General features: G+C 37.9%; 1 long non-coding RNA gene across 1 annotated transcript; it reads right to left on the bottom strand.

The window, feature by feature from the left end:
* Positions 1-19,248: 19,248 nt before the first annotated feature.
* On the bottom strand, positions 19,249-67,929 carry LOC130458518 (uncharacterized). Its single transcript, XR_008917912.1, has 4 exons — positions 67,741-67,929; positions 64,023-64,265; positions 23,213-23,277; positions 19,249-20,019 (listed from the first exon to the last, which is right to left on the bottom strand). It is a non-coding gene; the product is annotated as an uncharacterized LOC130458518 (long non-coding RNA).
* Positions 67,930-72,089: the final 4,160 nt, after the last annotated feature.

Raw genomic sequence — 72,089 nt, 5'->3', positions numbered from 1 at the left:
AAGAATGTGATATAGGCAAAGGAGAAATTCAGACCAATTACTTTAGGAAAATTCAAGATGGAAAACAACACTTTTAACTGAGGGAGGCTTCATGGAGGAAATGACAACTCTGGAAGAAACAAGATTCTGAAATGCAGAGGTGGAGAGAGAGGGGACTTCTGGAATCTCTTGTTCACCTACAGTTTGAATCTACTTGCCAATTTCAGAGGCATATTTTTTCAAAAGATTTTCAAATGAAGGTAAATTGAAATAAATATTTAAGTGGCTTTGTCCTACTTTCAGAAGGTAAATGTATTTGGCTATGGCCCTAACTTGGAAAACTAATTTTATTTATTGATAAACTCCCTAATGCAATCAACAAGAAGGTAGACTGGAAATTTTCTTTGTTCTCCATGATCAAACCTCTCCAAAACAGATATTGTACACTAATAAAGTAATTTCAGTTGTTTTCATAGGCTGACATATCAATTTCAAAAGAAGGTTAACTCTTCCCTCTAAAAATCCTAGGAACTGATACTCACGAACCCTGAGCTCACTCAGCATCCTGACTCATGCTCCTTACAGCAAGGCTACATTAGCAGTTCCAGTGATACTACCCAGGCTTACATCAAAACCTACACCTACATCCTGGGCCCTCCCCCTTCTCATTGCATTGGATACACTAGTCCTGGGCTGCAGAAATACACTTGGATCTCAACCACCAGCTTGGTCAGAGTCCTTCAGGACCAAAAGCCTTCCAGTTATGAAACCCAGAAGCATCAATGTTATAAGCACTCAACTGCTTGTCCTGAGGAAAATAGTCTTTGAACAGCAGATGCCAGACCAAAGAACTAGGGGACAGAGGGAGTAGGACAGGTCACCCACCAGAAGAGTTCACGTGTGTGTGTGTGTGTGTGTGTGTGTGTGTGTGTGTGTGTGTGTGTGTTGAAGGGGGTGCTCTAAATCATCCCACCAGGTCTGAGGGGAGAGCATAGTACCCAGCTTGGGCCAGTTCTGAGCACCCAAAAGTCAATTGAGACAAGCACATAGGCTGGGGAACCATGAATTGCCTAGCATGGGACAGATTCGTTGAGATCTAGCCCCCAAGGAAACCAGAACAGAGAGGAAGGGGTTGGGAAGGGAGTGGTAATGAAAATAAAGGGGAAAAAAGATGGTAAGGACTGAATTTTTTTAGAAGAACACTTACAAGCAGCTAAATCAATAATAAAAGAACCACAACAAAAGGAAGGACAGCCTCCTGATCTAGTAAATAAATCCAGACATCTACAAATAAATACTGAAAAATAAAGCAAAACTTTTAATAAGAGAGACGACACCAGAATTTGAAAAGAATATGGAATCACAAAACAGTATTCCTGAAAGGCTTAAAAGAAAAATGGAAAATTATGAGAGCAGAATTGATGTCCTATACAGCAAAAATAAGGAGCAGAATAGAGAAAACTTGAATCTACAATGGTAAGGATCATCAAAGAAACAAGTAAGAAAATGACAAAATGGGGATACAAGAGAGAAGGACAACATAGAAGAGAAGCAAAAAATAATAACATTAAAAGAAAGTATGCCCACTTTGCAAACAAAACACTGATCTTGAAGACAGGATGTATAGAGGTAATGTAAGTATCATAAGTCTCCCAGAATATGAGAGAACAAAAACTCAACTCCATAATGAAAGAAATAATAGTAAAGAACTGTCCAGAACTTTTGAACATAGAAAATGAAATCTCAACTGAAAGAACTCACAGGTCATTTCGCGGGGAAGGGGGGGGGCAAGCAAATAATAGACTGAAAACTCTAAGATACATAGTGGTTGAATTTAACAATCCAAAACAGAAAGAAGTTCTACAAGTCATATGGACCTTTAAAAAAACCTGTAAATACAAAAAAGGAAATTCAAATAACACAAGATTGTTCCGCATCCACTAGAAAAAGGAGGAGGGAATGGAATAACATGTTCCAAAGGGCAGTGGAGCTCAGGATGCAGCCCAGAGTGTCCTATCCTGCAAATCAGAGCCTAACCACACAAGACAAAAAAAAAAAAAGATGATTGCTCAATAATACAGGTAGGTTTTAAAATTTTTTGAGAAAGAACTAGTGCTGAAGAAATCATTTACTTCTTGAACAACTCAAACAACAGAAATACAGGAGTGAATAAAATGAAGCACATAATGACAGCAACAACAGCAGAGTGATAATAGAGAGATCTGTAGGAAACTTCTTTCTAAATGTGCATAAGGAGATAGGGTAAAGGTGTAAATCTGATAGTAACAATGGAGAAGAAGGCAGGGGACACTATCCACAGACTGATTATACATTGTGTGTATAGGTGAGTGCTTCTTTTGTAGGACCACACTAAAATATGAGAGGGGACATGAAGCAGGAGAAGGGAGCAGGGAGATACAGAAGAGTGTGTGATGCATCAGGGCCATAAAGGACTGGAAAGGAAGGGAAGGTGACCTCTGTGGTCTCATAAAGAGAAGAGGCTACAGGGTAGTGGGTAAGAAGGGTGAGAGATTAAAAAGGAAGGAAGGAGACTTTACTTTTGAAGTGGAAGTCCCACTGATGAATACTCCTATGGGTGAAGGGAGATGAGAATCTTACATTGGAAGAGTCCTGAGGGCAATTGACACCTGGAGGAGTGGTAGAGCACAAATAAAGGGAGAAGATTTCTAAGAAAATGTAGAAAAAATGGAATAGAATAGTGTGTGTGTGTGTGTGTGTGTGTGTGTGTGTGTGTGTGTGTGTGTGTGAGGTTGTTTAGAGGGGAGTCTTTACTATTGGGAAATGACCTTTCTGACACCTGTAATAATTGGCATTGTTCTAGGAGTGGGGTGGAATGGAAAAGTTGAATCCATGGGACAAGCTTTACAACTAGAGAGCCTAAAATGGATTTTTTGGGAAGTTTTGATTAAATGAAGAATGTAAAGAAAAGAGAGAGAGAGAATTGATTATTAGGGTGATGAATCAGAAAATAAGGATCTATAGTAAATAGAGAAGATGAATAAAAAGAGATTTGGAAATCCTTGGAAAGAGGAGGAAAAAAAGAAAGAAATTTAAGCTAATGAATGGGGCTATCTGAAAGGGAGGAAAGGGAATCTGCTTGACCAATGGAAGCAGGAGAATAAAAGCAGGAGAAAGGAATTAACCAAAAAAGCCCTAAAGAGAAAGAAAGGGGTAACAAATGAAAAGAAATAATTATGAGTGAGGGGAGGAGAGCCAGTGGGAACAGGGACACACACAAAAAAGATTAAAGTAATTGAAGGAACATAATACTGTGTTTACAGAAGAGGAGGGGAAAAATCACAACTTGAAAAAGAAACAATTTTAGAGACAGAGGAAAATGTAAACCTAACTCTTATAACTTTAAATGTAAATGGATTAAACAAGAAAAAAAGTGACAGATTGGATAACAGAGGATCCAAAGTTACTTTTCCTCCAAAATAAAATTTTCTCATCCTCTCATCAGTTTTCTTATGACATCTGCTGACTTTCCACTTTTAAAGAAAAACTATTCTATCGAAACATTTTAAATATAGACTCATTTTTGATATCCCTTTTCTGTCCTCAATCCAGTGAAACATCCCCCTGTAATAATGAATAAAAAAGAAATGCGATAAAAAATAGTTTAACAAAACCAGTAAGCAGGTCCACTGTATATGACACTCTATGTGATCCTCCATACCCATACTTACCCACCTCTGCAATGAAACGAGGTTTTCTGGAGTTGAGTCTCATAAATATAATTACACTTTATTCATCTTAAAAAAAACAAAACATTCTATTTCTACTGTTGTAGTTAATTGTTGTGTATATTCTTTTCATGTGTCAGTTTACTTCAGTTCATGTAAATCTCCCTATGAGTCCCTGAATTTTTCTTATTTATTTTTTTTTGCAGCATAGTAATTAATATTCCATCACATTAATGTACCACAACTTGTTTAGCCATTCCCCAAATTGATTGTTTCTACTTTGTTTCTAGTACTTTGATACAAAAAATTGTTATTATGACTATTTTGGTATATATGGGATTTATGTCTTTTGGTAGGATCATTGAATCAAAGGGTAAAGACATTCTAAACACTTTTATTTTTATTTATTTATTTATTTTTGATTTGGCCAATTTTGAACATTGTTCCTTGGTTATAAAAATCATTTTCTATTCCTCCCTCCTTTCCCATAGCTGACGCACAATTCCACTGGGTATTACATGTGTCTTTGATCAGAACCCATTTCCATGTTGTTGATGTTGCATTAGGATGTTCATTTAGAGTCTATATCCCCAATCATAACCCCTCGACCCATGTGATCAAGCAGTTGTTTTCTTTGGTGTTTCTACTCCCACAGTTTTTCCTCTGAATGTGGACAGTGTTCTTTATCATAGATCCCTCTGGGTTGTTCAGGATCACTGCATTGCCGCTAATGGAGAAGTCCATTACCTTTGATTGTACCACAGTGTATCAGACTCTGTGTACAATGTTCTCCTGGTTCTGCTCCTCTCATTCTGCATCACTTCCTGGAGGTCATTCCAGTTCACATGGAACTCCTCCACTTTATTATTCCTTTGAGCGCAATAGTATTCCATCACCACCATATACCACAATTTGTTCAGTCATTCCCCAATTGAAGGGCATCCCCTCATTTTCCAATTTTTTGCCACCACAAAGCGCAGCTATGAATATTCTTGTGCATGTCTTTTTCCTTATTATCTCTTTGGGGTACAAACCCAGCAGTGCTATGGCTAAGTGCTAAGGGCACACAGTCTTTTAGCACCATTTAAACATAGTTCCAAATTGTCCTCCAGAATGGTTGGATCAATTCACAACTTCACCAGCAATGAATTACACTTGGCTACATCCCCTCCAGCATTCATTACTTTCCATAGCTGTCATGTTAGCCAATCTGCTAGGTGTGAGGTGATACCTCAGAGTTGTTTTGATTTGCTTCTCTCTGATTAGAGGTGATTTAGAGCACTTTTTCATGTGCTTATTAATGGTTTTGATTTCTTTGACTGAAAATTGCCTATTCATGTCCCTTGCCCATTTATCAATTGGAGAAAGGCTTGATTTTTTGTACAATTGATTTAGTTCTTTGTAAATTTGAATAATTAGACCTTTGTCAGAGGTTCTTGTTATGAAGATTATTTTAAAGTTTGTTATTTTCCTTCTGATTTTGGTTACATTGGTTTTGTTTGTACAAACATTTTTTAATTTGATGTAGTTATTTTGCATTTTGTGACTCTTTCTAAGTCTTGCTTGGTTTTAAAATCTTTCCCTTCCCAAAGGGTCTGTGTTCACATAATTTACTTATAGTTTCCTTCTTTATGTTCAAGTCATTCGCCCATTCTGAGTTTATCTTGGTGTAGGGTGTGCGATGTTGATCCAAACCTAATCTCTCCCACACTGTCTTCCAATTTTCCCAGCAGTTTTTATCAAATACTGGGTTTTGGTCCCAAAAGCTGGGGTATTTGGGCTTTTCATAGACTATCTTGCTGAGGTCATTTACCCCAAGTCTATTCCATTGATCCTCCTTTCTGTCTCTTAGCCAGTACCAAATTGTTTAATGACCACTGCTTTATAATATAGTTTGAGATCTGGTACTGCAAGACCACCATCCTTTGTATTTTTTTTCATGATTTTCTTGGATATCCTTGATCTTTTGTTCTTCCAAATGAACTTTGTTATGGTTTTTTCTAATTCAGTGAAAAAGTATTTTGGAAGTTCGATGGGTATGGCACTAAATAAATAGATAAGTTTGGGTAGGATGGTAATTTTTATTATGTTAGCTCCTCCTACCTATGAGCAATTAACGTTTTTCCAATTGCTCAGATCTAATTTTAGTTGTGTTGAAAGTGTTTTGTAGTTGTGTTCACATAGTTCCTGTGTTTGTCTCGGCAGATGGATTCCTAAGTATTTTTGTCTAGGGTGATTTTGAATGGAATTTTTCTTTCTAATTCCTGATGCTGAGATATGTTGGAGATAAATAGAAAGGCTGATGACTTATGTGGGTTTTTTTTTTTTTGTATCCTGCAACTTTGCTAAAGTTGTTGATTATTTCCACTAGCTTTTTAGTTGATTCTCTAGGATTTGTTAAGTAGACCATAATATCATCTGCAAAGAGTGATAGCTTGATCTCTTCATTGCCAATTTTAATATCTTCAATTTCTTTTTCTTCTCTAATTGCTATTGCTAGTTTTTCTAGTACAATGTTAAATAATAAAGTTGATAATAGGCATCCTTGTTTCACTACTGATCTTATTGGGAATGTGTCTAGTTTATCCCCATTGAAGATGATGTTGGCTGATGGTTTTAGATAGATACTGTTTATTATTTTTAGGAAAGACCCTTCTATTCCTATACTTTTTAGTGTTTTTAGTAGGAATGAGTGTTGTATTTTGTCAAAGGCTTTTTCTGCATCTATTGAGATAATCATGTGATTTTTGTTGGTTTACTTGTTGATATGGTCAATTATGTGGATGGTTTTCCTGATGTTGAACCATCCTTGCCTTCCTGGTATGAATCCCACTTGATCATAGTGAATAACCCTCCTGATCACTTGCTGGAGTCTTTTTGCTAGTATCCTTTTTAAGATTTTTGCATCTATGTTCATTAAGGAGATAGGCCTGTAGTTTTTGACCTGCCTGGCTTTGGAATCAATACAATATTAGTGTCATAAAAGGAATTTGGTATAACTCCCTCTTTGCTTATTATGTCAAATAGTTTGTATATAGTCTTGGGATTAGCTGTTCTTTGAATGTTTGGTAGAATTCACTTGTGAATCCATCAGGTCCTGGAGATTTTTTCTTAGGTTGTTCTTGGATGGCCCGTTCAATTTCTTTTTCTGATATGGGATTATTTAAGAGTTCTATTTCTTTTTCTGGTAGTGTAGGCAATTTGTATTTTTGTAGATATTCATCTATATCACATAGATTGGTGTATTTATTGCCATATAATTGGGCAAAATATTTTTTAATGATTACCTTAATTTCTTCTTCATTGGAGGTGAGTTCTCCCTTTTCATCTATGATACTGTTAATTTGCTTTTCTTCTTTCCTTTTTTTTTTATTAGATTGACCAGTACTTTGTCTATTTTGTTTGTTTTTTTTCAAAGTACCAGCTTCTAGTCTTTTTGATTAGTTCAATAGTTCTATCACTTTCAATTTTATTAATTTCTCCCTTTATTTTAATTTGGTTTTCTTCTGGGGATTTTTAATTTGTTCACTTTCAAGTTTTTAGATTTGCATGTCCAAATCATTGACCTCTTCCCTCCCTAATTTGTTAATATATGAACTCAAGGATATAAATTTTCCCCTGAGCACTGCTTTGGCTGCATTCCATAGAGTTTGAAATGGTGTCTCATTATTGTCATTTTCGTCAATGAAATTATTGTTTCTATGATTTGTTCTCTAACTAATCAATTTTGGAGAATCATATTGTTTAATTTCCAATTAATTTTTAATTTGGCTCTCCATGTACCCTTACTGATCATTATTTTTATTGCCTTATCATCTGAAAAGGTTGCATTTATTATATCTGCTTTTCTGCATTTCTATGCCATGTTTTATGACCTAGTGTATAGTCAATCTTTGTAAATGTACCATATGCTCCGGAGAAGAAGGTGTATTCCTTTTTGTCCCTATTTATTTTCCTCCATATATCTATTAACTCTAATTTTTATAAGATTTCATTCACCTCTTTTATCTCTTTCTCATTCATTTTTTAATTTGATTTATCTAAATTTGATAGTGGTAGGTGCAGGTCTACCACTAGTATAGCTTTACTATCTATTTACTCCTTCAATTCTACTAGGTTTTCCATTAGAAATTTGGATGCTATACCATTTGGTGCATACATGTTGATTAGTGATATTTCCTCATTGTCTATACTCCCTTTTATCAGAATGTATTTATTTACCTTCCCTATCCCTTTTAATCAGGTCTATTTTTACTTTGGCTTTTTCAGATATCATGATTGCAACTCCTGCCTTCTTTCCGTCAGTTGAGGTCCAATAGGTCTTGCTCTAACCTTTAATTCTGACCTTGTGAGTATCTACCCGCCTCATGTGTGTTTCTTGTAGACAACATATAGTAGGATTTTGGATTCTAATCCATTCTTCTATTCATCTATCTTTTATGGGTGAGTTCATCCCATTCATGTTCAAAGTTATGATTGTCAGTTGTGAATTCCCTAGCATTTTGATGCTCCTTGTTCAGTCCTTTTGGTGCTCCTTGTTCAGTCCTTTCTTCTTTTGCTATATCCCTTTAGACCAGTGGTTTGCTTTTAATCAATCCCCCTAATCCCTTCCCTTGATATGCTTCCCTTTCTGGTCCCTCTCTTTTTGTTTCCTTCTTGGTTTTTTGGGGGGGAGTCTTTTAAGTTCTCTCCCCCCTCTCCTTCCCTCCCTTTTTGTACTCCCTTCCCCCTACACTTTTAGTTTTCCCTTGTCCCTTACCTTTTAGGATAAGATAGAATTCAAGATCCCAATGCTCTATCCTCAATGATCTAGATGCTCTTCCCTCTCAGAGTTGATTTCACTGAGAGTAAGGTTTAAGTATTACCTATCAGCACTCTCTTCCTTTCTTTCTTATAAGAGTATTCTTCCCCTCCCCTTTCCATGTGTATGGATCTTTGTGTGAAAGAGATTATTCTATTTATTTTATTTCTTCAAGAATCTCTTGGTACCATCTTAGATTCCCTCCTCCTTTTTTCTATTTTTGCATTGCATCTTATAGCCCTTAATGCCCTGATCTTTTCCTATGAATGATTCTTCTAATTACTATAATAATGAATATAATTTTTGAGAGTTACAAATAACATTGTCCCCCTATATTAATATATATAATTTAGTCTAATTGGAGCCCTTAAAGAGGAGAGTTTAAATATGAAAAAAACATTTTTCTCCTTTTCCCTCTTTTTCTTATTTACCTTTTCATGTTTCTCTTGATCTTTGTGTTTGGATATCAAACTTTCCACTTTGTTCTGGCCTTTTCTTTACAAATACTTGGAAATCTTCTATTTTGTTGAATGACCATACTTTCCCCTGGAAGTATATAGTCAGTTTTGATGGACAGGTGATTCTTGGTTGAAGACCCAGTTCTCTTGCCTTTCTGAATATTGTGTTCCAGGAGTGTAATAAGTGCAATGGACTTTTTGAGAGGTTTTCTATCTGTGTTAATGTGCTCCCATGAATTTTTTGAATCTTGAATGTTTTCTGTGAAGGAAGAAATGAGCAGCAATCCCATAGCCATACTGAGTGCCATTTCTAGAAGGAATCTTATTATTTGGAAGAGACCCTAGGCACGAGTTGTGCCTAAGCCTTGCTTTATCTGTCTCCTTAGAGTTACTCTGGGGCAAGGAAAATATGCTAGAGAACGAACTGAGAAAACTTTCCCCCACTTTTTTTGAAGTCAGGATGAATCTGAGTCTAAATGAATCTAATGAGACCCTTCCTTTGTTTGGCACTCCTGGGTCACAATTCAATTGGAATCAATGTTTTCAGACTCATGGAGGCCTGTAGGCTTTTATATTCACTTAGAAAATAACAAATAGGGATATCTAAGGTGGCTCAGTGGACTGACTTTACCAACAGTGTATTAGTCTGTCAGTCTTTCCATCATAACTGATTTCAATCAAATACATTTTTCTGTTTCTCCAACATGACTATTTCTATCTTCTGTGGTCTTTAGCAGTCTATTGGGTGTGAGATAAAACACTGGAGTTGTTTTGAACCATTCACTTATTATTAGAAATTTAAAGCAATTTCATATGGTTGTTAATAATTTTCTATTCTTTTTATAATTGTTCATATCCATTGACTATTCAACCATTTGGGAATAGGTTTTGGTTTTATATATTTGTAATTCCTTAAATAACCTGAACATTAAAACATTATGAGAGATATTTGATGCAAATATTTACTCAGTTGACACTTTCCTTTTTTATTTTAATTACATTGCTTTTGTTCCTGTAAAACCTTTTTGATTTCATGAATTTAAAATTATTTCTATCTTTTTTATCACCTCAATCCTTTTTTTGTTAAGAATTCTCCACCTACCTATTCTTATGAAAGGTATCATCGCCTTTTCTTCTAATTTTTGATGGTATAATTTTTTAATTGAGCATTTCATTTTAAAATTATTTTTAACATTAACATTCTTTTCTTTTTAAAATATGAGATCCAAATTCTCTCCCTCCTCCTTACATTTTGTATACCCCTAAGGCAAGCTATATTTTGTCCATTTTGCATGTGAAATCATGCAAAACATATTTACATATTAGCTATATATTTTTAAAAGTAAGACAAATGAAGTGAGAAAATGATACTTCAGTTTGCATTCAGAGTCCATCAATTCTCCCTCTTTACTTGGAACACATTTTTTTCTTCATATGTCCTTTGGAATTGTCTTGTATCACTTTCTTGATCAGTCATGGTTGAATACTGTGCACAGTGACCTGGTTCTTGTCATTTTACTTTGCATCAGTTTATGTAGGTATTGCCATTTTTTCTGAAACCACCTCTCTTCATTTGTTACTTCCCATGAGTATTTCATCACAATCATGTTATAACTTGTTCAATCATTCCCCATATCAAGGACATCCCTTCAATTTCATTCTTTGCCATCACAAAAAGAGCTTCTATAAATATTTTTGATCATTTTTCTTTGATTTATTTGGGATACAGACCTATTAGTGGTATTCCTAGGTATGCAGTTTTATAGCCCTTTGGTTATAGTTCTAAATTATTTCCCAGAATGGAGGGTCATGAACTAATATTTCCTTGCTGTCAAATTCAGATATCATTATTTCCTAGTACAAATGATGAAGCAAACTATAATTAAGGAAGTTTCAATAAAAGAATTTTAATAATAATTATATTTTATTAAGTGGTGCATGGCATAGGAGATGGAGAATTGTTCTTACAGTAAGAAAGACTACATCTGGCACATACTGGCAAGAATTATTAATTGTCTACTATGACCCCAAGCAAGTCACCTACTTTTTTAATAACCCAGGTAACTCTCTAAGGAAGGAAACAAACATTAACCACCACTATTTACCAGGCATTGTGCTAAGCTCTCTATAAATATTATATAATTTAATCCTCAGAACAAATTGGGAAGTAGATGAAAACATTATCATAATTTGGCAGTTGAGGAAACTGAGGCAGGCAAAGATTAATTAACTTGTTCAGAGTCACACAGCTAGTAAGTGTCTAGAGCTGTATTTGAGCTCAGGTATTTCTGACTCCAGGTCCAAAGCTTTATCCACTGTGCATCTAAGTTACCTCTAAGAGTATAAGCAGTAGAGAAGGCTCCAATGTGCATACCTAAGGGAATTTTTTGTTAGATATGCTGATAAAATCTGCTAGTTCATCTTTATAAATAGAAGTTAGCATTGCATACTTATATCTACTAAGCTTTACTTTTATTACAATTGATTACAGGTTTCTAAGTATATATTCTTGCATCTCCTGTGTCTTAATGGATGGAAACCACATACAGGCAGTGGTTATATATTGGTGGAAAGAGCACAAGACTTTAAATTACCAGACTATATACCTATTGGGAAACAATTTAATCTCTCTGGGCATCAGTTAATTCATCTATAAAAGGGAGAGCAAAAATTTTTATTCCACCAGATTTATTAATTGTTTATACACTATGCTAGGCAATAAAGATACAAAGATTTAAAAATAGCCTCTACTCTTAAGGAGTTAACAATGAGGTCATGAGGTGATGATGGAGGTAAGGCATGTACACAAATATTTCTAAGTTAAGGTGAAGTGTGATAAAGAGGAAGAAGAGATCCAGATCAAGAGCTCCAGGAAAAAATTGAGAATAGAGGAAACACTTTCAGAAGGAGGATGGAATCAGAGAGACATATCAAGGAAGACTTTGTGAAAAAATCAGAATCTGAATTGAGTCTTGAAATAGGGGAAGAAAAGGAAGTGAGTGCATTTTGGTAGATATATTAAAAATAAATTGGAGAGGAGGGGAAGTAGAAGGAAATTGACCAATTTATTATGCTAATCTAGGCAAGAGCTGGTGAGGGGAAAGGAGGTTGGATTCTGGCAACATTCGTGAAGATGAAAGAATGTATGGGAGACCAATTCTGCAGAAATATTTTATAGGTTTTGGTACCTATGGGAAGTGAGAGAGCTGGAAGAGGCACAGATGACCTTGAACTTTTAAGTCTTGCTGAGAACATGGTCATGCTATTAATAGACAAAGTATAATTAGGAGGAGGGTAAGATTTGGGGGAGGTGGGGAAAATGATGAGTTTTCAGTTTCAGACATCAGTTAAAGTGATTCACTTAGTGAATATTGACTGACTGACTGTCAAGGGGCACAAACTATTATTGAGGAACTATAAAGAGGGACTCTACCCATCAGAGTCCTCTGTTGGGTTTCCTTGCCAGCCCTTTCTCTCCCTTGGACTACTATTTTTTTAAACCCTTACCTTCTGTCTTAGAATCATCACTATGTATTGGTTCCAAGGCAGAAGAGTGGTAAGGGTTAGGCAATGCACTTCCATATTGGTCATTGTTGTAATAGCATTCCAATACAAAAGCAAAACTCTAAACATAGTGAAAGATAGTCTGCTTTGATCCACATCCATTCAACTCCAACAGTTCTCTGGAGGTGGCTAGCATTTCCCATTTGAAGTCTTTCAGGATTGTCCCAGATCACTCCAGTATTGATATTGAGAAGAATATGGCTTTCTTTTGTTTTGCTATTTTGTCCTTGAACCCAGGATTGAGGCTAATAATCCTTAGAAAGGAACAGTTTTGGCTCTGGTCGTTGCCTGATGGGTCAAGACTTCCATAGTTGAGTACTCTATGACCAAAGGGAGGGAAGCTTCTTTGAAGAGGAGATGACTACTGCCAAGTCATCTGGTAGCTAATTGTCTAAAAGCTATAGTCTGGCTGACTAGGAGATATGAACCTTATGAGTTCCATGCCTTTGGCCTTTCCATCATGTTCTCAGAAGCCTTATCATTAGGAAATTCATCATCCAAGATCCAATAAGTCTTGATATTCAGACCTCATCTGTTCTCTCTGCCCTCATGATTGGAAGATGGAAGAAAGGTTTCCCCAAACCTGTATTTAAGAAGACCAGAAATCTCTCCATTTTACTGCCTGACTGCTCTTCTTTGGATTTCTCCATTATTTCTCTGCCAGGTATATTTCCTCCTCCCTTTTTCAGCTTTCTTTTTTTGTGTTATCTTTCTCTTTATGATTATAAACTTCTCAAGGGGAGGACTGTCTTTCTTTTTCATATCTGCATCCCCAGAGCTTAACACTGTGTCTGGAATACAGTAGGCATTTAATAATTGTTTCCTGATGGACTGAGTGATCTAGTGTATTATGGAATCCCTTCTGAGGCAGACAGTTCAGACCTGAGGTGAAGGATATTTGCTCAGAAGATCCACAAAGAACCTTTACCTTTTAGAGTGAGTATAATAAGTGCGATGGACTTTTTGAGAGGTTTTCTATCTGTGTTAATGTGCTGCCATGAATATTTTGAATCTTGAATGTTTTCTGTGAAGGAAGAAATGAGCAGCAATCTCATAGCCATACTGAGTGCCATTTCTAGAAGAAATCTTATTATTTGGAAGAGACCCTAGGCACGAGTTGTGCCTAAGCTTTGCTTTATCTGTCTCCTTAGAGTTACTCTGGGGCAAGGACAATATGCTAGAGAACTAACTGAGAAAACTTTCCCCCACTTTTTTTGAAGTCAGGATGAATCTGAGTCTAAATGAATCTAATGAGACCCTTCCTTTGTTTGGCACTTCTGGGTCACAGTTCAATTGGAGTCAATGTTTTCAGACTCATGGAGGCCTGTAGGCTTTTATATTCACTTAGAAAATCACAAATAGGGGTAGCTAAGGTGCTCAGTGGATTGAATTCAAATCTAACCTCAGATACTTTTTCCCAGCTGTGTCACCCTGGCCAAGTCACTTAATCCTCATTGCCTAGGCCTTACCACTCTTCTGCCTTGGAACTAACACACAGTGTTGATTCTCAGGCAGAAGGTAAGGGTTGAATATTATTTAAGTTGTATTATACTTTTATTTATTTCATTAAACATTTCCCAATTACATTTTAACCTAGTTCAAACCCTACTCCATTATGGGCTTTGAGTCCCTCTGGATTAGATGACCTCAAAGGTTCCTTCTATACATAAGCCTATAATCTTAAGGCATGGGGTTAACCTTGGCAAGAAAGAATTCCACCTCCTCCTCTGAGCATGGGGAGAGAGAGAGAGAGAGAGAGAGAGAGAGAGAGAGAGAGAGAGAGAGAGAGAGAGAGAGAGAGAGAGAGAGAGAGAGAGAGAGAGAGAGAGAGAAAGAGAGAGAGAGAGAGAGAGAGAAAGAGAGAGAGAGAAAGAGAGAGAGAGAGAGAAAGAGAGAGAGAGAGAGAGAGAGAGAGAGAGAGAGAGAGAGAGAGAGAGAGAGAATTGCTGAAGCTATAGAGAGAATTAGGGGAGCAGGGGTTGGAATCTGCTAGTGATGGGCACATAGCTGAAGCCTGAAGTATGCAGAAAACCTCCATCCAAATCAACAAGCATTAATTAAGCTTCTATTGTGTGAAATGAAGAACTAGCCCTAAGTTTCCAAAATGGGTGCAACTTAGAACCCAGGGTGCTGATGAAGAAGAAAATTCCCCATACACATGAGCTCTTGTCGAACAGACAGACATTTTCCCTTAATGCATAAACTTTGACAATTTCTTCTCCTTTCTACTTCTTCAGACTTGGTTTTCTGCTCATGCTGCATTATTTGAAGCTTCATGACCTCAGACAACACCTAAAGCAAAGTAAAACCCATAAGTAACTAGCATTTGGGGACTGCCACTCACTTAGGCATCGATCTTTCCTTCCGGTGGTTTTGTTATTAAGACACACCAAGCTGCTTCAGGATTGGGGAATAGGCTTGTAAAAGCAGTCATTATCATTCTCCTTCCAATAGAGCACTTTTCTGTCCTTCCTCAGGAGCCTTTTCTTTTATTGGCAATAGGTTTTGTTCATATCGGGGCTCCCGAGTGTTCGTTTGCATGTGTTCATATTTGCCAGTCCTGTCTCAACTCCTGTGTGGGCTGGAATCCATATGTATGAGCAGGGATGGTGCAGCAGGTCAGGAAGGATGAAAGATGCTGTCTGTCTGTGCTCAATTACTCTTTAATATGGAACAAACCCTAGACAGGGCTGACTGTCTTCAGACGATGAACTGTCGACTGGAAAGAGGAGAATGTACAAGGAGGCAACATTATCCCTTTTTTTCGAAGTTGTTCCTTTTGATATTCTTAAGGCTTCTAAACTTATTCACCTTGTAACTTCCCAAAATCATATCCAGAGAAGAAATCAAAAGAGATTTGTAGAAATTGCCAAAATATAAAATCACTATTAGAAAAGAGAGAGGTAGTTTACCAAAATATTTGTACCAGTATGTTTTGGGAAACTAAAGAGATGCCCAAGAATTGAGGAATGGCTAAGCAACTTGCTCTACATGAATATAATGGATGTACTATAAATGTACATGAATGTACTATGCAGTAAGAAATGATGAATATCAACAATTAAGAGAAAGATGAGAAAATATACAGGAGCTGCGACAGAGAAGTGAGCAAACAAAGAAAACAATCTATGCAATGACTATAATAATGTAAATGGAAAGAATAAGCAAACAAAATTGAACTCTGTGTAATTATAATAACCAAGTCTGGTTTCAGAGAAAAGATGAGAAAATGTACCTCCCTTCATTCTTCTCAGAGGCTGAGGACTCTGGGTATGGAAAATTATATACACTGTCAGACAGTTGATGTGTTCATTTGGTTTGCAGAAATGCTTTCCCTTCTCTCTCTCATTTTTCATTCTTTGTTACAAGGGATGACTGCTTGGGTAAGGGAAGGGGAGGAACATATTGAAAACAAAAGGTAATAGGAAAACAAAATATATCAATACAAATATATATATATATATATATATATATATATATATATATATTTAAAACCCTGACTTTCTGTTTTTGAATCAATACAAAGTACTGATTCCAGGACAGAAGGATGGTAAGGACTGGGCAATTGGGTTGTGACTTGCCTAGTCACATAGAGAGGAAGTGTTTGAGGTCAGATTTGAACCCAGGACCTACCATCTTCAGGTCCAGCTACCCACTGAATCACTTAGCTGCCCCAATACAAATATTTTTAAAAGATAGAACAAGGATACACTAGATCCCTGTATCTGAAGACTTTTTGATTTCACTCTGGCTTTTTGAGTCAGAATATGCAGACATTTTCCACATGTACTCATATCAGTAGACACACACTTGCGTAGATTTCTGAGTGAACAGAACTGCATATATGTACAAGTATATGTAATAACATTCCATTGTCTGTGAATCGAGTAGCTTCATACACAAGCATGTCAAGCTCTCTGTGTGGGAAGTGTTGAGACGGGATGTCCATTAAAGTTGGGTGATCATTTGTCTGGGAAGTAATAGAGAATAATTTCTGCATTAGGCAAAGTGTTATGCTAGAAGATCTCAGAGATTCCTTTTAATTCAGAACGTCTATGGCTCCATGCAGTCTGGCTTGCAAATTCTTGTATCATGTTTATATATTCTAAACTTTGTGCAGGCAGATATGCAAAACAGGTCTTCATCCACTTAGTGAAAGTTGGAGAATTGGGTGTTTTTTCTGTGTTGAAAAAGTAAAGACTGTTCAGAATCTGACACTTTGAACACGCTGTCTTTGCTTCTCAACCCATCTGCTATACAGTTGCCAGATCTAAAAACACAGACCTCCAGTGGCTCCTTCTTGCCTCTAGATTAGAATACAAACTTTTCTGCTTGGCATTTAAAGCCTTCCACAATTTATTTCTTACCTATTTTTCTAGTCTTATTTCCTATTAATCTCTTTCATCTACTCTCTGTTCCAGGCACTGGCCCATTAGCTGTTTTTCACACCTGATGTCTCAATACTTACATCTGTGAATATATAATTCTAGTGGTAGTCTCTCGGTGACCGAGAATGACTATTGTCTTTGTGCAGTTCATCTACGGTGTACCCGGGCTTCCAACGCCGAGAGAGCGGGACTGTCTCTGTGCATCGACTTTTCCACTTAAATCTCTTTCACGCACAAGTGTCTTTGTGCACACTCATCTATCCTGAATATATAATATATTTTAGCTAAAAGGTAAATATGAAGAGGAGCTTGTACTTAGTCATATTCCTTCATGTCCAACTCCTTGTGACTCCTTTTGGAGTTTTCTTGGCACAGACCCTGGAATGATTTGTTATTTCTTTTTCTAGCTCATTTTATGTATGAAGAAACTGAGGCAAACAGGGCTAAGGGACTTGCTCAGGACCATACAGCTAGTAAATGTGTGGGTCCAGGTTTGAACTCAGGAAGATGAATCTTCTTTATTCTAAACCCATCACTCTATCCATTCCATTCATGTGCCCATATCTGCTCTATTCACTGAGCCACCTTGGTGTCCCTAAGATCACCTCCTCTCCTTTATTTTAAATGCTTGGCTCAGAGCCAGAAAGATACACAGGGAAAGGGAAAGGAATAAGCATTTATTAAGTAAGTCACCTCTGTGCCAGGCACTGTGCTAAGTGCTTAAAAAGTATCTCATTTGGTCTGAGATGGAGAGAGAGCCTTATTTTTAAGACAGAACACTGAAGTGATTTCCAGAGAAACAGCATCTCTTTTCATGTCTGCTAAACCAAGAAACCAAGTGCTACAGTAACAGAAACCCAAATAACCCAAATCAAAATACTTAGCAACAGGATCCTTCACCAAAGGATTCTTGCAATATCCTGAGTTTAGCCAAGTAATAAGTAACCCATAAATTAAAGCTCTGAAAAATGGAATAAAGTTTCCCACTCTCTGTGTAAACTTGCTGTCCCATTGTTTATCAGATGAAAGATTCAGCTGTTTCATCTGGGATACATTCCACCATGTGCCCATTACAGTTCATTGTTCCTCTACCCTGCCCCCTTCAGTATTTCTAAATGGAGTCTATGAAGGATGCCTCTGAAGTTATATCACTGGAAAATGAAAATCAAATTTCTCTAGTCTATAATATAGGAGGAAAAATGTGACATGAATCAGAGAATAAACTGTTATCTCCTGCTATGGGAATCAATGTGTCATGGTGGAAAGAAGAAGAATAAGAGAAGGAAAGGAAGTCACGCTTATTAAGTGCCTACTATGTGCCAAGCATTATGTCTCTGTCTCTGTCTGTCTGTCTGTCTCTCTCTCTCTCACTCTCTCTCTATATACATATATGTGTGTATGCATGCATGTATGTATGGATAATCTCATTTCGACTGCTTAACTACCCTGTGCTATTATTATCCCCATTTTACAGATGAGGAAACTGAGGCAGACAGCAGGTAAGCGACTTTTCCAGGGTCACAAAGCTAGCGAGTATCTGAAACTAAGTTAGAACTTGTCTTCCTTACTCTAGGCTAGTTCTGTATTCATTGCAGCATCTAGTGTTGAACCTAGAATTTTAAAAGATGGGTTTGAAATTCCCTTCCAACACTTACTAATTGTGTATCCATGGACAAATCCCTTAACTTCTCCAGGCTTTAGTTTCTTCACATGCAGGATGGGGACAATTATATTTACTGGCAGCTCTTTGCAGATAGAGCTCTGTTCTTTGTAGAAGTTAGGACGATACGTGTTGAAATCCTGCCTCAGAAACTTACTAGTTGCTTGACTCTTGGGTAAGTCACAAATTCCTTGAAACAGTTTTCTCATCTGTAAAACAGATATTTGCACCTATATCACAGGCTCATTGTAAAAATTGAGTGAAATAATGCATAGAACACTCTTTATAAAACTGAAATTCTGATATAAATGATAACTATTCATATTATTGAGTAGCTAGATGATGTAATGAATAGAGCACTGGGTCTGCAGTCAGGAAGATCTGGGTTCAAAACTGGCCTCAGACACTTAGTAGTTGTGTGACCCTGAGCAAGTCACTTTACCCTCTTTGTCTCAGTTTCTTTATCTGTAAAATGAGCTGAAGAAGGAAATGGCAAACCACTCCAGTGTCTTTGCCAAGAAATACCCAAATGCTGTCATGAAGAGTCAGATGTGATTGAGATGACCCAATAATAACCAATATTATTCCAAATAGGTAGCTCATTGAGGTTGAGAGTACAGTGATAATTTATTTCATTCAATATCCTTTGGTATTGAACTAATTGAACAAATTAACATGATATGTACTATGAATCAGCGAGTCAGTAAATATTAAGGTCCTATTAGGTTCCAGGTAGTGGGCTAAGTGCTGAAGATACAGAGGACTATCACTGAGTAATGGCTGAAATGCATTCTCTGGGGTCTCCACCATCTTCTAATTTTGTTTTTCTTTTTTCCTCTTCAGTTGGATTTTTCTTTCTACCCTTTAGTCTCTTTTCTCCTTCTTTCTCTTTGATTCTTCCATTAGTTTATTCTCCTCCTTCTTTTTCTGCTCTTTATGACTGACCAATGATACTTTTAGGCATTGCTTAACCGACCCTTTATAGCTAACAAAATGGTGAACTCTACTCTCCTTTTTAATTTATTTCCTTCAAACTTTCCCCTCTACTTATATCTACCTTACTATATAGCATCCAGGGAACTACCAGTGTCTGAATCAAATGGTAAGATCTCATACGAAATGGGCAATGTGAGTAGAATGCAGTCAAACGTTACCTCCTTCTTATCGCCACCTTTTCGATTTGCTTAGCTCTGTAAAAGGTCTTTCCCAGCACTCTGCATTTCTAGTGCCCTCCCTTTTAAGATGACCTTCTATCTACTTCTATCTATATATCTTGCATGCACGTTACATGCTGTCTTTCCTGTTAGAATGTAAGCACACCTTGAGGGCAAGTATTGATTTTTGTCTTTTTTTGTATCTCCAATGGTGGGGACATTTAATAAATGCTGGCTGAGTTGAATTCAGTTGAATTGGTTCTTTGGTAGAGCCATGATTTCATCCACGTGGGTCCTCACATAAGGAACTGAAATGATAATAAGCATGACATACTTCAGACTGTGTTAACCTTATCTTGTCTATGCACATTAAATTCCATTATGGGGCCCACCAAAAGCCCTGAAAGGCTTCAGGAACCTCTAGGTCTGTATTTTCATTGGTGTGGATATTCCCTTTAATGAATATAATGATTCCTTCACATCTTAGAGGACAGTCTGTTAGAATTGCCATGGGCAACATACTCATCATTCTGTGGTCCATGTGATGTGAACTGTTCTGAATATAGCTAGGCTGGTTCCCATATGAAAAATGTGTTGTTGTTCAGTTGTTTCAGATATGTCTGACTTTGTGACCCCATTTTAGGGTTTTCTTGGCAAAGACACTGGAGTGGTTTGCCATTTCCTTCTCTAGTTTATTTTACAGATGAGGAACTGAGGCAAACAGGGTAAATGACTTACCCAGGGTCACACAGCTAGAAGTGTCTAAGGTTGAATTTGAACTTATGAAGAGGAGGCTTTCTGATTACAAAACTAGTACTCTAATGAAGGATCTGTCAAATAGACCTTTTCAGTTTGATAAGATTTTCCAGAGTCAGAGCCCAGAGCCCTTTAGTCTCACTGTGATCAGGCATTGGAATAGGATATTACTCCAAGTAGATGATGATAACTAGGTAAAGAAGTGAACAGAGTACTCAAGTAGGAGTTGGAATCCCTAACTTCAAATATTATCTTGTATATGTCATCAATCAATCCATATATAAGCAAATGTTTATTAAATGCTTACTATGTTCCAGGTACCATGTGAAGTGTTATGACTATAAATACAAATGGCTTCTATCTTCTCTTCCAGCCTGGAAATGATGTTCAGTCATTTTAGTTGTGTCTAACTCTTCATGACACCATTTTGAGTTTGTTTTTTTTTTTTTTGCAAGGACACTGGAGTGGTTTGCCATTTTCTTTTCTGGCTCATTTTACATACGAGGCTACTGAGGCAAATAGACTTAAGTGACTTGCCCAAGGTCACACAGCTAGTCTGAGGCTAGATTTGAATTGAAATTGAATTGACTATAGACTTGGTGCTCTATCCACTGTGCTACCTAGATGCCAAATAAATAAATAATAATAAGATAAAACTTTCTATCATGCCCATGAAAGAGAATGCTATATTTACTCTATGAAGAATCTCCTTCTACCCTGGCCCCTGGACCATATTTCTGCCATCTCTATTCCAAAATGAGCCCAGTGACATTGATTCTTTACAAATGAACCAATGGGACACCTTCCCTTTTTAAACCAGTCCTATTTCTCAGATTTCCTCCACATCAATGGACAGATAAGACACAATTATTTGCCTGGACCTCAGTCTTCTTTGGACCTTTAGACTGAATCTTAGCTCAGAATGGGAAAGGAACTTGGACATCATTAAGTTCATTTCTGTTCCCTTCCCTTTTCAGATGTGGAAACTAAGGCACACTGAGTCAGGATATAAACTCAGATTTCTTAATTAGAACCCTATCTACCTATTTATTGCACCACATTGATTTTCTTCATTTCTACTGCCAGGATTCCTTTAGGTTACCCTTCTTTTCCAGGTTTCATTCTCTAGCTTTGGAATGTGATTTTTCTTTCCAATTTCCCACCCACAAGGTTGTGAAGACGGGGTTCCTGTTTGAGTGGTAAGCTTTCCCTAAGTAAAATGGAAAATTGGCTTCAGCCTATTGAATCAAGCCACAGGCCCCCCTCCTACTATCTATCTATATGCTAGCTACTAGTGCCTGAGGAGGGGGGTGTCTCCCCACAGAGGGTTCCAGCAGGGGGAAGTGATGCTTTTCTTTCATCTTGGTAGGCTATAAACGAGCACCAGCCATCCCTCTCCCTGCAAACTCTTCTTTAACCACATAAATCTTCACTAAAGCCTCATTTTTTCTTTTGCTGCATCAGAGAAAAGATTAATTGTATGTCCTTGGAATACTATTCTCCTAGTTAAAAGCCCCCTTGAGAAACAATGCTTAGAGGAACAAACACTGTGTGTGGGAATCAGAGTAGGGTTTAAGGGAAAGATGCTGAGTAGAGGTGACTTCTGTCAAAAATGCAGGCTCTTTGCAAGTTACCCATGCCCATATCTCACTGGAATTCCATAAACTCTATCAGCAACCTCAGTTTCAAGATTCCATTTCCACAATTCCTCATATCAGATCACACACGTGCATATCTTGGCTCAGATCCCTTGATTCCAGCAAGCAGATGTGTGTGTGTGTGTGTGTGTGTGTGTGTGAAAAAGACAGAGACAGAGACAGAGAGAAGAGAGAGACAGAGATAGAGAGAAGAGAAGGTCAGAGGAAGAAAGAGACAAAAATAGACAATAAAAAGAGAGGGGGACATAGAAAGACACACACACACACACAAAACTCTTACAATCATTATCAATTTAATTTAACTAAAAATATTTATTATTCAGTTACCTTAGAACAGGCACTATTCTAGGCACTAGGGATACAAAGATGAAACTAAAATAATACCAGCCCTCAAGAAGTTCATATTCTATGTCATCCACCTCCAGAGAAAGAAGTGTTGGAGTTAGATTGCAGATCAAACCATACTATTTTTCACATCAGTTTATTTATGGTTTTATTCTGGGGCTTTGGTTCTATATGGGTATTATCTTACAACAATGACCAATATGAAAGGATGTTTTCTATGTCAATACATGTATGATCCAGATCAAATTACTTACCATCTCCAAGAAGGGGATGGGAAGGGAGGAAGGGAGTCAATTTGGATATTTAAATTTTGGAAAACAAGTTGAAGATTTATTATATATAATTGGGAAAATAAATTATGTGTGAATTTTAAAAAAAAAGTTTACAGGGCAGCTGGGTAGCTCAGTGGATTGAGAGCCAGTCCTAGAGACGGGAGGTCCTAGGTTCAAATCTGGCCTGAGCCACTTCCCAGCTGTGTGACCCTGGGCAAGTCACTTGACCCCCATTGCCTAGCCCTTACCACTCTTCTGCCTTGGAGCCAATACACAGTATTGACTCCAAGATGGAAGGTAAGGGCTTAAAAAATAAATAAATAAATAAATAAATAAATGAATAAATGAATAAATGAATAAATAAATTTACATTCTATATGTCAGAGCTAAATTGGGCAGCTAAGTGCTACAATGGATAGAGTGTTGGGCTTAGATTTTTCATGAGCTCAAATCCTGCTTCAGATACTTACCAGCTGTGTGACTCTGGACAAGTCACTCCACCCTGTTTGCCTCAGTTCCTCTTCTGTAAATTGAACTGGAAAAGGAAATGGCAAATTACTACTGTATCTCTGCCAAAAAGTTCCAAGTGGAGACACAGCTTAAATGATTGAACAATAATAAGTTTGCCTTCAACTGGCTGTCAGGCTTAGGTGGGATATTAGAAGAGAGATGCCTTGAGAGGGAATATAAATTGCTCATAATCTCATAACTTGAGCCAGGAAGGGAATGTAGGTATTATGACTCCAATTTGATGCATTTTCCCACTACACTAAACCATTATTGACTTTTATCTGCATAGCTAACTAGGGTCTAGAGAAGAGAACACTGCTAGCTATATGTTATGTTTATGTTCTTAGCCCTGCACTTAAGTTGAGCATAGGAACTCCCTGGTCATCCTAGCTGAGCACCTAGAAGTTCAGGTCCTCCTGACCTAATTGGGATCTGTAGAGATTTACAACATTCTGTAGTGGAGTCAATCAGGGCCAAGGAATGAGGAACATCACAATCTGAGGAAGGGGAATTCTCCATCCTTTTTATTCAAATACAAATAACAAATCAACAGTCCATTGGCAGCTCCTCAGGATGGAAGGGATGGGTGTCACAACCACTAAATGGATTGGGTTAATTGGCACAGGCCCTGACTTTCTGAGAAACAATAAGTATTGGTATTTAGATATTGGTGTATTGGTATATAGATATATAGGTATTGGACCTGAGTGTTCTCCAAGTTTTTGCAACCAGGTTTGGGATACTGAAAACCAGTGGTGTACTCCATCACCTCTGGACCTCAGGGAATAGGCCTCAGGAGAAAGTTGGGGTTAGGGTGACATGGTGAGATGGGGGAAAACATAGTTCCTTTCTTAGAGAGCTCACACACTAGATGGCAAGATTAGACATATAGCTTTTCATACTTAGTTTTCCTTTTGTTTAATCTTCCTACATTCTATTCTTACACACATTTTCTCCAGCATCTTATTTTGTATTTTTCCTTTACATACACATACATGTTGTCTCTCTTAAATGGATTATAAACTCCTTGAGTGTCAAGATCTTTCCATTCTTTGCATTTGTCTCCCCAGCACCTAGGACAGAGCCTGGCACACAGCAATTTATTAAGAAATGCCTGTAGATTTGTCAGTTCATCTTATTAAATTACAGCTTGGAGTTTCTTTTGCTAATCTCAAGTGTACCCTTAATGTCCTCATTCTAGTTGACTTTCTTCCAATCTCTGTTACTAACAATAGATAGGATAGATATTGCCATTTGATGACTTGTGTTAATGATTGCTTTCCCCTGATCTGGATATCTGATTGTTCATTTTCTACAGACTGAGTAGAGAAGCACAGTTAGTATACAGGATATAACTCATTTCTGTGTGTGTGTGTGTGTGTGTGTGTGTGTGTGTGTGTCTGTCTGTCTGTCTAATGTATTTGAATTTGATGTTCAGGGAATAAATAAATTGTATTAAAGAAAAGTGGTTCCTTGGTGGCCTCCAAGAAAAAGTTGAAGCATTGATTCTTCTCCAAGGAAGAATAGGAACCCATGGTGATCCCTTAGTCCCCTGTCTAACTCCTTCACCCCAAATGGGATATTGGGATTCTTGCATACAATGAGAACCATCCATCTAGACAAACTCCTTCACTCTGGCCTCTTAGTACTACACTGACTTGTGGTTGGCCAAACATAAGTGAGTAACGCCCATACAGAAGTGTTGGGAGAAACTGGTTATCAGGTCAGTTCTCATGTCTCCAGAAGCTCTTAGGAAACCTTTCTTCTTGAACCTGAACTGGCTGCTAGGTTGACCACCATCTTGACTTTTCTGGGTTGAGGCTGATGCTGTGGTCTTGACTTTGAGGGCAGTGTTGGATAAATGATGAATTCTCCTTTCTCCCAACATATAGGTTTCCTAACCATATAGGTTTCAAGATACCATATAAAGTCCTAATGAGCTTAAGTAGCCAGGTCACCAAAAATTCTAGCCATTGGTAACCATTTTCAATGGCATAAAACAGTACTTGTATCCTGAAATCTGAATGTTAGAACCAGAGATCATCCTGCCCATCTTCCTTATCTTCTTTATTTCTTTTCTCAAGTGACTTTTGAAAATTTGATTGCAAAAAATATGTCACCCTCCTGAATTGGTTGTGAAAACTCAATTAGAGACATCTCCTTTGTTGTGTGGAAAGGGAAACTTCATGGCATGTATATCTGTGTATAAATAGCATGAAGAGTAAATAAAAAGTAGAGCCTGGAAACAGTGATATATGCTTATAAGCCAACATAAAAAGGGAAACATTTCTGGGTTGGGTCAGACTCCAGGTGAATCCAGGAATGTGCCATGGGTGTAGGGGGGTATGCTAGGTTCTATGACACCTACCTTAGAAGGTTATGGTCATACTTTTTACCCCGTCCTTCCAAATCTAAATTGATTCTTTATCTGCCAATTTCTCTGTGCCATTCTTGGATCTATCTAGAGTATTATGCTGTATAGGGCAATCCAATTAAGTTCAGTTCACCAAGGATTTATTAATAAATCCTTGGTGAACTGAACTTAATTGGACATTTTCTACCCTCAAAACACATCCATTTCACTGGTGGTAAGGAAAGCCTTGGAGTTTGTTCCTGCCTTTCTAATCTCATCATCCTTAGATCTTGGAATATTTCCTTAATCTTTCTGTGGCTTACTTTCATCATATAGAGAGCAAGATGAGAAAAGTAATCACACCTCCATCATATGGATGATATGAAAATCAAATGAAGGCCTGTTGATGAAACACCTTTGACAACCATAAAGAAAAAACAAACAAACAAACAAGCTTTCTAAGTCAGTTGTCTTCATGGTTCTTAGCCTAGTTATTTCATTACCACTAGACATTTTACATGGCCTAAATACATTTCTTTTAAACTCCACAAAGTGCCCCTATTACAGTTATATGTGTGTCTAAAAGTTTTCAACCTTCCCTGAAGTAAAGATGAATTGAAGTCCTTATATTCTTCTGCAGTTTGTTGCAGACAACTGATCACATCTGTCTTTTTATCAGGTTCTCCCAAACACCTAGAACATCATTCTATTTCCTGTGAACATCTGGTAAATGTGATGGTTTGTCTGCCTACCTGTTGGAGAAATTGAGTCAATGGTTTGTCCACATTTGTTTCATCATAAAAGGAGAATGAGTTTATTTTGTTTACATAGTGCTAGAGTCAAATTAAGTCAAGTCTATGTGCCAGGCAATTGGGAATAAAAATAAAAGAATGTAGTTCCTGCCCTCAAGGAACTTCTATTCTAATATGAGACCACAACATTTAAAAGGGAACTGAAAAGTACTGAAGAATAAAACTTAAACAAAATCTAGTCAAATTTGGAGTTGGGTAATATAGAAACAAATTTAATTGATTGATTTTTTCCAGTGTTTGTGTTAACACCATGTAATTTTGCAGTGTAGTGTAAGGAATTAAAATTAAGTGTTTGGCTAAAATATGTGAAAATTATAAATAATATTGTGGTCACTGATTTAAAATATTATACCTCAAGTCAAAAAACTTTCAATAGTTTTTATTTACAAAATAGGTGGAGAGAGTGGAAGTTGAGAAATACAAAAAAGACGGTAGAGAAGATATTTAGCCTATTACACTAAATATTGCTCTAGTGCTTGACTCAGCCTGGCAAGACCACTTAACCCTCGACCAGAATTAATCTCTCTCCAGAAGTCAGGAAAGAAAAGCCAGCTATTTACTTGCCTAAGTTCCCTCCAAAAGGCAGTTCAAGCTGAAGATGATGACCTGTCTAGAACGAGTAGCCCCAGAAACTCAGGGCTTTTAGAATGACTTCTTGTCCCTTCCCCTCTTCATAGGGGCCAATCATAGCTTTCAAATTGTCTAGCACTGCCCAGATGGGACAGTGTCTTGCAGGATCCACTTCCCATCCTCTGGAAGTGTAAACTCTTATCAAAAGGATTCACAATTTCCTGACCGATTGAGTTGTTACCCACTTTCTCAAATGACTTGCAAACATTCTTATTTAGTACACTCTTACTTAGTATCTGGCGAGGTAATAAGTAGGGGTACTTAAGTTAGTGTTAACCAAGTGTTAACTCGAAACAGACAAAGGGAAGAAAGAATTCCCTTTCACAGTAGTGCTCTGGAAGTAGTGGCAATGGAACAAAGCATCTATGCATGTTCCTATAAGTTTGGGAAATTGCATTCCCCCCTATGTGACTGCTCATTGGAGGCCTGGGACCAGGGCTGTAACACATGGCACTTAACTTATGGCAAAATAAATACTCATGGGCCATGGAGAGTAGTGTTTTCTGGTATTAAAACACATGCATTTGTCAAAAGTAATATTAACAAGTGTTTCTTATTTTGTAGCAACCTCCCTTGCCCTTTGTAGCACACTAGTTCAGGTTCCTACTCTGGAAAATCAACCATTATGTAGAGCCATAAGTTCAAGTTTTAGCTTTGTCGCTTACAAACTGTGAAATATTGGATGTGTTCCTCCTCCTATTTCCCTGAGCCTCAGCTGCCTCATCTTTAACCTGCAGAGCTAAAGAGAAGATGCATGTAAAACACTTAGCAAACTATGTTAATAAGCTGTTACCAACTTTCCTTTCTTGCCCTCAGTATATCTTCAAGGCTACACTTGCCCAGCACCAGTTGGCAATCCTATCACTGACTTGGGGGAGGTGAGCAAATGGCTCAGTTAACTCAGAACAAAAATGGTAGGGTAGTAATTACATTTGGCTGAACTTTAAGCATCATCAGTGTTATTAGAAAGAAATCAATCAATAAACATTTATTAAAGCTTTTCTGAGTGTCAGGCACTTGGTGAAACAAAAAGAAAAATATCTGTGCCTGGTCAGCCATAGGAAATCAATGTGTGTGTTCTAATCTGTGCATAAAAGTTGCATAGAACAACTCTTTTAAATTGTAAAACTAGGGAGACTTTTTAATAGCATTCCAAAGTGTGCAAGTCATGCTTTTAATGCATTTGAATAGCAAAAAAAATCTTTCAACACTATTAAAAATATTATTTATGACTGCTCACTCATAAAATGCTGCATTATTGATCACTGTGTTCCAGTAAACATTTTACATTTCATTAATATTTATAGTAGTATTAACTGTGTTTTAAGGGGGAAATTTGAGATAGTTTTGACAGCTTGTTGCACTGACTGTCACCCTGGAGTTAGGTGCTATGGGGATAGTCCTTGTGAATATGCAAAATCTATTGTCAACTCCAGTTTTATGTCTGAAGGGATAAACAAATCCGTTCTACCAAACTGAACACTTGGCTGGGAATTTTAAAGAAGGACCGGGATTGAAAAATACCTTGCAGGAAGAAATTGACTAAACTGATCCAGTGCATTTTTTAAATACATAGATCAAAAAGAGAGAGAGACGAAATGAAAAATTTCATTTCAAAGAGAAATTGAAATACTTTTGGTGCCAATCTGGTACTTCCAGTGTTAAGAGACTGGGATTTGAATGCTACCTTTACTAATCTTTATCAGGACCTTAATTTTCTTATGCCCCAGTTTCTCCATCTGTGAAATGGAACTAATAATTTTTAGAGGTGGGAAGTCTGGACATGTGATTTCATCCATATAGGCACTCTCATATGAAAACTCGTCCATTGATGCACAAGAGTAACTTTGGGAGGGGCTCATAGTACTAGAAAGTTGTCTGGGTCAATTTAGGGGAGTGAATTGCCCAGGATCATAGCCACTATAGACACAATTTGAACTCAAGTCTTTCAGACTCCAAGCTCTCTACCCATTATTTCACATTTAAATGGGTTAAGTGAGCTGCTCAAGGTCACATAAGTAGTAAGGATCATGTGCATATTTACATATAATAACATTTTCATTAGGCTTTTCCACAGAGATTATAGATACTGATGCTATATTTACTATAAGGAAGAGCCAAGAGTAGTTATCATCATCCATTTAGAGAGTCTTTTGAAAGCAATGGTTTTCCAGGAGCTGCAGATAACAGAGAGCAAAGGGATAGAAAGGACTTCTTTCTTGATAGAAGAGTTTTAAATTTTATCTAGTGAAGAAAAGGCAATGACTCAGAAGAGATTGAGATTAAGATTGAGATTGATATCTTCAGAGAATTGAATGGTGGAAGAACAGTTTGAAGAAGAGGCAGCTGTGACTCAGTGGTTAGAGCACACACACACACACTTTCACTCACCTCTAACCTGTGACTCCAAGAAGCTATGAGCTAAACCAGGTAACTGACAGGACTCAAACTTGTCAGTGAGATAGAGGGATGACTTCCCCAAGCATATGAAGACTTTCCTGGCAGAATGAACAAAGGAAAACAATTTATTCCAGTGGCCAGGAAGATAACTGAAGCAGGCACTGTGGAGTGCTTACAGCTTGGTCAGACATAGAAGATGCCAACATCATCCACTGCATCCCAGGCCATCACCAGCCATCTTGACTTTTGTCCTGCCACTGGGCTTTGATAACTTGTGAAGAGAGAGTGAGGCTAACAACTTTGCACAATTCTACCTCACTTAAAACCACTTTATGATAAAGTCAAAATATTACTCATAGTGGTGCCATTGATCCTTTCTGAAAATGAAGGACAAACAACAATATACATATAATATCAAAAAATCTGTATACCCACATAAATATATATAGGTATATGAGCAACTGCTTAGAAGGAAAAAGATTTCTCCAGTTCATTAAACTTATTTGTAAATTATATAATTTACTAGTGTAATAATTACACATATTAGAAGTATCTACAAAATAAAAAATTTAAAAGATTAAGATAAAAATGAAATTATATTTCATCTTAGAGTCAATAGGGAGGTATTGGAGTTTATTGTGTAGTGACATTGTTGGCTTTGAGTTTTAGAAAAACAGCTTTGGCAACAATGGGAAAAAATTGGTTAGGTTGGGCCGTCTTGAGACAAGAAGACCAATTAGATGGTCGCTGCAATAATCCAGCAAGAGGTGATGAAGGTTTATACCAGGGTGGTAGCAGTGTGAGGGGAAGAAAGGAGGACAGATATAAGAGATGTGCAATATGTTCATATACAATAATTTGTTGCTCTCCAATTGATAGGTATGTTCCTTTGTGTTCTAGTCTGTTGTCACCTCAAGAATTGTTGCTAGAAATATTTTTGAACACATGACTCTTTTTCCTTTTCCTTTTATCTCTTTGAGGTATATACTGAATAATACCATGACTAGGTCAAAGGATATGTACAGTTTAGTAAATTTGAGGGTATATTTTTAAATTGCTTTCCAGAATTGCTAGAACAATTTACAGCTCCATCAGTAGCTCATTAATGTGCCTTCTTCCCTACCCCTAGAACATTTATCGCTTCTCTTTTTTGACAACTTAGTCAATTTGATGGAAGTGAAGTGGAATCTCTGAGTTAGTTTAATTTGCATTTCTCTAAAGTATCTGGTGAATTGAAGCTTCCTTTCATATGAATATTGCTAACTTGAATTTCCTTCTTAGAGAATTGCCTATTCCTATCCTTTGATCATTTATCAACTGGAGAATGCTTATTTTTGTAAATTTGAATTGGTTTCTTGTATATTTTGGAAATGAGATGTTTGCTGAAAAGCTTTTTCAAAAAACTGTTTCTGGAAATTCCCTTCTAATTTTAGTTGTATTTATTTTGTGTGATGTAATCAATGAACTTTGTAGTTGAATCTATAGAATTTTTCACATATAGCATATTATCTGTAAAAAGATAGTTTTATTACATCTTTGCCTATTTTGATTCCTTCAATTTCTTTTTCTTATCTTATTGCTAGTGTTATCATTACTAATACAATATTAAATAATATTGGTGATAATGAACATCTTTGTTTCACTACTGATCTGATTAGAAAGATTTCTAGATTATCCCCATTATAAATAATACTTGCTGATGGTTTTAGGTTGATGCTTTATATCATTTAAGAAACACATAAATTTATATCTATGCTTTCCAATGTTTTAATAGGAATAAATTACATATTTTATCTGGTTTATTCTGCATCTATTGGTGTACTTATATGATTTTTGTACTTTTTATTAATATAATTAATTACATTGATAGTATTTCTTATATTAAATCATCCTTGCATTCCTGGTATAAATCCTGTTTGGTATAATCATAATGTATAATCATTGTGATATATTTTTGTAGTTGCCTATTTACTATTTTATTTAGGGTTTTTGCATCCATGTCCATTAATGAAGTTGGTCAATATATTTTTTCTCTGTTTTTGCACTTCCTGGTTTAGATATCAGCACCATATTTCTTTCATAAAAGAATTTGGGTAAAATTCCTTCTTTACCTGTTATTTCAAATAATTATTTAATATTAGAACTAGTTGATCTCTAAATGTTTGATAGAATTGACTTGTAATTCTGTCTAGTCCTGATTTTTTTTTTAGGAAGTTCATTTATGGCTTGTTCAATTTCTTTTTTCTAAAATAATATTTATCCAGATATTCTATTTCCTCCTCTAATAGTCTGGCAAGTTACATTTTTGTAGGCTTCCTTCCATTTCACTTATGTTATTCAATTTGTTGGCATGTAATTGAGCAAAATAACTCCTAATAATTATATGATTTTATTCTCATTGGTGATATATTCACCCTTTTCATCTTTAATGCTGGTGATTTGATTTTCTTCTCTCATTTAAAAATATTATTAACCAATTATTTATCTATTTCATTGATTTTTTCCATAAAATTAACTAGATTTATTTACAAATTCAATGGATTTCTTATATTTGATTTTATTGATCTTGCCTTTGATTTTTAAGATTGCCAATTTGGTGTTTAGTTGGGGATTTTCAATTGATTCTTTAAAAAAAATTTTTTAAATTGCATTTCCAATTTATCAATCTATTCTTTCTCTATTTTGTTAATATAAGCACTTAGAGGTATACATTTTCCTCTAATTACTACTTTTGCTGTATCCCAGAAGTTTGAGTATGTTGTCTCATTATTATCATTCTCTTTAATGCAATTATTCACCATCTCTATGACTTTTCCTTTAATCCACTCATTCTTTAGTATTAAGTTATTTAGTCTCTAGTTAATTTGTACTTTATGATTCCATGGTCCCTTATATATAATTTTTATATTTGCCTGTTCTTCCAGCAAGTCAGTTCTGGTTTTAAATCTGCTTATTATTTCATTTGATTTCTGTGTGGTGTCTCTTTCCATTTGGTCAATTTTGCCTTTTAAGCTGTTATTTTCTTTTTGCATTACTTTTATTTCTTTTCCCCTCTTTTCTTCCCATTTTTCTTCTATGTTTTATTTGGTTCTTGAATTCCTTTTTGAATTCCTCTGTAGTTTACAAACAGTTTCCATTTGTTTTGGAGTGTTTGCATGTGTTTGCTTATTTCTCACCCTCTCCTGTTGCTTCTATTTTTTGCTCTTTTTCTTCACAGAAATTTCCCAGGGTCAAGAACTTTCTTTGCTGCTATTTATTCTTTTTCTCACTCAAGGACTAAGAGTCCAACAAGTTGTTGGTCATTTCTATTTTAGTTTCTGGCTCACAGGGTTTTGCCCTGAGGCTATCTTTACTGCAGCTGCCACTGTCCTAAAGACCTGAGTGAGCCCAGTGCTATGAAGCTCTGAACCTCACCTTCAGGACCTGGGATTTACAGGGGTAAATTTGAGGTGCTTTTTTGTTAGTGTAGCCCACTTCCTAGAATCCTGAGGTTGCACTGGTCTGGCTCTGCCTGGTTTGGTAGGTAAGGAGTGGGGGTGGGGTATAGTCACTTTTCCTTATTCAGTTTTGCCTCTTGTTCCCCCTTATTTCATGGAAATTCATTCTCTTTACCTACCTTTTACATTGTATTCATTGGGAGGCAGTTTTAAAGATCAGTTTGGAAGTTCAGAGAAGTTTCAAAATTTCCCTGATAGTACACAGCCATCTTGGTTCTGCCCTATAATTTTTTATTGCACTGTAGTATGAAAAGGATGCATTTAATATTTCTGCTTTTCTACATTTAACTATAATGTTTTGTGCTCTAATATATGATCAATTTTTGTAGTTGCCATTACCATTAAGAAGTTATTCTCCTTTCTATTTCAATCTCCAGATATATAAAATATTTAACATCTAAGATTCTATTAATCTCCTTGACTTCTTTCTTATTTATTTTCTGGTTAGATTTATCTAGGTCTGAGAGGGTAAAATTGACATTCCCCACTATTATTGTTTTGTTTTCTATTTCCATCTGTAACTCCTTTAGCTTTTCCTTCAAAAATTTGAATGCTATAACATTTGGTGCATATAGATTTAATGCTTCATTATCTTTAGTATCTTTTAACATAATATGGCTTTCCTGTTTTTCTCTTCTGACTAAATCTCTTTTAGCTTTAAATTTTTCAGAGATCATAATTGTTACGATTGTTTTCTTTGTATCAGCTGAGGCATAATATATTCTGCTCCAGACTTTTATTCCTTTTCTTTATGTGTCTCAATTTTAAGTATTTCTTGTAAATAATAGATTATTTAGTTTTAATTTTTGATCCATTCTGTTTTCAGTTTCCATTTATAGGTGAATTCAAAGCATTCGGGCTCAAAGTTATAATTACTAATTATGTATTTCCAATCATTGTATTTTTCCTCACTATTTGTCCTTCTCTCCTTTTTGTTGTCCTATCCTGCCTCTGAAGTTCAATTTCTTCTGAACACTACCTCTCCAATCTATACCCTTTCTAAGAATCCTTCCTTTATCCTCCCTTATCCTCTTCCCTTGCCCTTTAAATCAACCCACCTTTTTATGGGTTCCTCCCTTATTCTTTCCCCCTTAGCTCCTAGTTCTTATTCTACCCACCCTTCCAAAAGTCCTTACCTTATCCCCTGCACACTGCCTTCCTACTTCTTGATATAAAGTCCCTTCTAAAATCCCTCCCTTTTATTTTATTAAAAGTTCCTCCTTTATCCTTTCATCTTGCCCTTCTATTTCTTGATGTGTAATCCCTTTTAGGAATCCCTTACTTTTCTTATACCCTTGCTCTTTTTTCTATAATATACACTCCCTTCTCTTAGTATCTTAAGGGGATTCAGTTCCTTTCTTACCCTATCCCCTCATCCTCCTTTTTCTCTTTTGTCCTGGTTGTGTATGTTGTTTCCCCTTTTCACCCAGGTCTTATGAGAATAAGGTTCTAGCATTACCAGGACTTCCATCCCTTTTTCCCCTTCTCTGTGAGAGTTCTTTTACTCATGCTTGTTTTGTATGACATAATTATTCCACTTTAACTCTTCTTGCCTCATTTTGTTATTATTATTTAGCTCTTTCTATTATATTCAACTTGGCCTCTCATATGTTTTTTCAAACTACCCAAGTAGTGATATCCTTCTTAAAGATTATAGATAATATCTTCCCACATAAGAAGTAAACAATTTGATCTTTTAGAATCCTTTATAATTGGTGTTTCATATTTACCTTCTTAGAATTCTTGTAGATCCTTCTGACTATAGCTCCACAGCATTTCAATTGTTTTTCTTGCTGCTTGTAGTAGAACTTTCTGTGTGTTTTCTTCTTGGGGTCTCTTTCTGGTGGCAATCTATTTCTATTTTCTCTTCTAGTTCTAAAACTTTTGGGCAATTTTTCTTGACAATTTCTTCAAATGTAGTGTCTAAAATCTTTATTTTTAAATTGTAACTTTCTGGTAGTCTGACAATTCTTATATTGTCTCTCCTTGGTATGCACCCCAGGTCAGTTGCTTTTGGTATAAAATGTTTCTTATTCTCTTTTATTTTTTCATTATTTTGTTTTTTGTTATTTCTTATCGCCATAGGAAGTTATTAGCTTCTCCTTGTATGATTCTAATTCTAATGACCTATTTTCTTCCATTAGCTTTTGGATTTCTTCTAATTCTGTGTCCTTTCCTTCATCATTTTTCTTGTATTGCTCTTATTTATGTTCTAACTTTTCCTCAACTTCTTTCATTTGTTTTTTGAAGTCTTTTTAAAGTTCTTCAAAAAAAGAGTCTTTTGGGACTTTTAGCCTTTGGACATTTGTCTTATTTTAGAAGTAGGTGTTTTAGCTTCACTGTCCTCTGAATTTGAATCTTAGTGTTCTCTGTCCCCATAGTAGCTATCTATAGTTGGATTCTTTCTCTTTTGTTTACTTATCTTTTAAAATAAATTTTAGTGGCCAGTAGACTTTATTGTTAGGTTTATGCTAAATGTGGGCTCTGTTCCCACAGTGTAGGGAATGATATCTCAGGTTTCATGTTTTTTTTTTAATTTGTTCTTTCTTGGATCATACTATTTGGATCAAATTCTTCTAGTTTCTACAATCCATGGACAGGTATAGTCCCCACTTTCCCCAGCTAATTCCCTAGTCTGATTTGAACTCAGGTACTCAATTTGAACCTAATTGAACTCAGGTACTCCAACCAAGGTTTTCCACCAGTGCTGCCACCACAAGCATATAGGTCTATTCCCTGTGGTCTCCAACTGCCTATGTAAGCACCAGCTTCCCTCTCTCCTGAAATGGCATCCAGGGACTCTACTCTCCTGTGAGTGACCACAGCTGGTGGTGCCCTTGTCCTTCAATTATTGCACTCAATCATGTGCACTCTATCCCCATTCTTCCTCTCATGAAGCCATAGACTGGGAGATAATGGTGTCTGGTCAGTGTTTCTAGTTTCCCAATTTCCTTTTCTAGTCAGTTGCCAACTCCCAAGCTGTGTGTGAGTGCAGATTTCTGTAGCCGAGGCTATAGCCTACACAGCTGCTCCCAGGGCTTGCTGCCTGTTGGTATTCTTTGGTATCTGCCACTGGGGTGTAGAGTACCACATCAAGCAGAAAAGGTAAGACTGCCCTTTCTGCCCCTAGGGCTTGCTATCTGTTGGTTCCAGGGTATTTACTCTGGAGCATTTATGCTTCCAGCCTCAATCACATGAGACAGCAAATAGGGACATCAGCAACCTTCCTTCTATATTATCCTTGGATTATCTGCTTCACTTGTAGCTCTTATCTTTTTCTTCCACTTTTATCCTTGATTCTGCATTGTTATTTTTTATTATTTGTGGGGGAGTGTGGAAAGGAAGAGTCTCATACTCTACTCTAGCATCTTCTCCAACTCTTCTAATGGGACATGCTAGTTTAAGATGTTTACAGTACATCTAATTTCATATGTCCAGTGGGTATTTGGAGATATGAGACTGGAGGCTAAGAAACAGCAGCAAAGAGATGATGAATCCTTGGAAGTTAATGAAATCACCAAGCAAAATAATATAGAGAGGGAAACAAGGCCCTACACAGAGTCATGAGAGATACCCATGATTAGTGGGCATGATATTGATGAAGATCCAGTAATGGATCCAGAAAAGAATGGGTCGTATAGATAGGAAGAGAGTCAGGAGAGGGCAGTATTCTAAAATTTAATGAGGCAGGTACCAAATAAAAGATGGTTGACATTGTAAAAAGCTGTAGAGAAGTCAAGAAGAATGAGAATTGAGAAAAGGAAAGTAGATGTGGCATTATGTTCTCAATGGTAACTTTGGGAAAAGGAGTTTCAGTTAAATGAAACCAGACTAGAGAGAGTAAAAGAAAGAACAAGAGGAAAGGAAGTGGAGTCACTAATTCTAGATAGATTTCTCAAGGAAATATGTCATAAAAGTGGTGAGATACAGGATGATAGCTGAAGAGACAGAAATATCAAGTAGTACTTTTATTGCATATGGAGGACATCTGGGTGTATTTGTAGGCAGTAGAGAAACTGTCAATAGGCAAGGAGAGATTGAAGATAAACACAAGAATAGTGATGATAAGAACAGATAATCTGCACGAGAAGAAGGAATGGAATAGAATCTCTTTAGAGATATTTGTGCATTTAGAGAGATTTTTCCTGGTCAAGGAGAAGGGATACCTTTTCATGTAAAGCAAAGATGAAGATGGAAATAGTGGAAGAAGGCATTTGAGTGATGTAAGAAGAAGAGGATGGGAGAAGAGGAAGCCCTTAGCGAATGACCTCAATTTTTTCAGTTTTTTTTCTGTTTTCTCAAGAACCTCAAAAATAATAACAAAACCCACTAAATTTAAAAAAGCATTCATTTATTCTAATTGCCCTTTAAAATAAGTTACCCTGACCCTACACTGTATGACCTTCTCAGCACTGAGATGTTGTTATAGAATCTTTCTGATTTCTTCCTGTCCCTTCAATTGGGTTCCCCTATAAATGATAGTTTGACTGAGCACTACATTCTGAATATTTTATCTTTGACATTGTTTCTAGATAAGGAAAGGGAAGACAAAATTTCTTATTCTCATTGTTGCATCTACACAGGTCTGACTGTGAATATCATTGCACAATTCCCCAAACTAGTCTTTCCAAATGGAGTCATCATAGTGTTTAATTTGTGTTTCTCAACACACGTTGTGTACTAGATGACTAAAATAGCTGAAATCTTTCCCATGAACTCCACTACCATCCATGCCCTCTACAATGTGACTCTTTTCAACTCAGTAGGCAAGGTTCAGGAATTGAGAAAAAATACTAGCTCTTGATTGAACAGGATGAAGAAAGAGAAAGGTTAATAGGAGTTGAGTCTTTGTTTTTAAATTTTGAGCAGCAAAAATCATCAGTAGTAAAAAATTATAACCCAATACAATTTTGCTTTGGTCTGTGGACCAGTTTTCAAACATGAGTTCCTTTGACATTAGTAGTGGTGGTCATGATCTGAGTGTGTGCTGGCATATATTAAGAGCAACTTCCTTCTCTATATCATGCATATATGAAACTTTCTCTTTGGCTCATATCTGTCGCCACAATCCAAAGTAATTTGCTATTGGAATCCTTTCCCCTTAGACTGAGGTTCAAGAAAATCTTTCATCTAAGTCTTACTTCTTGAGCTGCCCTTCAGAAAATTGAGGAAGGGGTGGATGAGACAGATTTGGATAGACTTCAGGAGGAAACTGAGTATAGAAGGGCCTGGCATATTATAGTCCATGGGGTCATGAAGAATTGGATTGAGCAAAAACAACAAAATTATCTACATATTATAGATATATAATATAAAAAATGTATATCTATTATAAAATTACATGAAACATATTTTAAATGATCAGATAAAGATGAAATATTTTGAAAAGTATTTTATCTGGTAATAGCACACTCCTCTTTTACTCTCACTAAAATATTGTTGATAATCTATAGTATTAGTAATAATGAGATTTTAGCAAGAGGAATTCAATATGCTTCATCATTTCGAAAAATCTTGATTTAACTCTTTGTTGATACAGTGATTAAAATATCTAGTTTCAATTACAATATCAGTCCAATACAGTTACAGTTTCAATAGTTTCTTTCAATATTTGATTTTAATGACTATCATAGTTGAAAATAGATGCTTCACAAAGTTACATAGTATAAGGACATTGTTGGCTGTGCTTGCTAAATTAAAAGATTTATTTTTCAATTCCATCCAATTACACAAATTTTGCTAGTACATTTACTTTTTTTTTTGATGCCAATCAGTTGTTCTTGCAAACTAGTTGGAAGCTACTGAATTTAAAAAATATATATGTTTAACAAATGGTTCAAAATCTATTAAAACTTTGCAACTGGAAGATTTTTAAACAGGTTGGAAAATTCTGTTTCAACATTTTTTCAGTGTACAGATATGGGTTTTTTATAAATGACATTTATTTTGAAGCAACCCAGGAAAAAAAATTAATATCTAGGAAGAGAAAGTCATCCACAGTATCAGAAATAGCAAAGGTATCAAGAACTTTAAAAAAATCAGGTTTGACAATTATGAGATCATCACTGTGGTTCTCATAAAATTATAAAGCATTAACACATGGGGAGCATCTAGGTAATTCACTGTATAAAGAGCCAGGCCTAAAGACAGGAGATTCTGGATTCAAATTTGGCCTCAGATACTTCCTACTTGTGTGACAACCCTTATCTAACCCTTATCATACTTCTTCTGCCTTGGAACCAATACACAGTATTTATTCTAAGATGGAAGGTAAGTGTTTAGGAAAAAAGGAATTAGCATGTGCTCAAAGAAGATAAAGAAGAGGAAATTTCCCCTTCAACTTTGTAGAGGCAATGTTGGTGGTATATGTGTGTGGAGGAGGGGTGAGGCACCAGTGTAGAACATTCAATGTAACATCAATTTTTTATTTCTAGATACTGTTCAGTTTTGTTTAATGTTTTCTCTTCCTTTTTCATTTTTTTTAAACCCTTACCTTCCGTCTTGGAGTCAATACTATGTATTGGCTCCAAGGCAGAAGAGTGGCAAGGGCTAGGCAATGGGGGTCAAGTGACTTGCCCAGGGTCCCACAGCTAGGAAGTGGCTGAGGCTGGATTTGAACCTAGGACCTCCCGTCTCTAGGCCTGGTTCTCAATCCACTGAGCTACCCAGCTGCCCTCTTCCTTTTTCATTTTTAAGTTTCTATGTTATAAGAGATAGCTCTCTGGGAGAAGGGAAAGGTCACTGGGGAAAATCTAGGTAATGTAAAAACAAAAGATATCAATCAAATCTGTTTTTAAAAAGAAATCATTGGTTCCTTTGGAAAGGGCAGTTTTAGCTGAATGAAGAGCCAAAGGTTTAGAAGAGATTGAGAAGTGAAGGGGAGCACTTAGTAGGCTGATGGTCCTTTCCAAGAATTAGATAATATCAGAAGAGGAGTGAGATGTGGGGGAGAGACAGTGTGATAAGATCTGTAATGCAGACAATAACCCCTTCATACTAAAGCATTCTTAAGCAGGACAGATCTAACTCATCGTCATTGAATGAAGCCCAGAATAACTCCTGTTAAGGTATCCCAATGGCAGGTCCCAGGTAATTTGGGGGGAAGGGTGTTACGTTGCTGGGAAGGGGAGACTATTTCCTGTATGGCTGCTATGGGTGCTTAAATCACTCTACTGTCCTAAATGATTGATTCTAGTCGATGGGTAGCCATGGTACGCCAGTGGTGGAAGAGAATGAAGGGGGAAGTGTTGAGTTATAATAGTGTAGTTATTTTGGAGACAAGCCCATGATTGACTGTCATGGAGTGTGCAAGGAGACCCATCCTCCCATTGGTACATCACATGCCCCATATTTTGGAAACTTCAGCTAGTGAATCTTCCAAAGGTTTATTTTGCCCCATCAGGATGATATCCAGTTCTGTTCTTGTCTACTTTTCACCCATGTTCAGCCCAGCATAAATGTGTTGTGATGAGCATAACTTCTGTAGTGAAGGGTGTTTTATGGTATAGATGACTTCTATTTCCCTTTCATAGTGCAAATCATAATCAGTCCTTGCCAAGAGTAATTCTGGTTCATATCTCCCCACACAAGTATAGTGTGTACAGCATGTGAAGCAAGTAGGACACGGATTATATATAATTTGACTATATCATTCTTTGGCACTAAGTAATAGATGCAGAGATGTGCAGAGAATGCAGAATAGCTATTAGTAATTCTCTCCCTAGGGCGTGCTGGCACACCTGTCCCACCCTCTCTGCACGCCTCTGAATTTATGTATTGTCCCCACAGCTTGGAGTCACATCTGTATGTAGAAATCAGCTATTGGTAAGTTATTTAACTCAGGACATTTTTATATCTTTGCTGTCAACTGTGATCATTTGTTTACTTGAATGGAGGTCTCCTTGGTTTATTGCAGCCTTTATGGACTATTAGAGAGAAATCATTTGCTTACATTTGGCAAGCAGATGAGATTTGCATTGCTCTTATATTTGTGGCTCACATAACAGAATCATGGAATCATAAAAGTGGAGTTTGATGTGTCTAGCTCATCAGGGCCAAAACTGAGGGACAATTGAAAATCAGTCCAAATGGAAAGGATTTGTGACTTGAGATGAGCAGAATTAACAGTTAGAAACCCAACTTCGTAGTCAAAGCTAAGCATTGATTCAGTATCTAGGATACCTTCTAATTTAATGAGTGTTGTGGTTTTGTTTATTTTACTTTTCTTAAGGAGTAACTTGAAAGTTGGATTATAATAAGCTTTCACAGCTCTTCCACCCTTTAGTTGGCTTTAAACACATTTTACGTAATTCCTTGATTGTGGATGTTTCTAAGTGTCTACAAGTTTTGATATTTCTTCATTTAGGCTTTTTAACCCATGAACCTCCTCTCTCCCCTATGAGTTGAAGATTGATGGGTCAGAAACAAAGGACAGCATAATAGACTGACATGAAGCACTATGGGGGAGGATCTACAGTCTTCTCCCTCGCATTTTTAATTGAGTTTAAGGACTATCACCATAACATATTTAGTTTGAATGAAGTTAGATAATATCCCAAAATATATCAGAATGGCAAGATGAGAGGCAACAGGAATCAGAGGCAGGAATCACAGGGTCTGTATTCAAATCCCATCCTTGCCCCTGTACTCCAATACACACACACACACACACACACACACACACACACACACACACACACACGTAACCTGGGGTAAGTCACCACTGTGTCTTAGTTTACTCACTGGGAAAATGAAAATATTGGACTTGATGATTTTTAAGGTTCCTCTACTATTTTAATGATTAATTATTTGAGAGGCTGTCCTTATATTCTCAACTTTGCTACACTTTATGTGACCTTGACAAACAACTTAACCTCTTTGGGCCTTAGTTTCCTGGCCTAAAAAAATAAGAGGATTGGGGCTAGATGATGATTTCAAAAATTCTGATTCCTCTACCTCTTAAACTATTCCAGTCTCCAGATATATGATGTCAGTGAGAATTAGAGAAAGAGAACAATGCTTTGAGGTTGAAGCTGATGGTGCAAAAGTATCTCACAAATTCTATATCAGGCAACCACATACTCCTCCTATCCAAAAGTCAGCTTACCAGCAGTAATTATATACTTATCATTGATGCAGGGGAACCAAAGGGTGAGGGCGGGGGGAGGAGATACTAGTAAGAAGGAAAGATCAGGGCTTGGGGATTTGTAGACCTGGTCCTGCCATTCATCAACTCTGTGATCTTGAAGGGTGGCGTTTCTTTATGAAGAAAGTTCTGGATTTGACATCAGTATTTTTGAAAATTTGAAATCTTGCCTCTCATATTTACTAGCTCTCTCACTTAACCACTCTAATCCTTCATTTCCTCTCCTATAAATTGGGGATGATAATACCCGGAGTCTCTGCTGCAAAGAGATATGAGGATTAAATGAGATTTTTTTATAAAGCACTTTGCAAATTTTAAAGCATTAAATAAATGTTAGTTAGTTTGAAGAAGACACTTTTTTGGGTCTTACTTTTCTGAGAGCTTTAAAATAGTGTAATAAGATTAGATGATCTGAGGTTCTTTTCCTCTCTCAATATTCTATGGCCTTAAGGAGTTCACTTACATTTTCTGGGCCTCAGTTTCTTCATCAGACAACTCAGGGGTCTGGCCTAAATGATCTCAAAAGTCTTGTCCAGTTCTAATACCTGTTTTTATGATTCTATGAATTCTGATATCACTTTTTATCTGTGACTACCACTGTTCAGTTCTGCCTTCTCTGTGGCTGAGTTTTGTAAGCAATCTCAATTCAATTCACCAATTATTTATTAAGGATGTTCTGTATACAAGGCAATGTGCTGTGCATACAGAGACAAAACCAAAACAGAATAAGTGCTGAGGAAGATTACATTCCAGGGGGTAAAAGAAGTGATACAACAGGTATACAAGTAATCAAATATAAAGTAGTATGAAGAATATTGAGTAAAAGAATATGAATTCTTGGAACATGAGGAGATGCTTCATAAAGGAGGTGACAAATGAGCTGTGCTAATATTGAGGGAAGCTAGGTATTCCCATACACAATCAATGCATTTACACAATTAGGAGATAACTATTGAGTAAGAATGCTGGAATGAGGCTGGACCAGCTATCTGGTGGCAGAGGGCTTTCTCATTTGGGGATGCAATGGTGATTGATGTTTGTGGGGGTGGTGAAATGAGAGGCGGGGAAGGTGTAAGAGAGAGAGAGAGAGAGAGAGAGAGAGAGAGACAGACAGACAGACAGACAGACAGACAGACAGACAGACATTCAGAGAGATGGAGAAAGAGGGAGAGAGAGAAGGAAGAGAAAAAAGGGGAAGAAAGGGAGAGGGAGAGGAAGAAGTGAGAGAAAGAAAGAAGAAGGAAGGGGAGAGAAGAGAAAAAAGAGAAAGAGAGGGAAAGGAGAGAGATAGAGAAAGGAGTGAGTGAGAGAGGGGAGGGAGAGAGACAGAGAAAGAGGAGAAATGAAAGGTGGTGGACAAGCACAAGGCAAAGCAAAGCACATAGAATCACAAAAAGGAAAACTGGAGCTTTCATTCAAGCCTTGTATTTACACAGAAGTTCTTGAAAGTTTTGGAAAAGTGTTGAAAAGTGGACACATTCTACCTTTGGATAACTTTTTGAAAGGAGAGATAATAGGGACAGGTAGGAGACACAAGAATCCATCTTTGTTTATGACATAGTTGATGCTAGTATCTGAAGAGTAGATGTGCTACATGGGGTGGGGTGGGTGGGGGGAGGAAGAAAGGATAACACTGAATCATAAAACCATGGAATAGAAAGCCTAAAAGTGACCTTAGAGGGTCTGACTGGCTGATCTGACTGTCTCATTTTACAGGTGAGGAAATGGGGTCTCAGAGGTCACACAGCTTTTTAAAGCCAAAAAGAATACTTACATCCAGATCTATCATAGATGACTAATGAAAAACATATAGAGAAAACTGAAAGGCAAAATAAAAATTTCAATCAAAATTTGACCTGTGCCCAGGCTCACTAAGGGTTGTCTAGAGAAGAAGTGAAATGGTGGTCTATATAATGGAAGTTTCTGTCTGGAGTCTACCTTCTCTGGTCATACATTATGTCGACTTTTTTTATATTGATAGCAAAACTACATAGTAATGAACTCATTCAGGTTCAGCTGTTGATCCACTCCAAATCCTAGGTAATTTTTACTCTTATTGAAAGAGAACTTCATTCCCTGCCTTGTATTGGGATAATTTATTCTTTTCTAATTCAATTCGAATCCATTCAACAAGCATTTATAAAGTGTCTACTGAATGAGATAGGATGGGACAATTAATAGACCAGTGATGGCAAACCTTTTAGATATGAAGTGCTGGGCCCCTTTCCCATCCCACATCCAGACTAAGTGCTATGTCTGCCCCCTATTTTTCCTCCTACCCCCCTCCTTACCCCAGACAGGGGAGGGAGGAAATTCTCCCATTGGACTGCTGAGCAGAGAGGTGGGAAAAGTGAGGAATGTCCTTAGACACATGGAGAGGGGGAAGGGAACAGCTCTGCCCCTAATCTCTCTGGCTTTCTAGTAATGAACTCTGGCAGGTGACTGCAGGTGTGCCCACAGAGAGAGCTCTGTGAGCCCTTTTTGGCACTTGTGCCATAGGTTCACCATCATGGGGATAGACTATGGGACTTGGATCCTAACAGATCCAGATTTGAATCCTGCCTCCAATATTTGACAATTATAAGTACTTGAATAAATCACTTAAACTCTCTGGGCTCAGTTTCTATTTTAATAAAATAGAGAAGTTGGATTAGATGGTATCTACTATAATCCCTTCTAGTCTTCAATCCATGATCCCTTGTGCCAGGATGCGTGCTAGGGTTACAAAGACAAAAATAAAAAAAAGGCCTTTTCCTCAAGGAGCTCACAAGGTATCAGAGAGAAGCAACATTTATATCAAGAAGCAAATATAAAATATACTCTGGACAAAATAATTACTAACAATCCAGGAGTAAGGGAGTATTGAAAATTAAAAGACTCAAAAAGGACTTCTTTTAAGAAGTTGCATTTGGTTTGACTTGGAGGTAGTTTCGAGCCCTAAATCTATGACTCTATAACCTCATAGAAATGAAGGTAAGTTTATTATTAAATAAGAGATAGAGAGTATTAAGGAATGTGAAAAAAATGTCTTTGACTACATTAAATTTAAAAGGGTTTGCACAAACAAAACCAATGCAGCTAAGATTAGAAGGAAAGCCCCAAACCGGATGGGTCTGGGTGGAGATTTACAACAGGTTTCTCTGATTAAGGCTTTATTTCTCAAATTCATAGTGAAGTGAATCAAATTTATAAGACTTCAAATCACTCCCTAATTGATAGTCAAAGAACATTTTTTCAGAAGAAGAAATTAAACCTATTTATAGTCATATAAAAATACTTTAAATCACTACTGATTAGAGAAATGCTGCTCAAAGTGACAAACCATCTGATATTTATGCCATTTTTCATCTAGTACAACCTTATCCTAAATATATCTTCTCCTTATATTGGGTCCACCATCAACCACATTTTAATTTTTGACATGTAAAAATTACAGCTGAGACGGCAACTCCAGGCTATCTTCTCCACATGAGCTAACTGCTGGAGAGCTGATTCCCTGGGGAAGGTGACAAACGCCATCTATTGAACTGTAGAAAAACTGCAGAAGCTATTAAAGAATCTGAGGTATAGATCTCCTACAGGACGGAGGTTGGGAACTACCTACAAGAGGAAGAGTGGCAAAGAACAGCAAGTGGGGCTTTCCATATAAAATTACCATCTTGTGGGAGTGAAAGTAACCATAGAGGGAAGAAAATGAAAAGTGATAGGGAGCAGCACCTAGTGAAAACTGCTGGGAGAAAAGTAATATAACCTAATAACTGGGTCCAAGAGAAGCACCCAACCTTCCCCTTGCATAAGCTCCACCTAAGGTGATACTATAAGTCACAGAAAACATGATCACTCTGAGGCTTGATTCCATAGGGGTATATATGGGAGATCTATATGAGCTCATTAATTAAGTACTTTTTAAAAAAAATGTATTTTCTCTCTTAGTAACAACTCTTAGACAGAAGGGCAAGAGTTAGGCAAATGAGTTTAAGTGACTTGCCTAGGGCCACACAGCTAGGAAGGGTCTGAGGCCAGAATTGAACCCAGGTATTCCTGATTCCAGATGTGGTGCCCATTAATTTATAAATAAACTGTTTCATTTTTTGAGCCCTGTGATCCTGAGTGTGCTTAAAGGAGAGTAGCAGCTACCCTTAGAAGAATGCCCCCAAATGATATTGCCAAGTCACCTAGGTGAGAATAATGAACCAGAGCAGTAAGGCCCCAGTGTATTTAGATCCTTCTTGTCAGAACAGAATCTTTGCCATTAGCATCATACTTGTTTGGCTCTATTAAAAAGAAAAGGTTGCACATTGCACTTGGAGTTGATATATTTATATACTTATGATGTTTACAAGTGAGACTCCTGTGAGATAAGATCTTATTGGAAAAACATGAGTCAAGTTGAACAGTAAGATCTGTGACACTGAAAATCAATCCTTTTTAATGTGAACAAACTGGCCTGTCTGTACACCAATTCCCCCCTACTCTCCCCCTTCCATTAACCCCCACCTTCCTTCGAACAAGAGCACAGCATACAACTTCGAGGTTTTCAGATGCCCAACGATTTGCAATCAGCAAAGTAACATCCAGCGAACAACTCATGGATTAAAAAATCATTCTTGATGATGCCCAAGATCCCAGAGAAAGAGTTCAAACTTAGTGGGCCAAGAGTTCCTTCTACCCTCTCCTTGTCCCTTCTCCGAGGGTATTCGAGATGAAGTAGATGAGGAAGGTTCCCAGATCTCAGTTCCTGAGCCAAGGTCTAGGTTGGAACCAGTCTTGAGCCCTGTCAAGTTTCATGTGGCTTCAGGTTTCTCAGCAATCAGGCACCTGTGACTCAGGGGCTTTTTTCTCTTTCTCTTTTTCTTTTTTTCCCCTTTTTGGCTACCTAACTCATCAGCCTAAAAGGAATAACTCTGAACAGGCTGTGCCGTAGGAGTGGAAATGAAACATCTAAGAGAAGGTTGGGACAAAACAGTGTGGGAAAAAGACAGGGCAGAAAGTGGGCAGGCTCTCATAGCACCAGTCCTTTAATGTTGCCAGTTGGGAGCAGATACTTGGGATTGGCTTGATGCCCATAGAGGTGTGTTTGAGAGTAACCTGAAACCTATTTTTACAAGGTATCTTCAGTTAAGAAGGCTCCGGTTCTCCTCTGGCTCAGCTACTGGCCCTGACTTTGATCTTGCATGCACTTTCATGCAAGGATGGCAATTTGGAGTAGAAGGAAAACCAACTCCATGAGTGAAGCCATGAGAAGACAGAGGTTCAAGTCTCTGCCTATCTTACAGAGTTGTTCCTGGAATAAAATGAAATACTCATCCCTCAGATTTTTGCTGTGTTTTAAGGATTGCAAAGTATATTCATCACAAGAACCCTGGGAGGTAGGTATTATTATAAGCATTATTATTCCCCCCTGTAGAGAAGGTAACTGAGATGGCAAAAGGGATGAAATGGTTTTCCCATTTAGCACAGCTCATAAGTATCTGAGTTGAATGAAGCTTGAACATATTTGATCAGCAACATTTGATACAATTGTAATTACTATCTATCCATATAGCAATTTACTATGTGTCATTTGGAGTATTTTACAAACCCCAAGAAAAGACATAAATGAGTTTAGGAAGGCAACATATAACAATGACGGGAAAACTCAATTAACCACTTATCAGCTGGACATCTTTCTCTACTAAAAGCAGAATGCTTAATAATTTCTTGATTTATCTTAATGATAATTTAATTATCCAAAAGTTGGAGGAGACAATGTGGGAAAAAAATCTATTCTGGATCTGATTCTTACTCATAAGTAGCAGTTAGTTCCTCAGGTTAAAATGATGAAGATTTGAAGGGAAGTGACTTCTATCTTGGAATTTGTGATGAAGAGAAGAAAGTTGGACCTAGTTTGCTAAATTACCTTCAGTTTTTGGAAAGCACATACCAGCAAGAACAGCTTAGTGGTGCAGTGGATAGTATGCCAGGCCAAGAGTAAGAAAGATTTCACTTCCTGAGGTCAAGGCTGGCCCTCAGATACTTACTAGCTGTGTGACCCTGGACAAGACACTTAATCTGTTGACTTCAGTTTCCTTATCTGTAAAATGAGCCGAAGAAGGAAATGGCAAATCACTCCAGTATCTTTGTCAAGAAAACCCCAAATGGGTCCCAAAGAGTCAGACCCAACTGAAAAACAGTTGAAAAGAATCAGCAAATTCAGAGAAAGGATAGACAGGATCCCATGAAATAAAAGGACTATATAAGTCACCAAAGAGACATTATGAGCTTTCAAGAATGAAATTCTGAAGATGCAAAGAAAAACAATTTCAATATGGCGAAAAAACCACGGAGTTGTCTGTAGAGACCAATATGGATGTAAAGGAAACCCACTGAGTCAATTAGCTATTAAAAAGATGTGTAGAAGATGAAAACAAGGCAAGGAATGAAAGAGGAATATGTGTGATTCATAGGACAAGTGATGCCCAGAATGTTAACATTCAGAAAGAGCTGGGTCTGTTTGGAACTGTTAGTAGTGAAAACAATGTTGGACTTTTTCTGGTTAGTCTCAGAAGGCAAAAATCTGACTTTCAAGAGGAAGTCACTGAAAGACAAATTTAGAATTGATATAAGGGACAACTTTTCAAGTCATTCAGATGTGAAATGGGTCATTTTTTGTGTTTACAGGGTTCCTCTTCCCTAGGGGTCAGTCAATAAGTATTTATTATATGCTTACTATGTGCCAGAAACTGTGCTAAGCACTACAAATATTTTTTAAAAGGTGGGGAGGGGCAAAGATAGTCTTTGCTCTCAAGGAGCTCACAGACTAATGAAGGAAAAAATATGCAAACAATCATGCACAGACAAGCTATATTCAAGATCAATTGGAGATAATTACAGAGGGAAGGCACTAGAATTAGGGAGATTGGGAAAGTATAATAGCTATCGTTTATATAATGTTTTAGATTTACAAAGTACTTTACAAATATTATTTCATTTGATCTCTGAACCAACCCTGGGTGGCAAGTACTACTATTATCCCCATTTTACAGAAGAGGAAACTGAGGCAGATAGCTTTTAGGGGACTTGATTATACCTCATATTATGGCTGTTTGTATATGTCTTAAATTTTCTGATGTGCCATCTCATTCTCCACCCTCCCCATAGCGACTAGCACATTGCTGTGCACGTGGGAAATCCTTAGTAAATATATATTTAGTGAATAAATATCTGATTGTTCTTTTGAAGTTTGTTTTTCTTAATTAGCAACCATCCTTCTTCTCTCCCAGAAGTATGTATTGCCTAAAGCTCTCTCCTGGTTCTTCTTTTTCTCCCTGTACTTCTTCCCTTGCTAATCTCATCTGCCCTCATGGGTTCAATGATCATTTCTGGGTAGGTGAGTCCCAAATCTTGATATATACCTTAAACATTTAGTGGGTGCTTAATAAATGTTTATTAGATTTATTGGATTTAGTCACTACTAATTCAATAACATAGGTAATGGAGAGACAAAATCCCCAAATGGAAAGTTTCTTGTATAAAGGAGCTTGCATTCTCTAGAATGTGACATCTACACTGACAAATACAAGGTAATTTTTATGATAGAGAGCATTAATAAATGAGTGGGGATCAAGAAGGGTCTCATGTACGAGAGTGCATCTGAGTTATGCCTTGAAGAAAGCTGATCCTCAAGGTAGAGAAGAGAATGCATTTTATTCATCCCTGTACAAAAGCAAAGAGGTAGACTATTAGCTAGTAGAATAATTCTACTGGAATGGAAAATGGAAATTTTCCATATTGTTCATGCTGTGACAGAAGACAATGTATCACACATATAATAAAAAACTCGTAAAGAAAATAAAGCAGAAGATGCAATTTGATCTACAGTCAGACTCCAACGGTTCCTTCTTTGGTTGTGTATAACATTTTTCATCATCAGTCCCTTATGGATATCTTAGAAACTTGTTTGCTGATAATTACTTTGTCCTTCACAGATGATCATTGTACAGTATTTCTGTTACCATACACATCATTCTCCTAGTTCTGCTCACTTCATTTTGCATTGGTTCATATAAGTCTTTCCAGATTTTCTGAACCCATTCTGTTCATCATTTCTTATGAAGCAATAGTCTTTCATTACCATCACATACCACAACTTGTTCAGCCATTTCTCAATTGATGGACATCTCAGTTTCTATTTCTTTGTCACTACAAAAAGAGCTACTAAAATATTTTGGTTCAGGTAAGTAATTTTCCTTGATCTCTTTGGGTCTACAGACCCAGTACTGGTATTGCTGGGTCAAAGAGTATGCATAGTTTTTTGGTCTTTGAGTGTGGTTCCATATTGCTTTCCAGAATGGTTGTATCAGTTAACAGTGCCACCAACAGGGTATTAGTGTGGGACCCAGATTATAGAACATTTTAAATGTCAGGTTGAAGAATTTGTATTTTATCCTAGAAGCAATTAGAGGCCACTAAGGATTTGGAGGCAGCTAGGTGGCACAGTAGATAGAGTGCTGGGCCTGAAGTCAAGAAGACACATCTTCCTAGGTTCAAATCCAGCCTCAGATACTTACTAGCTGTATGACCTTGAATAAGTCTCTTAACCTTGTTTGCCTCAGTTTCCTCATCTGTCACATGATCTGGAGAAGAAAAGTTATTCCAGTTACTTTACCAAGAGAACCTCAAATCGGGTCAGGAAGAATCTGACATCACTCAACAATAACATACACACATATGTGCAAACAATATATATGTCACATATGATATTTGTATATGTCTATATTTATATAAATATATGTGTATACATATATACACAATCTATTTCTCTATCTGTGTCTTTCTATCTGTCTGTCTGTCTATCTATTGATATTTTCTATAATTGAACCCATGAAAGCTGATGTGATCACTGAGAGATGTCACAGAGAAAAGAAATGAGAGTACAGGGAAAAGCCATGGGGGAATACACATACATGATGGTTAGAAGCAAGATGATGTTCTAATGAGGAAGAATGGTCAGGCAGGGAGAGAGGAACCAGGCGGGAACGTGGTCTAATGGGGATCAAGGAAAGTAAGTGTTCACAGGGCTACCTAGAACAAAGACTAGAAAAGGACAATGACTTTTGCCACTTAATAAATCAGGAATGACCTCAGAGAAAGCATTTCAATCCAGGAGAGCATCAGATAACGGATTCCAAAGAGTTAAGAAGTGAGGAGGAAATGCAGGAAAGAGATGCATCCACAAACATGTGTAGATGAGACCCTGTCAAAGAGTTTGGCAGTGAAAAGAGGACGAAAGGTTGGACGATAGCTTGAGGCAATAGCAAGGTCAAATAGAAGCTTTTTAAGCAGAGGAGAGACCTGGCCATGTTTGTAGTTTTGAGGGTTGTTTTTCTCCAATGTAAACATAGCTGTCTACATGGTTTCTGTATATATGTTCTTGTGCACATGGACTCTAAACACTAAGAATCTTTGCTACCGCTGACAGGAAATTGCATGTCTTACCTTGCCAAAATCCTTACACTGCCTAAAGCAGAGCCTGCCATCTGAGCAGAATTGGGTTACATAAGAACTCGGAAAAGATCCACAGAAGATTTATGATAAAATAATTATTATAATAAAATTCTTTGGCAAATAATACCTTTGTTGCAAAGGCTTTGGGAAGACAACAAAGAAATAATTATGGGCACCTATTAAAGGTTACAACCGAATAAGATCCAGATTATAGAATTACTGATTTGGAAGTGGAAGGGACCCTAAAGGTCATCCAGCCCAACCCCCTAGTTTTACAGAGGAAGAAACTGAGGCTCAGAGGTGAAGGGACTCCAGAGTCACATAATTTTCCCATTACTAAGAAGGAAGAATGTGTAAGCACAGGTCTCTACTATTTATTGTTCAGTTGTTTCAGTGATCCCATGTGGGATTTTCTTGGCAAAGATATTGGAGTGGTTTGCCAGTTCCTTCTCAAGCTCATTTGTCAGATGGGGAAACTGAGGCAAACAGGGTTCATTGACTTGCCCAGGGTCACAAAGATAGTATCTAGGTCAGGATTTAAACTCAGATCTTCCTGATTCCAGGGCCAGGGTTCTATTCACTGTATCACCTAACTGCTTCAGGGCTGCTTATAGGGCAATCTTAAAGTGCTCTAGACTACATAAGACTCACAGCCTAAGAATATACTGCATCCTGATTCATTTGCTACCCTGTCTGGTCATAGAGCAGCCATAAACCACAGAACAATATGGTGGAAAATACACTGAATAGCAGAGAGATCTAGATTCAAATCTAGCCTCTAATGCATATTACTTATGAGATTTGCAGCTAGAGCTGTAACACTGTATTATAAACCCATTATGGGTTACATTAGTAATAAATAGGCCATATATTTGTGTGTGTAATTTATATATGTAATATTAAATTTTAAAATGTGTGATATATGTAATAATGTTTGTCGAGAATCTACTATTTATCATCTAATTTGATTTTCACAACTCTGTGAAATTATTACTATATTTATCTTCTTTGACAGATGAAGAAACTGAGGCACAGAAAGGTTAAAGGGCACATAAGTAATAAGTATTTAGGATGAGATTTGAACTTTTGGATTCCAAGCCTAGAATTCTGTACTGGTTTAAATTCATCCCATGATAAAGCTTATTGTGGCAGGCAAAGTGAGCAAAAGGATGTAAACTCCTCAAAGGCATGAACTAATTAGATTTTGGTTTGTTTTTGGTTTTGTTTTTTTATGTTTGTATCTCCATCCCATAGCACAATGCCTGCCTGGTATCAGGCTTTTAAAAGTATGTTAAAAAGGACAGCTAGGTAGCTTAGTAGACTGAAAAAGCCAAGCCTAGAGATAGGAGGGAGGTCCTGGGTTCAAATATGGCCTCAGATACTTCCTGGCTGTGTGACCCTGGGCAAGTCCCTTAACTCCCATTGCCTAGCCCTTACCACTCATCTGCCTTGGAACCAACACACAGTAATAATTCTAAGATAGAAGGTAAGATTTTAAGGTTCAAAGACTGACGGTAAAAAGCAAAAGAGGAAGAAGCAGCTAGGTGGCTCAGTGGATAAAGCACCAGATCTGGAGTCAGAAGGACATGGATTCAAATCTGACCTCCTAGCTATGTGACCCTAGGCAAATCACTTCACTGCCATTGCCTAGCCGTAGCTGCTCTTCTGCATTGGAACAGATAATATCTAGTATCAATTCTAAGACAGAAGGTAAGAGTGAAAAAAATTGTTAAATTGAATGGACAACATCCAAAACTTGGGATGGGGGGAGGAAGGCTTTCAGAAATGACTAGGTGGAACCTTAATTTCAAAGGGGTGTGTGTGTGTGTGTGTGTGTGTGTGTGTGTGTGTGTGGTGTTTGGAACAGAGAAGAAGGCAAATGGGAAATAGGAACATGGAAGTTAGAAAACCCCACACTCAGAAGGCTGAGGATTTGCTTGGGAAATTCAGGTAGGATTTCACACTGGATTATATTGAATCCGTGTTCTACAGCTCTGACAGGAGTGCTTCTTTTTCCATCAATAAATACCACTTTGAGAAATCCTTTCATCCCCTTTACTGCCCCTTCTCTCTGCTTTTGTCCTGCTGCTCCAGGAAAGTGATGTGGTCACCATTCTCCATTTGGAATTGTAGGATAAGAATCTCCATGTGTCAGTAATCTCTCTCTGGTGGAGACCTGCTGGCTCTTTCAGGTACTACTGGAGAAAAGGAGCCTCTAGTCTAATGGGGGATACAAGGGAGGGCACTTAGGTTCAATTTCTAGTTGCTGACATGCTGCATGATCTCAGCCAAGATCTCTAGGCTTCCATTTTACATTTTATAAAAATTTACAAGGGAAGGTGCTCTCCAGTGACACTGCTGCAAGCACATGTTCACTTTTCTAAGTGATTCCAGCGCACTTAAAGGAGGAAAGATATGGTTTAAAGTGGTGACCTCTAACCCTCCTCCCACTTTTTTAAACACACTTATATACCCAGTAATAAAAAGATTTTGAATATCCATTCTATTATGTTGTCATTTCCTTACTTCTAAATTATTTACACGCACAGCCACATCCTAGTAAAATCATCTCAGCAAATGGGCTAAACCAGCTTGAGAGTAACCGACAAGCCTCAAATCTGTCGGTGAGTTAGGAGGATGTCTGCCCCAAGCATGTGAAGACTTCCCCTGGCAGAAGAGGAGGATGAGAATAATTTATTATTCTGATGGCCCTGAAAGCAGCTGAAGCGGGTGCTGTGGAGTACCTAAAGCTTGGTCAGATGTGGAAGATACCAAGGTCATGCACCGCATCCCAGGCCATCACTATTTATCCTAACCTCTGTCTAGCCACTGGATCTTGATGACTCTGGAAGAGAGAGTAAGGCTGATTGATGACTTTGTTCAATGCTCTCACTTAAATCCAACTCACCCAAGTATCAAGAAATCATTCTATGATGTCATTGACTGATCTTTGAAAAAAGAAAGAACAACTTCTAAATCATTCCTTTGTACCACTGCCCTAATACTTATATATAGTAAAACAAACAAAAATAGACATTTGAAAAAAGGATGAAATAAAGGCTTATATTTGAGTGTAGAGGCAAAAAGCAGCTTTCAGAATTTACTTACTGTGGGGATGACAGAAAGACCTGTGCTTTAAGAAAATGATTTTGGTAACTGACTATGTGGTGGATGAATTAAAGAGGGGAGACACTGAAGGCAGGGGGAAATAAATTAGGAAGTCATTGCAATTGTCCAAGTGAGAGGTAAGGAGGTCCCATGTCCTAGTGACTGTGGCAGTGGAATGAAGAGACCATATTCAAGTAATGTTTTGGGGAAAGAAATAAGATTTGGGAGTGAATTATGTATACGAAGTGAAGGAGAGTAATGAGCTGAAGATGACACTGAGGTTGTAAACCTCGGTGACTAGAAGGATGGTGCCCTCAACAGAAACAGGAAAGTCTAGAAGATTAGGAAGAAAGATGATGCAGTGAAATTTTCCATGAGGACCACAATCCATTTATGAGTGCTCATCTTGTGCAGCTCATTCTGCCCCAACTCCAATCAAAAGGGGTGGTGTGTGGGTGTGTGGGTGCGTGTGTGCATGTGTGCATGCACATACATCACTGCTCCAAGTTTAAGCCTGCTCCCTGAGAATCACTTGCAGAAACCATGAGTTAAAGGAGTGGGTGTATGGGTAGGGCAGATAGTGGGTTTACTAGAGGGAGAAATTTTCTAGAGATAAACACAGTTTTGGCTGTGGATACCTTGGCAGAAGTTAGGTTATCACTGCAGTGAGTTGCCAATGTACAGGTTAGAAAAGGCTAAGTTGAAAGCATCCAGGTTGAAGGCAGGAATGGGGAGAGAAATGTAGGAGACAATGAGAGGTATTGGTTAATTGGAGACAAGCACTATGGTTGGCTATTTCAGGGGACAGTAGCAAGCAGCTCATCTTCTGAATCTCTGTTTGGTTGATCTCACATCCCTTGAGACCATAGCCCTTTCTTTGGAGAGGACTGATTTAAAGAACAAAGATTTAGAGAATATTTATAGAGAAAACCTTTGGAGGAACCCTAAACCATCAGGAGAAAACAGCTATAAACCTATGAAGGTCTTTAGATGATTTATTGAAGAGAAAATTCCACCATAAGTTCTTAAGTTCCTCTCTGACTATACTGTCTTCAAATGAACAATTCACATTCTGTCTTGAAAATTTACCTGCCCTATTATGACTGTCCTTGTATGTGGTTTTCTGAAGAGGGCAGATTGAGTCTCAGTTGGCAAACCAGTTGTACTGTGCAAGATCACACTCATGAGTCTTTGATTTGATTAGGAACTTGAATGTTAACTTGTCAACAATATAGCACTTAAGTCTAGGTTGTTGCTTGAGACACACAAAGAACTAAATGACTTTTCCAACTGTTGCCCAGCCAATAATTAGTAGAAATAGGGTTTGAACTCAGGGACAATGTCTGTTTCATATAGAATGGTCTTTAAGAGAGCAGGAAGTCATTTGGGCTTCCTTGATGACATAACTGGTGAATTGGGATCAAAGGTTTAAAAGACGTTCCCATTGTCTTGCAGAGATGACTTTTGTTTGATTGCATTCTAAATTCAGAGGTGGTGGGAAGGAGTTTCATTTGAATTTAATCAGGAATTTTATTCTTTTAAATTTAATTATCAGCAAAGTTGTTTTCATTTTTATTTTTTATGGTCCAAGATTGGCTCATTGAATTCCGATCCTGAACTTGAATCATTGACCTAACTTGAATTAGGCTTGACCAGTCAATCAAATCAATTGACCAATATTAAATATCTACCATGTACCAGATGCTGTGTTAAGCACTAGGGATGCAAAAAGTGGCAAAAGACAAGCTCTACTCTCAAGGGACTCATGATCTAATGGGGGATTAACAAAAGGAAGGCACTGAAATGAAGGTGTTTGGGAAGATTTTCTGTAGCAGGAGGGATTTAGATGGCACTTAAAGGAAGCCAGAAAGTTCAGTAGTCAGAGGGGAGAAGGGAGAGCTTTCCAGGTATGGGATACAATCAGAGAAAATGCCTGGAAGCAAGAAATGAAGTGTCTTATTTGTGAAACAAGTCCAGCATATTTGTGGGAAAAGCTAACTGCACCTGAAGCAAACTGGTCCAGTGGGTGGTCATAGGGAAAGGCATAGATCTGGGCAACAAACTCATTTCTTTTATCCAGCATCGGGTGACAGCATCAGAAAGAATCGCCTTTGTTATATAAACTGTACAAAAGGCCCCGTCTTAGTCAACTATGAAGAGATAAAGGACTGCCTCTATCTGGAACCTTTAACTTGTCCAGCTGACTTTGCAAGGTCAAATTCTTTGAGGTTCTGGCAAAAAACTCTGAGTTTTTTCTATTAGACCACACCCATGTTACTCTTCCTGTTAATATAGCATTAGCTTGCAGTTTAAGTTTCCCCTACAATCACTCTTTTGGAGTTCTTTTTTTATGAAAGCCTTCTCACTCTCAGGATCTCCTGTGGAGGAAGTCAGACCCCAGAAGGTGGTCTCCTAGGGGGTTGTAGTAGAAAGAAGAGGAGGCTTTCTTAAATTTGGAGATGGCTTGCAATCCTCATTGTTGCTCTCTCTCCTATTCTCTTCCCTTATTCCCCTAATCTAGGCAGACACCACTTTCTTTCATTGCTGTTGTTATTCAGTCATTCAGTCTTGTCTTTCCTTTATGGTCCTGTAGACCCCACTATATAGGCATGGGATTTTCTTGGCAAAGATATTAGAGTGGTTTCCCATTTCCTTGAATCAAGGCAAACAAAGATTAAGTGATTTACTCAAGGTCTCATACAGCTAGTAAAAACCTAAGCTTAGTTCTGAATTCAGGTCTTCCTGACTCCAAGCCTGACGTTGTATCCATTGCTCTACCTAGCTGAACCCCATCTCCACTATTATTTCCCCTTTCAATTATGCTGTTACTATTTCCATGCCCCTTTCTTTTTCCTTTAAGGCACAATCCTTAAATATCAAAAACTCATTCCCTTCTACCTAAATGCCAAATAAACTAGGGCAATTTATATTCATTTTCTTTACATTGTGATCCAGCTTTTCTAAAATGACTAATAAGGGCCAAAGATCAAAACATAAATGCTTTTGCTTGGCATTTAAAGGTCTTCACAACTTGGTACCTTCCTATCTTTCTAATTTTACACTGTACTCCCCTTTATGTACTTTGTAGTCTGGCCAAACTGGATTCCTTGCTGTCGATCATGCATGACATTACATCTTCTATACCCATGTCTTTGTACTAGTCATCTACCATGTCTGATATTCACCCTCTCTTCACCTTTAGCTCGTGGCATTCTTGGTTTCCTTCAAGACTCTGCATTCACTGGTAGTGTATTATCTACAAGAACTACCTCGTACTTACTGTATATTCTTATATATGTAACCACTGTCTCCCACAGTAGAATGTAAGGCCAGGAGCTCTTTTTGCCTTTTTCTTTGTGTCTTCTGCATGTATTGTATTGCCTTTACCCATAGTTGCTTCCTAAATTGGCAACTCTTCCTACAGAGGATAGATACAAAGATCCTTCACCATCCTTATTATTTTTCTCTGGATGTTCTCCAACTTATCAATGTTCTTTTCAAACTGTGGAGCCCAGAACACAACAGTCCAGATGAAGCATGACCAATGTAGAGCTCAGCTTGGATAGTCCACTTCCATCTCTTCTTGATGAACTCATTTCAGTGGAGGCAGGTTTTTGTGACTGAGGATGGGCATCATGCCAGGACCTGGGCTCTGGTGATCCTGGCTAATATGCTAGTGCTTGGAGAGGCTCTTAGGTGAAGCTGATGAAATGGTGCAAGAAGCCGGATGCGAGAACAGCTTTAAGGCCAATTCACACAGCCACAAAGATGCTTGGAAGCCATCATCAATCTGTAAATGTTTAGTTTGGACTGGGGTTTGGTGCCACGTTGATGCCACACTAGGTCTGCCAACCTCCTGAATAGAGAATAGATTCAGATGAGCTTCTGGGAAATCTAAGCTGAGATTAATTTCTGAGTCCTGAATTATTTATTCTTGGCCTCACAGCTGCTCTCTTAAGTTAAAGCAACCAATTGGTTAAATATTCATGCTTTGCTTATTTTAGTATATTTAATTTATCATGTATCACTTTTCTTGGGTTTTACATAAACTTGCCTTAAGACATTTTTTTCAGTTTCAGTTTTGGCAGAAAATTCCTCCTTCCTTGGCAGAGTGTTGATTAGTTGGTGGGGATCAGGGAGGAAGGGAAGTCTGTCTCGCTAAAAAGAGTTTTGTTGTGTGTGTGTGTTTTTTTTTTAGGATAACTTTTACACATTAATTTTGGGAAATGCCATTATAGTCTTTATCAACCTCATTAATTAATGTTTCATGAACACCAACTGTCTACAGAACACAAAACTGAATACTGAATGTGTCCTTTTATTCTTGTAATAGGGAAATATGGCCATAAATTCTTCTATATTTTCCTTTCCATTGAGTTAGTAAAAATGGAATATTGATTGATTTTCTTTTTTTCAGTTGTGACTTTCTTTCCTTTTCTAAGATAACATTGTCTCATTTCTTCTTCTATCTTTCTCCAGCAATAGTTTTCTCATGCCCCCATCTTGATTAGAAATATTAGAACTATTGTTTCCCATACCTAAAAAATTCCTAAGGTCTAAATTACTTGAAGTTGCTATGTAATTTTGTTTATTGTTGTTTAGATTTAGGACTTGGTCGGTATAATGAGAATCAGAGTAATTAATTTCCTGATAAAGTAGCACCAAGCACTTAAATGATTTCTTCATGGTCACAAAGATTGTATATGGTGGGACTTGAATTTGGAACACATCTTGACACAGAGACTGTTCTCTATCCACAATCCCAAATACCAAGGACTATTGCTGTCATAAATTGGGAATTCTCTCTACCATCCTAATTCAGAGTACAGAAATTCTATCAATATTTAGGACAATTTTTCTATTCATATCAGATATAAGGAGTTCAGTTATAACAGTTATCAACATCCACTAATCAGTGCTTCCTAAACATCTTGTATTGGAGGAATCCTCATTACCTAAAACTGAACTTTGATCTAACTCTTTGTACTGGAATTAAAAATGCTATTTAAAATGCTCTCTATTCGTGGCATCAAATAAAGAAGGATGAATGAAAAGCAACAAGAAACTTAATAACTCCTTTGATCTACTTACAAAAAGTATTTCATTTCTTTTCTAATCCTAATCCCATTGCATTTCTTTCTAACCTATCTTTTTATCCCATACTTACTGAGTAGAATACAGAAAAGAATTCTATTAGTTTCCTCCCCAATTAGGCTAAGTCAGTGATGGCAAAACTTTTAGATACTGAGTGCCCAAACCGCAACCCTCACTCTTCCTGAATTCAAATCTAGCCTCAGACACTTACTAGCTATGTGACCTTGGGCAAGTCAGTTAACCCAGTTTGCCTCAGTTTCCTCATCTATAAAATGATCTGAAGAAGGAAATGGCAAACCATTCCAATATCTGTCAAGAAAACCCCAAATGAGATCACAAAAAGTCAGACATAATTGAAAAATGACTAAACAACAACTAATAGAATCAGTGGGAGAAAAGGATGGAAATGCAGAGGTTTTCATTCATTCAATAATTTATTCATTTACTCATTCACTCATTTAACTGATATTTGTTTAGGATTATAGATCTAGGACAGGGAGAAAGCTTTAACCATAATTGAATATATAATTTTACAAATAAGAAAAATAAAGATAAGGGAAATGAAGTGATATCTCCACAGTCACATAAGATGTAAGCAAGTAGAGTGGGATTTGAATTAATCTTCTGTGATTCCAGAGTTGAGTGCTTTCTCACTATGCCATGCTATTTAGGGCTTTCTACATTCATAGTACACTGAAGGAGATATCTGTAGAAAAGACAACTCTCTCTGTGCCAGAAGTTACAGTTGAACTGGATTGAGAAACAAACACAGATAAGTTATGGAACTGAGCTACAAAAAGTTATGAGAGGTCCTGGGGAAGCTTGATACCAATGAAAAGATCAGGGAAGGCATCATAGGGAGACTTGACATTTAAACTGGGTTTTAAAGTATGGGTGGGAAGTCAGCATATCCAAAAGTCCCCTTCCAATACCTCTTTGTGACTTGTAGGTGATCTTGAGTTCTCAAAGGTTATGCCAAGAGAGAATAAGTTCTGGAAGGTTCTACCACATCAGAAAAGCTTTGATTACAACTCCACTGATAATATCTGCTTGTGAAGAACCTACCTAATTAAATATAGAGAAGCTTGTCACCATTGGCTAGGCACTAAGGGTTGAATTCTCTTTTAAAAAAAAAAAATATATATATATATATATTTTATCTAACAAAATTCCACATAAGTTTTCTGAAGTTATGTGATAAGAGATGAATTATCTGACTATTTTTAGACTTTAAAGAAACCTCAAAATGACCTTCAAACCTTTTGCTTCCATATTGATGGGGGTGGAGTGATATAAAAGGGGTCAAAGGTGCCTCATATCACATAGTCTTTATGATGTCATAAACATTAAATTAACTGTTGTTATTCCAAAAGGGAGATATTTATCTTCCAAGCCAACAAGCTGACACACTGCAAGGAGCAACCATACACAACAATATTAGTGCAAAGATCAGAGTCATCATCAAGTTAGAAGAGAACATAAAAAGAAGAAAGGAAGTTTATTCATATTATTAAACTACTACTATGTGCCAGGCACTGTGCTAAGGACTCTTGATATTATCTCACTTGATGCTCATCAACACTGGAGACTGGAGTGATCATTATCCCCATTTTATAGTTGAAAAAACTGAGGTCACAGGAGTTGCACAGGGTTTCCACAGCTAATAAGCATCTGAGGTCAGATTTGAACTCAGGATTTCCTGACTCCAGATCCATTTCTATCTGTTGGGTCACATAGATGCCTCAAGAGAAGATGAGAACATAAGCCACACATTTATAACCCTTTGTAATCCATTCAGGCAAGCTATTCATACCAAAAACAATGAACAAAGAAAATATACTGACTCGGGCTACTGCCATGTCTTGACAGAGGTTGACTGATATAAAGCAATGACCCCAGGAAGGAGACCAAAAGTACCCTGAAACTGTCCCAGTCATGAATACGTGATCTCTGCGCTTTAGTCAGAGATCTATAAAATTAGGTTTTCAGTGTGCCATCTTTTTTTAAGCATTTGATTTGGAGGAGTAACATGTACTTGTAAAGATTTTTTCCCTTCCTTCCTGAGGCCCAAATTGCTCTGTTGCCAGAGTTTGCATGTCCCATGTCCCCGGAAGAGGTTCAATTACCCAGGCACCTCCACATTAAAGTGAGATCAAAAAAGGAGTTCAATGCAGAAAGAATTTAAATAGCAACTTGAAAAAATAATAAACGTAAAAGATCGTTTGAGTGACGACATCTCAAAGATACCCATTTATTCTTCTTAAGCCACAAAGTTCCTCTGCTCTTCCCATCTAAAAATACCCATCTTGTCATCTTCTGATTCTACTTGACAGATTTTAAATCTCAAGCCCACTTCCCCCGCACACTGCAGGCTACTGTACTGCCTCATTTTACCACCCACACAGCCGCTGTTTAGAGGCTGTGAAGCAATTTCAAAATTCTCCCAAATAGAATGTAGCTATTTCCATGCAAAAAAATCATGTTGCATAGTGAGGTACATGAATGAGATGGAATGTTACTTCGCTGCAAGAAGCCACGATGATGAAGAATTCAGAGCCAAGTGCAAAGATTTTAATGAACTGATGCAGACTAACAGGAGGAGGAAGAGAAGGAATGATGTCAATGGAATAACGAAAGATTGAAATAGAAGACTGTGCCATTAAAATAATGAGGTGTGACCCTGGAGGAGAGATGAGCAAATGGAAATCCCTCCTTCTTTGAAGAGGTGGAGGTCTATGGGTTGGGAATGTTGAATATAATGGGTTGGCTAATTTTGCTGAATTTTGTTTTTGAAAAAATATATTTTTTTTAATTTTAAAAGAAATTGCTCCCAGGTTAGGACAGGGTGAAAAACTATGTTCAGATCTGAAGGTGATATAGAAACAAAATTTTTTTTTTGTATTGATAATTTTGTATTGATAATTTTTAAAAAAGTCATATTTCCTTATAAAATATTAATTAAATGCTTTTCAGAGTATTATATGATATCATATGCTTATTAGATTATTATATATTGTTTTTTCATTATTGAGTGTGAAGAGAGTTCTCTAGTTGCTATTTATTTATTTTGTTAATTTACCATCCTTTATTGAGCATTTACAATGCACCAGGCACTGTGCTAAGGTCCAGGGATACAAAGAAAAGGCAAAAATGATCCTTTGCCCTCAAGGAGTTTACAGTTCAATGGGAGAGAAACAGGAGGGAGGGGTCACAACATTAAGTAAGTATGTAAAGGATGCATAAAAGTGTTCCAAAAGTCTTAGTGCCATTTTATGATTTAATAGCTTAAAACTTGCTGTTCAGTCATTTCTGACTCTTTGTGACCCTATTTGGGGTTTTCTTGGTAAGGATACTGGAATGATTTGCCATTTCCTTCTGCAGTGAATTAAGACAAACAGAGGTTAAGTGATTTACTTGTCCAGGGTCACACAGCTAGTGAATATCTGAGACTAGATTTTGAACTCCAGTTTTCTTGACTCATTGAGCTACATCATGAGGCCTGGATGTTACTATTTACTTCCTTTTTTAACCTTTACCTTTTTTTTTTTAGATTTGATACTGAGTATTGGTTCTAAGAGATAAGGGATAAGTAATTGGGGCTGAATGATTTTCCCAAAGTCCCACAGCTAGGAAATGTCTGAGGCTAGATTTGAACTCAGTACCTCCCATCTCCAGGTCTGCCTCTCTATCCACACTTAGCAGTCCTGCTATTTATTTCTAATCATAGACATATACAGATCCCAGGGTGGGATGGCACACCTGGTCCAAAAGCGGTACATGTAAACCTTTGCTTCTAATTGCTATCTGTGAGCTGTGCTACAGCTGACAACCTTGAGACATGAAGACTTCTACTCAAGTGCCAGAGAGAAAATGGGGTAATAAACAGGGAATTTGGTCCAGTCCTGCCCTGTGGGAGAAGGTTGCCATCCCTCCTGTCAAAAGAAGAAAGGGTAGCTGTCCTGAGCACAGTTTTATGGGATGAGAGAAGAGGAAAGCTCCAAGGAGGGAGGGTAGAGCAGTCCTCAGTGGAGATGGGGAGTCCTTGGTCTAGCACCCTTTTGGGAGAGCTTTGGGTTAGTGGGGGAAAGGGAGGAGAGAGAGCAGGAGAGGGAGTTGTTCTACCAGTCCAACCTTTTGGGCCATCATCCAGGCAAGCAAGGGAGAAAGGAGCCAGCCATCCCCTCTGATGGCCACATACTGGGTTAGGCAAAATAAATCAATGGCACCACCTCAACTTGCACCCACCGTCAGTCCCTGACAGAGACAGCTCAGGATCCTGAATCTAAGAGCCTTGGGAAAGGCGGTGCTTCTGGCCCTGGTGTCCTCAGCCATCATCTTGGGGCAAACATAATCCATGTGGAGGTACAGCCTGGAAACTGTTCCTGGAGGCGTTACAGTCACAGCCACTGAGATGTAGGAAAGAGTCTTCTTGTTATCAGTCCTTGGCATTGTGAACTGGCTCAGCATTAGAAACTAGAATGATTTTATCTGTGAAAATAACATTAAATAAGAACTCATGATGGCATAATAATAAATAAATTATTAATAATAAATAGAATACAAATATAAATGATAACACACAGACTAGAAATATACATAAATTATTAATTCATTTATTATTAGTAAAATTTAAATAAGGTTTGCACTGCACTCTAAGGACAGGGAACTTTTCCATCTGACATGGCAGCTGAAACCTTCCATGTGTCACTACTGGGATGGGAACTTCCTAAGAGCAAGGCCCATAATCCTTTTTCCTATTTGTGTCCCCAATGTTTTCCATGATAAGCGCCTCATAAATGCTCCATTCATTCCTTCATTTACCTGTGTTTTCCTCATCTGACTTTCTTTCTGTCCTCATCCCCTTTGGGCATCCCTGGCTCTCTTGTACTCATTAGGAAACTTTTACAGATTTCTTGGCTCCTGGGGCATTGAGGTAGGTTAATGGATAGAGAGCCAGGCCTATCTGTCCTCAGACATTTTCTAGCTGTATGACCTGGACAAGCCACTTAATCCCACTTGCCTAACCCTTACCACTTATGTCATGTCTTAGAACCAATACCTACTATTGATTCTATGATGGGAGGTAAGAATAATTAAAAAAAAAATCCTTCATCAGTAAATTATTTTTTTCAACAATGATCCCATTCTAGAAAGGAGGCAGGGCTTGGCACCAGCTCCTCATGTTCTGGAGACAATTCAAATATACTCCTTGGTGCCATATTGGGGCATTGAGACAAGCCACGAGCTGCCTGCTTCTCCCTTTCTCTGGATCAGGCTTTGTGTCCTGCAATTGTTATCCCTGGCAAAGAAGCACACATGAGCCCAAGCTCTGTTCTCACTCTTTGCTGTGCCCTATATAACTGGGGTTAGTTCTCAGGCAGAAACAATATATTCTTAAGTCTTTATTGGCTCCACATAAAAGGGCAACATAACCTCTCTCCACCTGCAGATAGTTCTGGGTTTCCTAACATATTTGCACGTATTTTTTTCTTAGATCTGTGAGGATCCATTTCCTCATGTGAGCTTTAGACCCTGGTGCCATTGTCTTTCCTGGTCTTTCCCTCGTGTACCCACTGCCAGAGGACAGAACAACCTTGTTGCCTAGGTCTGGACAATGCCAGGATGCCATTATGTGCACTTTCTATTCACTGGCTGCCAATAAACCTGTCTTTTTGGCAGTCTCCAGACAACAAATCTGTGCTTCCTTTTTCCTCTGTTGTCGGGGACTTTTTAGAAGGTGGGTGGTGGAGGAAACTTGAACATACAGCAGGTGTATGTGTGTATGTGTGTGTGCTCATGTTTGACTGTGCATGCAATACATATTGCATATTTCCCAGCAATCACTAATTCTTAAGAATTCAAATCTTCTGAGTGTAGGCGTCTATCCACTGAACTTAGAATAATCAACACAATATATTGTATTAAATGACATAATATGTGATGTATTATAATTACTATTATTTATGTTCTAATAAAAACTTAGTTTTATGTTATAATAACATCATGATTATATAATTAATATTATATATCACATATTCTCTATATGCTATCAATACTTGGAATAAGCCTTTAATTAAATTCCAAACTATGAAGATGTGGGTTCAAATTATGCCTCGGACATATGCTAACTGTGTAACTCACAGCGAGCCACTTAATCTCTTGGTGCTCTAGGCAGTCTCTAAGACTGGAAATTGCAGAGAAGGTGCTGACCCGCACTGATAGAGGGAGTACCCCACTTGGGAGTTCCTTTTACCAATGAAATCATAAATGAAGTCTCTGTTCATATGAATAGCTAAAGGAACCAGTTTGAGCTGTGAAACCAGTTCTGGCTCTCAGTAGTGCTAGGTGCCTTCAGAGAATCAAATTTGCCCACCATACACTTTGTTTCTTATTCCCTTCTTTTCCCTCCTTTCCACGAGAGCCTCCTTCTTATGAGAAGAGCCTATGCCTTTGGCTTCAAACACAGGAATGACAGCCTGCAGAGCTGGAGGGGATCTTCTATCAAGCTGCCACCTGTTTTTGCTTCCAAACATCTTGAAGCCAGTCCCTGAACGTCATCAGAGGGTTAAAATCAGAAAAGTGGTAAAGGAGGCCCGGGCATTGTTCATTGTATGTGCCAGATTCAGTGACTCAAACCCGAAAAGCTTTTCCCATCTCATGTGCTCGTTCTGTGAGGCCACGTGTCATGTGACAAAGTCTTTTTAAGAGCTCCGATGACCTGATGCTGCTCTGTCCCAAAGGGGCCCCATGGAAAACACCAGAGAAGAGAAAGGGACAGAAGGGAGGCAGTAGGAAGCAGTGGCTTGCATAATGGGAGAGCACATTTCGATTACACCTTCCTCATAATGAGAAACAGCATGATTCTATAAGGAGGAGAATGCTCCCCATGAGTACAGGCCTTAGCCTGGAAATGAGACAAGAGGAAATATTGGGTAATGGATAGAAGACCTGGGTTCAAGTCCTGACTCTTAGACTGTGTTACTGTGAATAAATCAATTCCCCTTTCAATGCTCTCTGGGTGGGTGGGTGAGACAGGCAGATAAGAGAGATGGAGAAAGAGGGAGACATACATACACAGTAAAACAGAAGGACAAAGACAAAAGGGCAGAGAGACAGAGACAGAGAAAGACAGTGAGAGAGCATGCATACTCAGCAAAACAGAGGAACAAAGATAAAAAAGGGAGACAGAGACAGGGTGGGGAAAGGAGAGGCAGAGAGGCAGAGAGAGACAGACAGAAAGACACAGAGAGAGGGACAGAGAGACAGAGGCAGAAAGACAAACACAGAGAGACAGAGGCAGACAGACAGACATAGAGAGAGACAGATAGAAGGACAGAAACAGAGAGGGGGGGAGGAGGAGGGGGAGAAGTAGAGAGAGGAGAGAGGAGGGAGGGAAAGGGAAAAAAGGAGGGAGGGACAGACAGAGACAGAAAGAAACAGATAGACAGACAGAGACAGAGACCTTCTAAGACTGTAAGTTAAAGGGGAAGCTAGGTGGCTCAGTGAATAGAAAGCTAGGCCTGGAGAGGGGAGCTCCTGAGTTCAAATGTGGCCTCAGAAACTTCCTGGTGACCCTGGGAAAGACAACCTCTTGACCTAGCCCATTCAATAGTTGGTATTGATTCTAAGATGGAAGGTAAGGGCTTTTTAAAAAGGAGAAGACAATATGGGGCCAGTCAAAGGTATTCTGGCAAATATCTAATACCTGGGGGGGGGGGGGGGGGGGAGAGAAGGTATCCATGGCACACTTTTAAGTTTAATCTGCATTATTGACGTTTTCTCCATCACTCTCTTAAGTCTAGAAGCAAACAATCATTCATGCGCTGCTTTGTGTTTGCAGATTTTAGAGATGTAAATGCTCCCAGCTGAAAATGTAACCATCCTGCTTCGAGCTGGCTCCAGCACACCACAAGGATGGCTCTTGATCAGGAGCGGGAGCAGCCCCAGCCCAAATAATACTTACCGGACTGAGGGTTCACGCTGTCCTGCCAGCGCTTTAAAATGTTGGAGATACAAGAAAGAAAGCTGGAAAGAATCCCCAGGAATCGTTTGGTATTGGAGGTGACGAACCCTATGGAATTTCCGAGGTTGTTCTATGAGGTGATCTACCTCTACCGAGATGCATCGCGGCATGTGCTCCCGAGGTCTTCTCCCAAGCTTGCTCTCCACTTCCGCTGGGCTAAACCGAATATCCGGGGCATGGACTTTTCCAATCTTCATCCTGCCTGTACCCTGAAGAGCCTTTGTAAAGACTCCCATTTCCTCCTTTGCACTCCCAAGCATACTTTCACAGTGTTAGAAAGTGACTTTTCTTTGGCTGGTGGGGTGAAGATATTGGCTTTTAAAATAGTCTTAGAGCCGGGAGCATGGAGCATTTGTCAGAAACTGTTTGGGATCCCGGGACTGTCAGAATTTGACAGTGGTTAACTGCAGCTTGGTCTTGGTTCTCCTGTTTGTGATTAAATCCCAATTCGCTCCTCACTCTTTGGGGCACAATATATTTTAATCTGCCATCTATCATTTGCAGTTTGTCCATGAAGGACTCCAGACAGTTCCTGGATCTCTGATTCATCCGTTTTTACTTTTCTTGGACCCAGTCCTTCCTTTGTCACTCCCACAGCCACTGCCCTAATCAAGGTCCTCATCACCTCACACCTGGATTACTGCAATGGCGTCGTTACTGGCCTTCCTGCCGCCGGTCTTTCCCCACTTCCATTCATCTTACACATCGCCACCCAATTAATTTTCCTCAAATATCACCTTCCCCATGACATTCGCTTTGCTCAAGAACCTACAATGGCTTCCTGTTGCCTAAAGATGAAATCCTGGCCTGAAAGACCATCATTAGTAATCTGGTCTTACCTTACCAATCCAACTTGATCTCCCGCTGCTGCCAGTAAGAAGTATCTGTTGGCTCCAGTCAGTCCAGTCATGGTATTTCCCCAGCCTGGAATGTTTGCTCCCTGTTTGTCCAGATGTCTCAAACCTACCTCCCACTCATAGCATTCCCAGACAGCTTCAACCCCAAATCAACTCTCCATCCTCTAAACTCCTTTGGCTTCCCTAAAGTCCTTTGGGTCTGTTCTATATAGCTCAGCCCTTTCTATCTTATACTTTCCTCTAGCGTTTAAGTTGTGTTTTCTCTTTTAGACTACAGACTTCTTGAGGCCAGGGATGGTCTTTATGCCTCTCTTGGACCTCTCATCCCCCAGGCACAAAGCTAAATACATACTGGCCAATTCGATATAAAGACTGGAATAAGATGTTGGGAGTAGATTAGATACTACAATTCTATCACTCTATGCCTGATCCCAGGGTACCAAAAAAAAAGTGAGAATTCCAGGAGGTGATGTTGAATTTTAAAGGTATTTCATAGCCCAAGGGCCATGCTTCAGACCCTGAGTAACTTGGAATTGTAACAACTCCATTTGCTTTCTCTTTCTAGAACCTGAAGACCCTCCAGGGTCTTCTATAGCCTCCAGGCTATAGAAATTTGCTTAGTGACAGCTAGTGTGGGAGGAGGCTGAGACCCTTTGAGACTCAGTCCCCAAAGAAATCATTATTAAAGAGGAGATAGAAAGTGAATAATAGAAAACAAAGGAGCGGGATGGGGGAGGGGACCTGAAATCATCAAATATCTCTGGAAGGAGGAAACTCAAGGACCTTAAACATAAGCAGATTAATCAATAGGGAAAACATGAACAACAAAAAGAAATGTGGCCTCCAGTTCTAGTTCAGGCACATACAAATAAATATTGCAAAACAAAGGAAAATGATCCAACATTTGATCAGGTAGAGGACCCTGTGAAATGTGAGGACAACATATCAGTCTGTTTCTTAGGAGTCAAGAGAGAAATGAGGAATTCATCTTTTGAATAGCAAAAGTTCTGTTGTTAGTCTTCAAGATGCTATTTGGAGTTTCTTAGCAAAGATATTGATTGAAGTTGTTTGCCATTTCCTCCTCCAGTTCATTTTACAGATGAGGAAACTGAGGCAGAGTTAAATGACTTTCTCAGGGTCACTTGTTAATAAGTGTCTGAAGACAGATATGAACTCAGGTCTTTCTGACTCAAGGCCCAGTGCTCCACCTCGCTGTGAAATTAGCATTTGTTAATTATGGAAAAGCATTAGATTTGATAAGTATGGATTCTTTTATAATAACTCATCTCTCATCTAGATTCAAGATAATTCAAAAGGTGTAGCTGAAATAATCCTGTTTGATGCCCGCCTACTAATAAGCACCAGGTGAAGAGGATGAGGAGGGTTTGTGTACTTGCTGGAAAGTACTTACCACTGGGAAGGAGACATCCAGCCCAGAGTCTTGCTTAAGCAGGAATCCCTTTGGATGATGAGGTCCTCCAGATCCTCCTGGTTTGAGGATGACATTATGTGGATTGTTGCAAACCACAAAACATTCCCAAGCCTCCAGTAAGAGATCTATAACCACCCCCAAGGAGGCTGGTCTACTCTTCCATGTGGGAAAGACTGAATAGATAAAGAATGTCTATTATCTGTATTTCAAAGGGCATCTGAATGGACACCTTACAGTGCTTGTCTGGTAGTTGTGTATAGCTGTCAAGGTCTATATAGATGGATGAAGGGTCGGACCCAGATTTGAAAAGAAATAAAACAGGCTCTTTTACATTTAGGAAATTGCATTGTAGTTTTATTAACTCCTCACTTTTGTTCTATACCAAAGGCCCATCTTTTTCATAGAAAATCCAAGTATTTTACTGATATTGCTGGATACTAGTTTTACCCAGAATACCTATGTCTCTAAAGATGAGCATCATAAAGGTTCATGGTGGGTGTGAGTGGCATATAATATATATTATATACCAATGAATATATATCATTATATACATATATAATGTATATGATACATATAACCAATGAAAACTTATCAAGAAAAATAGGGGGAAAGCATATCATTAAAGAAATGTATTCCAGAAAGAGAAGACAGACTTGATACATGGTGAGAGCCAGAGATGACAGGTAAAGGGTCCAAGGGCTCAAATGGTACTCCCCTGGTGTTTGGAAAAAGAGATAATGGGTTCCAGTATATTGGGTAGACCCATTGGAGGAAATGGCTGATGGTCACAGGATAGGAAGGCAAAGATGACTATTTTTTGTGAAGGGGTCACTTAAGGATGAGATTGCTAATTCATTTGAGTATGTTAGAGAATCAATCAGGCAATAAGAATTCAAGCACTTACTAGGTGCATATCCATGCCAGACTCTGTGCCAGGCTCAGACAAAAATGAAGGCACATTTCCTCATTTGCATGGATAAAATGAATGCTCTCAAAAAAAGGACACATGACTGTATTCAGATTGTATAGAAGTCAGTTTTTGAGAATGCCTCCTGTGAATTGTAGCTGTCTAGGCATCAATGCTGTAGTCATCAGAAATCTTTAAAATGACTCTTATTTCAAGCATTGGTTCACTTCTTTCCCAGGCCATGTCTTTAAGCATCCAATAGACTAGAGAAATCCATTCTTCTTGAAGCAAACAACAGGAAACATTTTAGATTTTTAAAAAAGACACATTGTTTGCTGACCACAATCTGAAATTGTGTGTGCACAATCCCTAGAGTGTGTCTTGAGTGCTTCCTAATAACCCTTGGGACTGTGCTTCAGAACAGAAGTATAGGTGGAGTGTGGGAAAAGCAAATACAACCAAAACACAAAACAAAACAAAAAACAAATACCCAACTGCTGTCCCTGAGAAAGGAGGCAGGACTATAGGTTAAGCCAAGAAAATGAGAGTCTGACAAGAGCCAGTTACTGATAGTCATCTAAAGCCAACATTGTCTTTTTACTCTGGGTATGGAAGGAAAGGATAGAAGTGTTGACTCTGTCCTCTGCTTTTTGATCACCATGCTAACACCCTGCTCTCTGGCCTCTGTAACCTGAATAAGTTAGGGGGAGGGATCCACTTCCAGGCAAGCGCTCCAGTAATTCTCCTCCTGAATGGAGAGCCACTGTCCATCTCATCTGTTTTATTTCTAGCAGGCTTCTTTCAAATAACAAACAAACTCTGGGTTTACACTTTGTTTTTCTCCCAATGTGTAAATTTCCATTACAATGGCTGCCCTGTTTTTACAGAACTGGTGACCATCTCATCAATCAGAAGGAGCCTCTTTGAAAGTGCAAACCCACTGAAATAATATCCCTGTCAAAGAAGTTCGTCTCTATTTCCCCCACTTTATCCCTGTGGAGAATATACAAGTCACATCACAGGGACATATGATAGCGATTCCTAATGGCCATTCTGGACATTGGAATAATTAATTACAAAGAGATGATTGAGT

This window comes from Monodelphis domestica, chromosome 3 (genome assembly GCF_027887165.1).
Source record: "Monodelphis domestica isolate mMonDom1 chromosome 3, mMonDom1.pri, whole genome shotgun sequence".
Classification (NCBI taxonomy): Eukaryota; Metazoa; Chordata; class Mammalia; order Didelphimorphia; family Didelphidae; genus Monodelphis; species Monodelphis domestica.
Note: the sequence above shows the minus strand (reverse complement) of the source record. Positions and strands in the feature narration are given on the sequence as shown.